The sequence below is a fragment of the Magallana gigas genome, chromosome 5 (genome assembly GCF_963853765.1).
Source record: "Magallana gigas chromosome 5, xbMagGiga1.1, whole genome shotgun sequence".
In the NCBI taxonomy this organism is placed as follows: Eukaryota; Metazoa; Mollusca; class Bivalvia; order Ostreida; family Ostreidae; genus Magallana; species Magallana gigas.
Window position 1 is genome coordinate 56,597,454 of NC_088857.1, and position 72,089 is coordinate 56,669,542.

At 35.2% G+C, this 72,089-nt stretch overlaps 4 protein-coding genes, 2 long non-coding RNA genes and 2 other non-coding genes across 9 annotated transcripts in view; 5 read left to right on the forward strand and 3 right to left on the reverse strand.

The window, feature by feature from the left end:
- The window catches only part of LOC117686637 (uncharacterized), a 3,755-nt gene extending 1,130 nt beyond the window's left edge, over nucleotides 1–2,625 (forward strand). The window contains exons 2-3 of the long non-coding RNA XR_004599746.2: nucleotides 1,958–2,051; nucleotides 2,500–2,625. This is a non-coding gene — a long non-coding RNA (uncharacterized lncRNA). The remainder of the gene's footprint in view (nucleotides 1–1,957; nucleotides 2,052–2,499) is intronic.
- A 12,728-nt stretch (nucleotides 2,626–15,353) lies between these two features.
- On the forward strand, nucleotides 15,354–16,860 carry LOC136275305 (uncharacterized). Its single transcript, XR_010713872.1, has 3 exons — nucleotides 15,354–15,456; nucleotides 15,797–15,890; nucleotides 16,440–16,860. It is a non-coding gene; the product is annotated as an uncharacterized lncRNA (long non-coding RNA).
- Nucleotides 16,861–23,501: 6,641 nt separating this feature from the next.
- On the forward strand, nucleotides 23,502–29,709 carry LOC117692054 (uncharacterized). Its single transcript, XM_066085292.1, has 2 exons — nucleotides 23,502–23,684; nucleotides 23,896–29,709. Exons 1-2 carry the CDS (start codon nucleotides 23,502–23,504, stop codon nucleotides 29,707–29,709), a joined length of 5,997 nt encoding a protein of 1,998 aa, XP_065941364.1.
- A 7,023-nt stretch (nucleotides 29,710–36,732) lies between these two features.
- LOC105318352 (beta-lactamase domain-containing protein 2) lies at nucleotides 36,733–44,590 on the forward strand. The gene is made up of 8 exons (XM_011415409.4): nucleotides 36,733–36,917; nucleotides 41,001–41,192; nucleotides 41,299–41,398; nucleotides 41,580–41,685; nucleotides 42,419–42,541; nucleotides 42,659–42,855; nucleotides 43,407–43,652; nucleotides 43,966–44,590. The coding sequence occupies exons 1-8, from the start codon at nucleotides 36,772–36,774 to the stop codon at nucleotides 44,164–44,166; spliced, it is 1,311 nt and encodes a 436-aa protein (XP_011413711.3). The 5' UTR covers nucleotides 36,733–36,771; the 3' UTR covers nucleotides 44,167–44,590.
- A 593-nt stretch (nucleotides 44,591–45,183) lies between these two features.
- Nucleotides 45,184–47,270, forward strand: LOC105318351 (neuromedin-U receptor 2). Its single transcript, XR_010713810.1, has one exon. It is a non-coding gene; the product is annotated as a neuromedin-U receptor 2 (transcript).
- Nucleotides 47,271–50,810: 3,540 nt separating this feature from the next.
- On the reverse strand, nucleotides 50,811–56,777 carry LOC105318350 (uncharacterized). 2 transcript variants are annotated; one of them, XM_011415407.4, is made up of 8 exons: nucleotides 56,712–56,777; nucleotides 54,673–54,768; nucleotides 54,281–54,398; nucleotides 53,719–53,807; nucleotides 53,132–53,240; nucleotides 51,448–51,617; nucleotides 51,049–51,140; nucleotides 50,811–50,943 (listed from the first exon to the last, which is right to left on the reverse strand). In XM_011415407.4, exons 1-7 carry the CDS (start codon nucleotides 56,772–56,774, stop codon nucleotides 51,051–51,053), a joined length of 735 nt encoding a protein of 244 aa, XP_011413709.3. In that variant the 5' UTR covers nucleotides 56,775–56,777; the 3' UTR covers nucleotides 50,811–50,943; nucleotides 51,049–51,050. The 2 variants fall into 2 exon arrangements, with proteins under 2 accessions (XP_011413709.3, XP_065941001.1); XM_066084929.1 differs by having other exon boundaries at nucleotides 50,888–50,943; nucleotides 51,035–51,140.
- A 1,801-nt stretch (nucleotides 56,778–58,578) lies between these two features.
- LOC105318348 (uncharacterized) lies at nucleotides 58,579–59,792 on the reverse strand. Its single transcript, XR_898475.4, has 4 exons — nucleotides 59,597–59,792; nucleotides 59,213–59,299; nucleotides 58,983–59,117; nucleotides 58,579–58,718 (listed from the first exon to the last, which is right to left on the reverse strand). It is a non-coding gene; the product is annotated as an uncharacterized protein (transcript).
- Nucleotides 59,793–62,169: 2,377 nt separating this feature from the next.
- On the reverse strand, nucleotides 62,170–67,026 carry LOC105318346 (GLIPR1-like protein 1). Its single transcript, XM_066084930.1, has 12 exons — nucleotides 66,811–67,026; nucleotides 66,607–66,726; nucleotides 66,212–66,341; nucleotides 65,137–65,234; nucleotides 64,719–64,807; nucleotides 64,287–64,387; nucleotides 64,076–64,198; nucleotides 63,819–63,913; nucleotides 63,384–63,489; nucleotides 62,739–62,908; nucleotides 62,532–62,610; nucleotides 62,170–62,261 (listed from the first exon to the last, which is right to left on the reverse strand). The coding sequence occupies exons 1-11, from the start codon at nucleotides 66,877–66,879 to the stop codon at nucleotides 62,533–62,535; spliced, it is 1,179 nt and encodes a 392-aa protein (XP_065941002.1). The 5' UTR covers nucleotides 66,880–67,026; the 3' UTR covers nucleotides 62,170–62,261; nucleotide 62,532.
- Nucleotides 67,027–72,089: the final 5,063 nt, after the last annotated feature.

Here is a 72,089-nt window from a genome sequence, read left to right on the forward strand (position 1 = left end):
AAAATAAATAAATTTTGAGCTTGCTATACACTTTAACCGTATTAAGCGTAGAAAATAAAACAGTACACGGCACAATGCATGCATAATTAGTAAAATTTGCCAGATGCCTAATATGGAGCCAGGAAAAGGCATGCCGTAATCGCCAGAATGGGGATAGAATAAACAGCACATTATAGGGTATAATCATGTTATCTCTTGATAACAGCAAATTTTAAAATGTGATGAAGTATTATTTTTCAAAAAAAAATAAATTTTGAGCTTGCTGTACACTTTAACCGTATTAAGCGAGATAGCAACACCCCCATTTTTTTAAATAAAAAATTCCAGTATTCGAGTATATGACGTGCCAAAAGCTACACGATCTTCGCCCGACTACCGTCATAATGGAGTACGAGGTTAAAGGGACTCTCTAAACGGAACACATTTATCACTTTCTCGACAAATTGTAAATGGTTTACTTTCCAGTCGGTTTTTACAAGTATTTGCAACACTAGGAAGGACACATTTATATATCATTATACTTTTATGTTAAATACTGAAATCTGATTGGTTTATTCGCAGTTGATAATCCGTTCTATTACTCTCAGCGTACGAAACACATTTGGCATTGGGTAACACAACGAATTATTACATGTGCCTAAATTATGCGCGTACGGTTCACCGTAGAATTCACGTCATTTCTATATAAAAGCAGTAATAATTTCTCTAAAATTAAGACATTCAGTATAAATATTTAATGGTGCCTATTTAGGAGGGTAAAAGTTGAAATTGATATCCCTCGAAAACCATTGTCAACCTTCGCTTTGCGTCGGTTGACAATGGTTTTCTCAGGTAGTCAATTTCAATAGTTACCCTCCCAAACAGGCACCATAGAAGGACCTTAGAAGGGAAACACCTTAATTGAGCAATTTCTATCAACAAACCTGTCCATGAGAATCTTCGCGAGCCCTGCATGTGTGTCGTACAGCCCCCGTTTCTTCGTCATTCAGCGAACAAATTGGTCTCCAAAATAAATTTACGAGTTGCCTCGGTCGGGGCCTCTATTAAGTATTTTTAAAACCTTTTTTTGGCTAACTCAGTGAAGAAAGCAGGCCTTCCCTGTATCGTGCTTGCCTTTCTGTTTTGTTTACAGTAAATACGCATCGTAATAGTATAGAAGCCGGAGCGTCGTAACACGTTGCAATGTATTTATTTATGGCCCGCAGATAATTATTTATTTTGGCAAAGTAATTGAATTGAAATAGTGGAGAAGTTTCTAATTTTATGAAAGTTTATACAATTATAAGCTGTACAAAAATACTGAACCCGATCGTAAAATCTTTCAAGCGTTAAAGGCAGGGTTTTAAAAATATTTTGATCGTCTTATTTCTAGAAAATAGTACGATAGTACTTATATATTTAAGTTTACTAAAACAGTAATACCTGAATTTTATGATCACCATACTCCATTTCGTCGACTACAGCATGTCTATCCCGCAGCAAGCAGTTGTCTTTAAAGGTCATGTAAAATTCGAAAAACTTGTAGACGTTACAAATGTCAATTTATATCATGTCAAATGTGCTATATCCGAGCATGAAGAAACAAATTAAGGAACTACGGATTAAAAAAGTGCAAAGTTAAAGGTTATATTTATTAACAAAAACAATAAAGCTGCAAAATGTGCGCCCTGCGAAAAAAACCTGAATCAAATCCAAATGCGTTTATGCCCGAGTTTTATATTGTACACAATCAGAATACCACTCATTCATACTCAGACTCACACACCAACACGATTGCATATCAAGATGTTCAAGTTTACATGTCTGGATTTTTTAAAAGGACTACCCTCCATGATATACAGGAAGGGTAGATTCATAATACAATGAGGCTTTAACAGAAACACGTACTTGCTTGATGATTTAAATATAAATCAATTTGGGTTAGTGAAATCGCGGCTCCATTTGTTGTTTTTTTCAGTGTGTCCTGATGGTTCAAACCCGGTGAACTGTTTTATCAATCCTTGTCAGGAACCTAATACTGGTTGTTACAATATACCTGGAGCCACCTGCCGGTAAGATAAGGAATATTTACAATACGATAAACCATTAAAGCTTGGAGCGTCTACACTCTTCAACAAAATTGAAGTGTTATTTACAATATGGTCTTTCCTTTTATTACCCTCTACTTAATTTTTTTTTTTACAAAATGAGTGGGTTTTTTCATTTTCAATATAAATTTTTCATTATATATAATAAATATATATTTATAAATTTCTTCATTTCATTATTGTATAGAATAGAAATGAACTATCAATTTCTAAAGGAAAAAAATCAAAGTTTAAAAAACTTTTGTCATTTATATAAAGAATATCTGTGATACTAAAAAAATAAATGATTACATACAATGTAAAACTTTAGATTCATCCACCATATACCTGTTAATTGAACGTATTTTACATAACGAATGGATTTACGAAGGACTAGCCTACTAACGAACAAATGTTGTTTGTGTCGTTACAGGGCATACTACTGTGGCGGGTGTTTCCGGCGCTGGTATTTAGGGTTCTTTGAAGTGACCAGCTTCTGTTATCCAGGCTGAACTGACCATCTTTCTTTGTGCTGAATATAAGAATAATAAAAATTATGAGCCTATTCAGTTAGTTTATGTTTGAATTTCCATGATGCTGTAGAGAGATTTCAACATGAGTTCAACATGCTTATGATATACAGAATTTTAAAAATTTTCTCTGGTGGAAATATGGATTTAATAAAGAATTTTTACTTTCAACAAAAATATAGAATGCAAAAAAATCGCTCACAGTTTTACTTATACATGAATTTACGCATTAGTTAAAATAATATATCAAAAATTTTGAATGGCCTTGTAATGTTATGTGTACTAAAATAAAAATGTCAGACATTTCAGACTTTTCACTGCATAGTTAACACACGTTCCTGTTGTAATGGATAAGCCATGGATATATTCCAGACAGGATTATGGGGTTTATTCTACTTTGGTCGTGTTTTACATTAATGTTTTAAGAGAAAAAAAAATACAACAAGCTAACAAGAAAAAACGATATGCACGATGTTTTCTTCTCATTTTCTGCAAATTATTTATAGTATCTAACATTCTTGAAAAAAAATATGCAATGTTCGATTTGGTTATATATCATGAAACTTTTACAAAAGTATGGCACAAAAACTAATTAAAGCATCACCTCAAAAACAAAACACATATGCTACAACTGCAACGTTAATATTTTCATTTAGGTTTCTCTTTCTTATCAGTCTTTAAAGACATGCATTGTTTAAGACTGTAAAAGAAGATTTATTAGATAGAAATATCTTTTTTGAAGATTGTATTTGATGACAAGGTCGTTGCATCGACCACAGAACTTACGAAAAGAAGACTTCAAACGAGACACTGTTGATAGTCCTGTTTTATCAACTTGCTTGTCAGTAGCTTGCCTCGCTTTAGAAACTGTTCATATGAAGAGCATGCCCTTGTGTATCGAATTAACTGAGGGACAAAAACACCATATGCAGATGATGAAGGTATATAACTACATAAGAAAGGAAAGTTGACCATGGAAAAATTGAAGTAATTGCGTTTATCATGAAGTTTTGTTTTTAGGTTACCATCAATGTCCATTTCCAGTAGAATATCCAAATAAGAAACAAATGACGCAGACTCTGTGGTATCTTTTATTTCAAGTTCACTGGGATATATCGAGTCGACGTAAGTATGGAAATAACAATTGTTAAAGTGGAATAACACACCTGGAAAAAGTCACTCAAATAAACTGTAAAATATTTGATTATGAAAGATATAATGATAAATAAACTATACATATGTCAAAAAAGCGAAAATTTGCATATTGGGGATAAAAATTGAAAATTAAAAAATCAATTCAGTAAGTAACAACAAAAGCCCCTGTGGGATTCGAACTTGGTATGTACGGATCACAAGCCCGACACTTTAACCATTCGGCTATGCGGAAAGCTATATGTTGCCGTCGATAAAATCCTCTTAATAAAACAGAATGTCGTTTCGATCAGAGGTCAGCCATTTTATGACGATGCGTTATTCCACCTTAATTGATAATACGTCGTCGATATACCTGAATGCTGAGTTGAAGGTCACAGCAAGTGATTTTTTTTTTCACGAACAGGTTTTTGAATAAATTCTGCTTCATAAGAATAAAAAAAAGGGCTTCTAACAATTGGGAACAATTGGTACCCATGGAAATTTCAACAGATTGTTGGATTTGATTTCCCAAAACTACATAGATAGTGTGTATTAGAAACTCAAGTATCTTTTTAATGTCAACTTCAGAGTACTTGTGAGTGCAATCAGAATGGTTTTTAACAAAATAATTTTTAAGATTTCCAATGACAAGTTAAGCATTTTTACAACTTACATTCTATCAAAGAAACAAGTGTCGATGATACCAAAAAGACTCGATTTTAAATTGTCCTAGGAAATGATTGTATAAAGTGCTGAAAAATAGTACGTTTTGATGTTATTGATTTTAGTAAGATTTTGAGACGTCAAAGTTTCTAATAAATCTTTAGAGTTTTTAGTATCCACGTCTGATTCAAATTGCTTCTAGAGTATATTGTTTTTTCTTCACTACTGTAAGAATTTTAGTAAGGAGCAAAGAGAGAGGTTTGGTAGAACATTTACTGGAGCCTGCTATATATCTGTGTTTGTAAGGATTTTGTGAAACATTGGAATCCAGTACAAATAAGATAAATCAAATTCATTTTGTTTGTTGGGGATATTAAAGATATCAAAAACCGATTTATGATTTTGAAGTATTTCCTGCTCGGAAAGACTGCTAAACATTAGGCGCACGGCGGGTGTGACCGGTCAGCAGAAGATGCTTACTCCTGTCACGGGGTCGTTATTCCTCGTACAAAATAAATAAATAAATAAAAGGATGGTCCAGTTTCCAACATTACTTTATTATGGCAGTGGTGAATAATAATGATGATAAGAAGGTGACCTGAAATGAAAACACTCATACAATTGACGCATACATTTTTATAATATTTAGATATTTTAATTTTAAGATAAAAACAATTAAAGAAAGTATTTCTCACCAAATTCGCCTTCAGTAAAACTTAATAGTAATAGTTTGAAACTAGTGACAATCTCAAACTATTAAGTCAGACCAGTTGTAAAACTGTCGCTGTCTGCTGGCAAACGAGTTATGTTCTAAAATCATGGTGCAAAGCATTATAAATTAAGTGTTATCACTCACACTTGCGCACTGACCATACACACCCATGAAAACCTGTTTTTTCCACTACCAAATATAGACATACAGTAGCTATTACCGTATTTGGTAAATCACAACCCAAAATAACACAATCACGTGACAGAACACGAATACCAGTCAAACACGAGTAAACTATGAATGAGTTAATAATGAAATGTATGGATGAATGAATGAGTAAATAAATGAATTACTAAATACTAAATTATATTCAATTGTATCCCTGTGACATTCTCCCCCACTTAAATAAAATGTCTCCTGACATTTCTTAAGGGAGAATACTGAAAAGAATAATAACCTCTCCAAATCATATAACTTAATACTGTTACTAAATATTTAAAATATATATTATTCATATTAGAATAATATCATGTTCTACCGTCTATGACATATTCTATCGACAAAATCTAACAAAATCATCTTATCAACACTAAAATAATCATACCACATTCTACTTATATTACAAAATTAAAAACAAATATTCAGGAAAATATGTAATTAAAATACAACACAATATGCGATTCTGTCTGCAGAATTTCACTATTCTGTCTGCAGAATTCCACTAATCTACCTGTGACATTCTCTCCTTGTCATACATACCAGACCTGGGTTTGTTGGGGAGATACCTAGGTACCATACCTTTCTGGGGGTTTTCTAACCCTTTCAGACCTCCTTGGTTCCGTTATTTCCGGTGTTGGCGATTCAAACGTTGTTGTTGAATTCCTTGTGATAGATGACCGACCAGTTGAATGAGATGATCCCATTGTGGAGTACTGCCGAGAACTATCATATGAATCTGCCGTTGATTTTCTTTCTGAAATACTCAAATTTCGTTTAGTTTTACCTTTCCTTTTTCTAATGATAGTTCCTTCATCACTGGATTCTGATTCTGAAATATCTGATTTCTCTGTTGATTCTTTTTGCTCTGGTCTTGGCATCTTCTCAGTTGACTCTATATTTGAACTAGAAGATTCAGTAATGCACATAAAAGGCAATAAAAGATTTCTATGTAACGTTCTTATTTTCCCCGACACCTCATTTTTGACGCTATAAACTGGAATGTTTGAAACAGGCTGTTCTACTACAACATACGGGTCTCTCTCCCACTTATCTGAGAGTTTGGCTTTGCCTGAAAACACTAACATTTTTACTAACACTCGATCACCAATATCTAGTTTCTCAAACCTAACACCGTGATCATAATTCTCTTTATACCTGTTCGAGTTCCTTCCGATGTTACCCCTTGCCATCTTGTAAGCGCAGTGTAATCGTTTCTTTAACTTCTGGGCATAGTTTTCTCTACTTCTTACCTTTTCTTGTGAATCCTCTAATCCCAGATAGGCATCGATGGCTAATCGTGGATTCCAACCAAACATAAGGTAGTGCGGGGAAAAGCCTGTAGTCTCGTGCTTTGTCGCGTTATAAGCGTGAACTAATGGTAAAACGTAAGTTTTCCAATCTTTCTTCTGCTCATCGTCGAGTGTCCCCATCATTTTGAGAAGCGTCTGATTAAATCTTTCTACCTGACCGTTACCCATTGGGTGATACGGCGTCGTTCTACTCTTCTTTACTCCGGCAATCTTGCAGAGCTCCCTAATAACACTACTCTCAAAGTTTCTCCCTTGGTCGGAATGTATACGCTCTGGGAAACTATAGTGGCAGATAAATTGCTCATACAGTACCTTTGCTGTTGTTGATGCAAGTTGATTCCTGGTCGGAACAGCCATTGCGTATCTCGTAAAGTGGTCTGTTATTACAAGTATATTTTCATACCCACCTTTTGACTTCTCCAGAGTAAGAAAATCAATACAAACAAGTTCCAGAGGTCTTGTTGTATGAATGGACACTAATCCAGTTTTTGGTATATCTCTTGTCTTGCTTCTTACACACCTCTCACACTTTTCTACCTTGTCAACCACATCTGCATACATATTGGGCCAGAAGAATCGCTGTTGAACTAACCAGTAGGTTCGATCTCGCCCTTGATGACCCATGTCATCATGCAGTCCTATGAGTACACTACTCCTATACTTACCAGGAAGAACTAGCTGACGAACTTCCTCTCCTGCAATCACCGCCTTTCTTACCAAGATTCCTCTCTCAACCACCAGTTGTCTCCATTCCCTTAAAAGTAACCTGACTGGTTCTGATTCCTGTTGCAGATTATTACCAGATGGTTTGACCCCGCCGTTTAACAGATCCTTGACTTTACTAATAACTTTATCCTTACCTTGTTCCTCTCGCCAATCGATGTTGCTAAGCTTCTGCGGTGTTTCATCGACTTCTTCTGACTTCAGCTTCATTGACTTTCCAATTACACAACTCTCCGCTAGAGGGTTAACCTTTACCAATGCAGCTAGAGAAATAGCTTTAACCACATCTGAAAACAGTTCTTGTTGTGGTGGATTTCTTGATAACCCATCTGCATCTCTATTGAGCTTACCTGATCTATATGTAATATTAAAATCGTAAGCTGACAATGATGCCAACCAACGATGAGAAGTAGCATCCAGCTTGGCTGTTGTAGTAACATAGGTTAGAGGATTATTATCAGTCCTTACCTCAAAGTGATTACCATACAAATAATCGTGGAATTTGTCTACTACAGCCCATTTCAAACATAAAAACTCCAGTTTATGAGCTGGGTAATGTTTCTCTGGTTGTCTTAAACCCCTACTTGCATAAGCAATAACTCGCTCAATACCATCATGTACTTGATATAGAACAGCCCCCAAACCATCTGAACTCGCATCTACGTTCAAGACAAATGGTTGGGTAAAATTGGCATAAGCAAGAATAGGAGGATTTGTAAGCTTCTGTATGATCAAATCAAAAGAATCCTGTTCTAACTCACCCCATTTCCACTCTGTCTTCTTTCTCTTCCTTGCGTTTTTCTTTGCTGCTTTGTGTGTTGGTTGTCCAATCAGTAGGTCATTCAAGGGCTTGACTATTCTGGCATAGTCCTTGATGAATCTGCGATAATATCCTGTGAAACCTAAGAAAGATCTTAATGACTTCACATTACACGGAATCGGGCAATTCTTTAAAGCAGATGTTTTATCAGGATCAGTCATAATCCCCCTTTCAGACACTACATGACCTAAGTACCGAACTTGACTTTTAAAAAATTCGCATTTCTTTGGATTTAATTTCAACTTATAGTCATGCAATCTCTGAAAAACAGACTGTAACCTATCGAAATGTTCCGTGAATGTACTGGAAAAAATAAGGATATCATCAAGAAAAAGTAAACACTCTTTGAGATTCATGTCCCCCATGCAAGTTTCCATAAGTCTTTGGAATGTTGCAGGAGCGTTGGTCAGACCAAACGGCATCCTGTTACATTCAAAGAACCCTAGTGGACCTACCGTGAACGCCGTCTTTTCTTGTCCTCCTCTCGGATCTCCACCTGCCAGTAGCCTGACTTTAAGTCTAACTTACTGAAATAAGTAGCCCCGTCTAACCTGTCTAGCGTGTCCTCAATCCTAGGTAAAGTGTAGGCGTCCTTGATTGTCCTGTTATTTAACTTACGCAAATCGATACAAAACCTTAAGGACCCATCCGCCTTACGGCACAAAACAACATTGGAGCAATATGGACTACTGGACTTTCTAATAGCGCCAGCCTCTAACATCTCACGTAAATTTTGTCTTACCTCTTCAATCATTCCCGGGGGAATTCGCCTGTATGGTTCTCTGAAGGGTACAACTGTCGTTAAGTGTATCTCGTGTTTCACCACATCCGTCCGCCCGAGATCGGTCGGGGATGTAGAAAACAACCCACGCCATTTCTCTAAAACACCATATACCTCCTTACACTGCTCTGTAGAAAGATTATCTGTATTTACCTTCACTCCTAAATCTGTTAAGGGTTTGTGATCTTTCGTCTTGTCAGTAGTCGGTGTTTCCGGATTCCAAGTATCCATTACTCTAACCTGACTTACCTGACACAAATTTGTTTTCGGCAGAATCTTTATAGCACTTGCCGATATATTACATACCTTAACGTTGACCCTTTTGTTTCTACCTGCATTCTTCATGGATAATAGCCCTGGACAAACTATCACTCCTTGTTGCCCATTTTCAGACTGTTCTGTTAACACTGACTCTACAGAGGAATCTACATTACGAACAATACCTCTAATGTACTTAACTTCATTAGGTTCTAACTTAATAGGAAATCTGTTCGTAGTTTTTACAGGTAAACAACAGTTCAAATTCAAATTTTCAATTGCACTTTTCCAAGCACTGTCGGACATATCTGAAAATTCTTTACAATATCGAATTACATTGGTACCCACAATGACAGGGATCTTAGAACTGTAGTCTGAAGTCTTTGTCACTAGAACTGGGACAAAAAGTGGTTCTTGGAGAAATGGTAGCTTAACAGAAGCCTCAATATAACCAAGAAATGGTAACTCACTGCCATTTGCGCCGTATACATTCAGCTGAAATTCTGAAATGTTATGTAATTCAGGCTTGTTAGTCAGAGAATTATAAAACTCTTCTGATACCGTAGTAACCATAGATCCACTATCTATGAGACCAATAACCTCTTTTTCACAAAAATTAACAGTACTTGTATTTGATGGACCAACCATTCTCTGTTCTAAAGTTGTAGGGCACTTACTTTTCTCTTCCATTTGCCCTGCAGTGGAAGAGACTACTCTTTTGGGTCACTCCTGATTTTGTCTTCAAATGGTTTCTTGAAATACCTACCTCTGTTGTTTCCTCTGTTGTACGAATGCCCCCTCCGAAATGCTCGTCCTCTGCCATAAAACTGAGTGTTTGGAGGAGATAATTCATTACTTTGATTATGCATTAGTTCTACTTTCTCTAACCTTTTTTCAATACTTTGTAGTGTCTTGAGTAACTCCTCGTTAGTTGTAGACTCTTTCTCTACTCTTGCTGTACCAAGGTTCTGATGAGCTGTCGACTTTTCGCTGGCCTTACTGCTGCATAGTTCCTCCTGTTCAATCTTTCTGATTTCTTTAAGTAAACTCTGAAAATCTTTCACAGAATCAAAAAGATACCTAGTTGCACTTCTCAAAGGTTTGCTTTTAAGACCTGTCCAAAATTTACTACACAAGATAGATTCTTTTGCAGCATCACTGATATGACCTTGTTTGATAGCTTTACACAACGTTGACTCTAATCTTGAACCATATTGAACAATAGACGCTGTGTCCTTTTGACAATCATTATAAAAGCCCTGCATTAAAGTTTCACTGCTACTGACTAAGCCGTAAAAACCTTCAAGTTTAGCTAAGACCTTATCTACCGTAGTTGATTCCCCAAGGGATACCAACATTGACCTTGCTTCACCCCTTAAAGAATTTCTGATAGTCTGAAGAAATAAAGCCTCAGGAATAGCATGCGAATTCTGTAAACATTTCACTTCAAAACTCCAAACATCGTAGCTAATTTCACTCTTGTTTGGTTCAAGACTACCACTGAATATAGGTAATTTAGGTGTTACATCAAAATTACTTTGCAGTAATGATGCATTCGAACCAGGGAAATTGAATGGTCCAGCATTTCCTATGATAGGAGTGCTAGCTTTCAATGCCATAAGATCGTCATATTCTTGGTTACTTATTACCTTATATCCGGGTTGCTTTATACCTGGGTCTACCAAAGATGTATTTGTTTTTGACAATCCTCGGCCACGCCCCTTCTTTGGTTTTGCTCCCGCTTCTTGATCAACACCTGTTAGGTTTTCACCTCCTTCTGCCATATCAACAATTCAAAATCTGACAAAAACAAACTGCAAACTGATGAATTTAAAGCTGAAAATAAATCGGCACTAGAATGAATACTTAAATTGCTCTATTGTTTTCAACCGACACTCTAGATACTTTTAAGCAACACTTAATGCAAACTAGTCTACTCACTACTGCACTAACTGATCACTACAGTTATTAATTAATCTAAGCTATATGATAAGTATAAAATCATGCAAATGAATGATAATGATAGTTGTATTAAGAACAAAAAACAGATGACAAAGAATTTGGGTTCAGTACAAACACTTCAGAACTAGTAAACCGACTGAAAAATCAACTCAAACTTGAAACCAAAATTCAAAATGAATTTCACCGATTTTCTGCAAGATTCTCACATTCTGTAAACCATTAGTGCTTGATATGCTCAAGTAAGTGCAGTAAAGGGTTAGTAACAAATCTGATTGTCTTCGTCTGGATCTGTCAGCTGTCAATGGCCCTGAAATTTAAGTATAATAAAAGTTATTTAGTTTACGCGAGGTTACTCAAACTCACTAACTAAACACGCAAGCTCTATCACACATGAAATGATGAATGGTACAATAGCAACATGAGAAATGAAAGAAATGATAAACAGTACAATGATAGACATGAGAATAAACACATAAAATATATTCAGTGTAAAATTATATCACTCGCAGTCGGTCACAATAAGTTCACTGGAGTCACTCAAGCGAAACTGAGTGTTCGACTTTCCTCGCCGTCCTAGATTTTGACCCGATAACAGTCAATCCCGCACGGATCCTGTATATACGGTCGCTATCTTCCGGAATTCCAATGGCCTGGCCAGAATATTCAATACATGAAGTAGAAATAACAGGAAACACAGTGATGTATTTCACACAAAATCAAATAGTTGAGCGCTCACATGAATATATATACCGGTATTTCTGTTTTCCAGATGACGGTTTTATATTTGGAATTCGGTCACCCGAGTCGACTTTGTCGTACGCACGTGCCAGACGAAACTCCCAGTGTTTTCCACAAGTTAGGCCTATCTGCTGGAACACAAGTTGGAATTTACGTTGGAATATTCGTTGGATACGTTGGATGCGTTGGGCGCCATTTGTCACGGGGTCGTTATTCCTCGTACAAAATAAATAAATAAATAAAAGGATGGTCCAGTTTCCAACATTACTTTATTATGGCAGTGGTGAATAATAATGATGATAAGAAGGTGACCTGAAATGAAAACACTCATACAATTGACGCATACATTTTTATAATATTTAGATATTTTAATTTTAAGATAAAAACAATTAAAGAAAGTATTTCTCACCAAATTCGCCTTCAGTAAAACTTAATAGTAATAGTTTGAAACTAGTGACAATCTCAAACTATTAAGTCAGACCAGTTGTAAAACTGTCGCTGTCTGCTGGCAAACGAGTTATGTTCTAAAATCATGGTGCAAAGCATTATAAATTAAGTGTTATCACTCACACTTGCGCACTGACCATACACACCCATGAAAACCTGTTTTTTCCACTACCAAATATAGACATACAGTAGCTATTACCGTATTTGGTAAATCACAACCCAAAATAACACAATCACGTGACAGAACACGAATACCAGTCAAACACGAGTAAACTATGAATGAGTTAATAATGAAATGTATGGATGAATGAATGAGTAAATAAATGAATTACTAAATACTAAATTATATTCAATTGTATCCCTGTGACACTCCTTTTAGTCACCTTATCCTATCTCCATCTTTTTGGAGGTACTTGTTGTCCTGCTTGAATTTGTATTTCGTGTTATGGATTTTTGAGATGGTTGAACGTTTGTTATTGTCATTTTTCATGGGTGTAAGTAGGATTATAATGTGTAGAATTGAAACCTAGATCTTTGAAAATGCACTTAATATATTGTTAACAATGAATGATTTATGAAACATGTAAATGTTAAGTTTATGTAGCCAGTGTCGGTAGAATAAACATTTAAATTTTATGTAAACATTAAAAGTATTTTTAATGTCACTTGAGTAGGACCATATCTTAATTATTTAGTTGTATTTGCTGCTTAAAATAGTATAAAAATGAATTCGATAATAAATGTGTGTGCTATAAAAAAATTAGTATTATTTTGCTTATACGGAATTGTGCAAATAATCGTTACCAAGTTGTTTTAAAAGATAATTTATCAATTTTTTTTCTAATTTACCACTATGTACAATATCCTCAAAAAGTATGTCTCTGAATATTTATCTCAAATTATTCCTTATACTAGGAGTAATGATTCTGCATATAGAACTTTATATGTGTGTATTTTTGTGTGTTTTTTTCAGTAATTTGTATGTCACTCTCCAATGACATAATTATTTAAAATTCATAAATATATGGGAACAGAAATTATCAAACAATATCACACATACAAAAATGGTAGTTGAATGGATGCAGAGGCGGTAATGTAAAGTTTAAAGCAGAAAAGTTATGTAATTAAATTATCCCCACCTTTAGATCTGTAGTACTTAATTACCTGCAATAACACCCCTGTATTTTCATAAAAATACTGGTAAATCTCAAGTAAAAGACGTGATATTAATAGAATCATTCATTATTACGAGTGTGGGATAGTGAAATTCCACCGAGGGGACAAGATTCACGGTCTAGGACGAGGCTTTGCCGAGTCCTAGACTGTGAATCTTGGCCCCGAGGTGGAATTTCACTATCCCACACTCGTATATAATGAATGATTATTTTTCTCGCATTATATTAGTTTAAAAAATGATGTTTGACAACTTTCTGTTATGACGTTCAAAAGATTACTTTCGGTTTATCCCTCCGCGTGCTTCAAATAGTGCAAGTTAAATGAAAGAATACAACAGTTTTTTTCAATTAAAATATGAAAAATTGTAATTAATTAAGCAACACAATTACTTAATAGATAATCTCAATGCACTATTTTGCATTTCCCTACAGCAGACAACGTTTGTTTACGTTTTAAAACGGCGTAGTAATACACAGTGTAAGACAGAAAAATCTCACACTGCTGTCTCACACCGGACAAACCGATCTCACACCGGTGATAATGCGAGAAAATTGTTATCTCAACACAGTTAATACCTCTTGATCTGAACCTTTATAATAAGGCCATGGCTTCAATGACTTAATAAAAACCCAACGAAAACGAAAAAAAAAATATAATACTAGCGGCGCATATACAAATGCAAACACCGTTTCAATGTTTTTTATAACTTATTTCAATTCTTATTTAGATTAAATTAATTTCAGAGCAAAAATAACACGAGTTAAATATCTTAATACAGTGAGATGTTTCGCTCCGAGGGACGTGCGAAACATAGGTGCGAACCATCCCGGATTCGCTCTTTTGGTGTGTCTTTATGCCAATTGTGGTGTAGTAAAGACTGAAAATCTCTCTCTCTCTCTCTCTCTCTCTCTCTCTCTCTCTCTCTCTCTCTCTCTCATGATTTTAATGTCGGCAAAGCGTCAGAGAGCGACCTAAGTTTCTAAGCGGCTATAAACAAAATTATGCCTGTATAGTAGAAAAAAGTTCAACAGTTGCTGCCATGAATTTTGAAGTACATTGTATTTCCTGCTCAACTCTCTCCAAATTAAAAAGAGAAAACAATAATATATGTGAAAATAGTGCAACATTGTGCTTTATACTTCTTACTGATTGAAATATGAAGAAAAACTTAAATTTTCATGATTTGGGGAAATAATGGGAAATGACCCATTAACTTGACGTCATAGAAGCACTATGAATGATCGGTGTTGTAAAATTCATAGATATCAGGAGCTAACATATTCAGTTCTATGTTTTATTTTCTCGATATCATAGAGTATTTGTCTTCAACTTTGAAAAAAAAAACCCTGGGAAATAAGACCTTATCGAATATGGTTCATTGAATTAAAAATTGCTCTGCTATTTTTAGTGCAGGTTTAAAAAACATTCATGTTTACGGACGAATGATTGTGGAAATATAAAATAACCTAAGTAGCTAAAGGTACTTCACATTTTCAATATTCATTTTTACCTTTACTTATCATTACATTCGCCAATCTGTTAAACTCAAACAACTCTGTGATCAGTCTTCATTTCAAGTTTTGCAGCAGTTTATCGGGTTAATTTCAATCTGGAAAACACATTCTTCGTCTGTTAATAAAAAAACTTGATTTATCCATGACAATGTGGATTAATCTGTTGAACGTTTTAAAGGAAATTCCAAGTGTCTATATATATATATATATATATATATATATATATATATATATATATATATATATATATATATATATATATATATATATATATATATATATATATATTTATATCGAATACTTTTACACACAAGTTTATCAAAACTTTTCAACATGAAAGTACTCGTCTTAACATTGTCTTTCGCCGTTTTTGCGATCATGGTAGACGGTTTGCTTCGGTCTGGTATGTTACATTTTTTGTTAACTATTTAAATGGTGAATGCATTTGTAGGTAGTCCGTTTTTACATTGAAAATGAGAATTATCTTTTGATTAATTGTTGTGTGTGCAATTCATAACTTTTCTTTTATATGTAGACAATGCAAATAATGATTATTCACTGTACATGCACGTTTAATTTCTTGAGAGATTAAGGGAACAAAAACAAACTGTTTTTTTTTTCAAAGGAACATTCTGCAAATAAGTTTTAAAGCAAGATTACACCGCTTTCACTCAAATTTATTTTTATTTCCTTTTAATATTAGTATGTATTACTTCAGCTGATAATTCTAAAAATGTTGACAGAATGTCCAAAGGATCGTCCAAGAGTTTTTTGTAAAAGAAACCCATGCCGTGAACGTTATGCTGGTTGCAAAAATATAAGAGGGGCTTATTGCAGGTAAGGAAAATAAAACAGTCTGTTTAAACAATTTCCGTCAATATATGTAGGTATGAGCAACTAGGTAAGATGAAGGTAACGTACATTTGTAATGATAATAAAATATCTATAGGCTGGATGCAATAATTTGCCAAAACCATGTTTTACGAATGACTATATGCTCCAATATTCCGCTGAAATATAAAACGTTAACCATCACGTGTGGTTTTTTTAGTTTGTAGATGCCCGTACCAATATATGAATTATTAATACAGTTAGTTTGCTTCTACTATAATTGTCCGTCCTTTTTAACATAGAACTTATAATAATATTGTCAATAGATGCTACAATATCTGTTACAATATCAAACAAATATCTACAATTACGAAACACCAGTGCGTAAGACAAGCGTAGTTACTGTGTAGGTTCATTGTCGTTTTAGTCCTAACAACTGTAGGTGATGCTACAGACGATGGCATGTCCATGAGAGAAGTAACTAGTCTTTGTGTTCCAGGATGATTAATGAATAACTAGATCACTTACGTACAAATGTTGTTTGTGTCGTTACAGGCCATACTATTGTGGTGGGTGTTTCAGGCGCTGGTATATACGGATCTTTGAAGTGACCGGCTTATGTTATCCACGCTGAGCTGATCATCTTTCTTTGTGGGGAAATAGAATAATAAAATTGTGAGCTTATTCAGTTTGTTTACATTTGTAATGTCACGATGCAGGAGAGAGATTTCAGTTGTAGCTTATGATATGCAGAAATTAAAAACTTGTATTAGATGCATATGTGCATTTATTAGGAAATGTTGCTTTCCACATGAATAAAGAATGCAACAAATCATTTACAATTCCACTAAGTAATGAAATTACAAAAATGTTAAAATAGTACATCAAAGTTTTAAATGCCCTTGCGCTTTTAGGTGTGTACTAAAGTAAAATTGTTATATACCACACCCTTTAATTTTCACTGTTTGATAAAGACATGCTCCTTTTGTACGTGGATACGCCATGGATATTTTCAAGACAGGATTGAGGGATTTATTTGATCTCAGTCGTGTTTTGAAGCAAAGGTTTATAGAAAATACCTTAGATCACAGGTTAATAGGGAGATATGATATGTACGTTATCCTCTTTCCCAGCTGTTGTAAAATGATTTCAAGCAGGTAATGCTCTTAAAATAAGTAAGGAATGATTTTTAGTAATCTAATTGTATATTATAAACGTTTTGATAAGTGTTGCAATATCTAGAGCTTCACTACCTTAACCAAACATATATGTTACAGCTGTAAGGTAAATTTATTTAATCAATCTCTTTTCATTCTTACCAATTATTACAGATATGCAATGTTAAAATTGGTTAAGAAGATGTATTAGATGGAAGCACAATTTAAGGTTTTTGGTTATATAAAAAACGACTTGTTTTTATTTTCATGTTGCTCACTGATTCCAATATCTATAATATGAGACATCTTGAGGCGGTAAAAAAAAAACCTTCCAAGACGCAGTAAAGAGATTCCAACAACAGCATCAGTTGTGGCTTATGATATAAAGAACTTTAAAACTTGTTTTAGATGCAATATGCATGTATTGGAGAATTTCCCCTTTTCAAATAGATGGATAATACATCAAATAAGCTGTTTCACTTTATCATGAATTAATCATGAATTTACAAAATATTTAAGGCAAAATAATGTCATCATTATTAACGGAAACTACTAAAAAGAGAAAACAAAAAAAAACTTTTTTAATGATGGAGCGAAAACCGGATCTACATGGTTAATGTAATGTTAATGAGCTATAAAACTGATACCTAAATATATGATTCATTACACAGGTTTGAAAACATTGGGCAAACGGTCGCATTGATCACCAGAGCAACTGAGTACACTTAAAAATAAATAGCTATTTACATGTATATCATGACATGTGGTGGTGATGAACAGTGTTCAAAATCAATAGTCCAAAGGAAAATACAAAACAGGAGCAAAGCAGACATGGAATTCTTTAAAAAACTTAGAGGTAGGATCGGGTGCTATCGAGGAGTGAGCATCCTCTCCTGATCGGTCACACCCACCGTGTGTTCTTTGTCGTAATCAGAAAAAACGGAAAATCCGCAGACAATTAGGTGATTAATTATTGTCTAACAATAGGTATGAAAAACGACAGTCAGCATGTGAACCAATGGAATACTGTGTTTGCTGACAATGTCGTTATTTTGACTATAGAACTTTTAAAAAGATGACATTAATCGTGACTGTTGATAGTCCTGATTTATCAACTTTTTATCAGCAGATTGTCTCGCCTTGAAAACTGTTTATACGTAGTTCATGCCCTTGCGTATCGAACTGAGAGACAAAACCTTTATATGCCAGTAATGGAAAGGAAAGCTGACTACAAAAACATTGAAGTCATTACGTTTATCATAAAATTTTGTTGCTAGGTTACTTTTTTCAAAACAAATTCCAAAACTAAATCCACTGTTTTTTCAGGTTTATATTATATTCGATTATCTCAATAAATGTAGAGTCTTGGGGACAGTTTTTCAAATACTTCGTACAACAAAAAAACCTTCATTTATAAGCATCTTAATACTATATTCACAAACTATTTATAACATATTGTTTAAAAGAAATTCATTTTTTAAATCACATATGTGCGAGATAACGTTAAGGGTGGAGATTTTAATTTTGCCAAAAGATATCTTATTCAAGTTTATGAACAGAAACTGTCTGATTAATGTCATAATAAAAATATGATGACTGTATTAATTACGAATTAATATTACAAATAGTACTTATTTTTTACCGAAAATGGAATTTTTTGTATTAGACTAAGTTTTTTTTTTTAAAAGATACATCATCTAGCGCATGCTTGCTTCAACACTCTAACTGAAAGCTGGGCTCTTTTGGTGTGTCTTTATGCATATTGTGTAGTAAAGGCTTAAAATCTCTCTCTCTCTCTCTCTCTCTCTCTCTCTCTCTCTCTATATATATATATATATATATATATCATGCTTTTAATGTTGGCAAAGCGTCAGAGAGCGACCAAATTTTGGAGGCGACTATAAACAATCAAAGTACTGAAGTACTGACGGGAGTTGATTTTATCGAATATCATTTATTCAAAATCAACGATATGTGATTTTGCATGGCAAGTACATGTAGTATCAGTAATCGAAATATTTCTGAGAAATTGTATGGATCCAGGCAAGATTGAACTCTAGTTTTGTTCAACCAAACGCTCGGCTGTCTCTGTTTATCTCCGACAAGCAAGAGAGACTCTGTTTTGTTGGATATTAACGGAGGCACCCAAGCGTCTGGTTGAACGAGACTACATTGAAACATTGAACTCTAGCGTAGGAATACATACGACTTAAAAATTATCTAAACGGTTTGTACATTTTAAAATCTTACTATTTCCATGTTATTAATAAAAATTTTTTTTGAAAAAACAATGCTTCAAAATACATAGCATCGAATTTATCGATTATTTTTAAGAACTAAGTGTTGTCAGCGGTATAATTGATTTGTGCTTAGGTCCAAACACTGTTTCACTTTCGCTTTGCCCGCGTAAGTGCATAGGAGAATTGATTAAAATCAACTCCCAAAAATATGTCTGTCTAGTAGAAAAAAGTTCAACTATTGCTGCCTTGAATTTTATAACAAACGTTTTATATTCAATCCCCATTTCTTCAACGCGCAGCAAAGTAGTTATTGGAAATTCATGCGAATTGTATGTGTCCAAAATGCATAGTCTTGTTTTTAAAACACGATATTAATAAGAAAACTAAAAACGATAGACAATTCTCTCGAAATTAAAAAGTTTGCATCAAAATATATCCTTGCAATGAAATAATATTGAATGATAACGTACCATGTGAGCACGCAACATTGTTTCAACGTTGAGGTATGGTTAAATTCAAGTTGCAACGTTGGTGAACTATAATTCAACGCTGAATCAACATTTAAACACAAACCATACATGTATCTCAACGTGGTTTCACGTTAAATACCCAACATGTTTTGGCGTTTAAGGCATCAGCCATTTTTCTACGTGGAAACAACGTCCTAATAGATGAACTGTATAAACAATTTCAACTTTTAAACCAACTTCTTGAGTTTTTTTTTTTGGTTTTACTTCTATTTTGTGAAATACGTGTCACTACACGGAGTTCATTTTCAGTAAAGTGCCGGTTGTTTAAAGCTTTTAGACTATTTTATATTTACATTGGAGTATCTTTGGAGTATTTTTAGAACAGTCTGCAGAATGCACATGAAGAACTGACCGTTCTGGATTCTACAATATTGTGTTTACATCATGTGCTCTTACTATTTCATTGAAAACAACCATGAATATCATTTGGCGGAATACACATTGTTTGTTTGTGTTCATTTATACTACCATGATTTATATTAACGGCGACTTTTCAAATTCGAATCTATAATTTTTAGAAATAAAGTGTCAAAACACATTAAACAACGCAAACAAATAAGAACTGTATAATTAAATGCAACACTTAAAAAAAATCACTTTTTAAAATCTAGTTTCAACGTCACATCAACATATCTTCAACTAGATATTAACACCAATTCTACGTCGAAACAACGTTGCCTGAACTTTATCCTACAATATTTCAACGTTGATTCAACGTTGCTGTCTGACGTTGAAACAACGTTGTTTTATCACTGAAATGCCGGCTGGGGTAAAGAGTAAATATATTTACTGGGAACGTACTATTAGATTATTCATAGAAGTTGAGATCTGGTTTCGATGGATAGAACTCATTTGCTTGCAAAGTACGAGAGAGATAGAACTTTTCAGAGCGGGAGAACCAAGAGAGTGGGTTGACTAGTTAACGTGAAAAGTGCAGAACGCGCTCATCAAGCACAATAGCAGATACCTTGGATCGGACATATTTCAAATACAAAAAAAACCATAAAAAATAAAATGTAACAAATTTGACGTGAACCTAGTTTTGATGGAAAGAACTTTCCAGAATGGATTGCACAGGTTGCAGGTTGACTAATTAACATCATGGTGAAAAGTGAGGGCGATTAACCATCAAGCAGATACTTTGAATCGTCTTTGTATCAGAATAGAAACGGGCCGATTTAAGGAGGAGAAAGTAAACAATTATCTATTATATGTTCTGTGTAAGCCATAAAAGACGAATTTCATTTTTTGTAATCCACTGTACATCTTATTCAAAACTTAGAACCGCATTCTTCACTAGTATTGACTATTACCATCGATTAATTAACTTGTCAGACTCGGACTGCACTAGTCTATCGAACTTTCCCTGAGAAATTGCTAAATTCTTATTTTCAGCGTATATGTGCAGATAACCTATCCTATTTAAGAATAACAATGCGTAAATTAGCACATGGGTTTTGAAATTGTTTATGAAACACAGGTCACTATTATAGATCATTTACGTGCTTACTGACCGACTTACTTACTTATCTACACACTAACTGTAGAGGGGGTTATAGATTCTGGTACCTCTATGAAAAGAAGTAACAGATCCTTGTATTCCAGGTTAACTATTTGACATCTATACTACTATATAAAAATAATAGACTCGAATTTTTGGGCTTTAATACCGAGAAATCGGAAGAGTACTGTCTTTTGTTTTATATATTTTAAACATCATTAGTACTTGAAGATTACTTATTTGTTTTTATTTTTTCCGAATCAAGCTTCGCTAATTTTAAATAATCAACGAAAATTCCTTTAAAAAATCCGGAAATCGTCTGCATTTTTTTGGATTTTACAATATTGCGCATGCGCATTACATTCACTTTTAATCACTGGAGGCTCTTTAGTTTATGTTTCCATAATATCACATTTGCATGGATAAACTCAGAAACGATCTTACAAATCCGTGTAAATTTTCATTAAAATTTTTTATATATATATATATTTTCTGTTCATCAAAGGAAATACGGTAGATAGGCCTAACTCTAACTCAGTGCATTTAATATTTAAAAAAATCTCGAAAGACATATGTACATTTGTAAATTCGAAGCGAGTAAAAAACGTTGGTGAAAAATTCTTCATTAATATGAATTAAATTTTTAGATGAATGGTATTTACAGCCTCAAAATGGGTTTTTATTACTAATTCGACTGTTATTTTCAATGCAGCTTCATAAAGTTTCTCGAAAATCGTTTCGGAGCGATTCTGCAATTGTTTGCTACATTACGGGTATATGGGAGGCATTTCAACTGTAGTGAAGGCCTGTCCCGAGTCATAGTTAGATTATTGTAACTAAGCAGAGTGTAGTGTATTTTATATTTTCAAATAATATAATCAATATGTAACCGAAAGCAGGGATTAATAGAACAATTCCAGAGCCGAATTTGTGATATGTGTCCATACGTTTGGCTTTAGATTAATAAAGATATTACATTTAGTACATATATGACACCTTACGGAAAGTACCGGAGCGTATGACCTGTAAAATATAAACAGAGAGAACATAAAATCTTTATATATTTGATAGAGAGCATTGCATTGTTATGTTTCTGAGCTAATAATTTGTATAAATTTGTATAAATTCCTTGAATGACTCATTTATATGGAAATTAAAACATCGAAACTAATATTCACAGAATATGCACCAACTACAGAAAAAACTTCTTTTTTCATTAGTAACCATGATTCGCAATTAATTTGACCAAATATCGATTTCTTTTGCTCGCCATATTAAATTGTAATGCAGTATTAGCGACATCGTGGATATTTATCATACATTTGGAACTTTATAAACTGCGCTATATAAAGATACAAACTTATAATTACTGTTATGATCAAATATTTACAAATTTAATTAAACTGCGATACAATTTATTTAGAAGATGCCACTATTTTATCAATGGATCTTTGTATTGTTACAACATAGAGTTGTTCCCCTTTATTTTTCAGATATTTCAATTCCGGATTGAATCCGTTACCATTTTGCATTTTAGTAACATTTCCGTATTTGTAATGTTCTACACGGCATGGCGCCCACTCCAATTTGCATATATTTTATGCTGTTATAGTCCCGCATAGAGTAAGTCTTGCATTATTACTGTTTTTCTTTGATCTGTGTTATATTCCGAGTGTCATAACGGTGTAGCTTTTTTGTAAAATGTGTTTAATTGTGCATAACGTGATTTCAGTGATTTGTATCTTAATCTAAATTTAGTAACGGATGTTAGCTACAGAGTTAGGGTTCACATTTGGTTTCCCGCGTCTTACATAGTCAATCGAATATTTTATGTACGACTTGTTGTCAGTATTATCATCTTACTCATGTAACAATTATCTAGTCAATTTCTGTATACTCAAAGCAACCTTTGTATAGCAACATTTTCAGTAAGGTTGTACAGCAAATATTATAGTCAACGTCATGCTAGATTTGACTCATAAATGTTTCATACTTATAAAATGAACAGTTGTCAAATATGTCATAAAAGGATTAGAAACACATTGTAACCTTTCTAAATGTATGTTTATTTTTATTTTTCAGTTTCTTACTAGTCTACTAGTATATATACTATATGTATGCATATCAAGAAATAAAGCAGTGTCAGACCACAAGGCTTTACAGTAAGTAATCTGGTGCAATTCAGCATAATGTCACAGCCAACAGAGGATGACTTAACACCTACCATGTCCACTCCACAGTCCATGGAGCAAGAGCAAGAGCTTACAGACACATGTGAAGGGGTGACAACAAGAGAACACAGAACCTTGTCCGAAAAAGGATTGATGTTTTATCAGTCTCGAGTGGACCATCTATCAGCAAAACTAACAAGAGTTGGAAAAGATCTTGACAGTTTACTTAACACAACTATATGTGAGGAAACAGATATTGAACTACTATCAAAACGTTTATTTGAAGTCTATAAGACATATGAAAATTTAAGTTCTGATTTTCTGAACTTCCTCATCAGACACAACACAGACGACAGTGCACGCGAACAGGCAGGTCTTACGCTCATTAAAGCCACATATGCTCAACGTGTAGAACAATTTGTTAAGAAAATGGATAGTGTTCACAGAGTTCGCGAACCAAAAACAAAATCCAACAGCTTTAAATCTGCAAGATCTTCAAGCAAGTCATCAAGTGTGGCATCTCTCCTCGGACGACAACGAGCTAAGCGAGAAGCTTATGTTTGCAGAACAAGAAGCTATGTTAAAGGCAAAGATGGACGTTCTGTCAGTCAGAAAAGAAGCTGCTGTAGCCGATGCGGAGTACCTTGGAATGAAAGAGGAATTAGATCTCTGGGATGAAGACTCCGTGTGTGATGATAACAACAACAGTGATATTCTCACCAAATACTTTTGTTCTCAACTTATGGAGAATGACAACACCGACACACAAACAGGAAGTGTTCCTCCTGTGTTCAGTGTACAACAGCGTTCTAACAACACCGACACACAAACAGGAAGTGTTCCTCCTGTGTTCAGTGTACAACAGCGTTCAAACAATACCGACACACAAACAGGAAGTGTTCCTCCTGTGTTCAGTATACAACAGCACACTGACACCAAGACTGGTGCAACTACTAGGACGTGTACTAAGCGTGAAGATCAAGTTATGCCATCCACGGAGCGAACTCGACCACCAATCACAAGCTCGTTGAACGCATATGCTCCTACTTTTCAGCCAACAAACCATAGTAGCCCTGCACAGCCGAAACTATCACAAGTAAAATCATCACAACCAGCATCATCTCAGCCATCACAACCTTCACAGCCGGAAGCACCACAACCTGCACTACTCAGCGAGTTTGCTAACTACATGAATAAGAAAGATCTTCTGCGTTGGTCATTGGTCACCTTTGATGATCGTCCTGAAACTTATCAGTCTTGGAAGGATAGCTTTGAGGTACTTACCCAAGAATTGAATGCCAATCCAAGAGAAGAACTGAATTTACTGATCCACTACCTGGGACCTGACTCTAGAAAACATGCTGTGAGCATACGAACTGCTAATCTCAACAACCCACAGAAAGCTCTGGAGAAGTTGTGGAGTCGCTTGGATGACCGATATGGAAGCCCAGTCCTACTTGAATCATCTATAAAATCAAGATTGTCAGAATTCCCAAAATTGACGGGTAAGGACAGCAAGAAACTATTTGAATTGGCAGATTTGTTAAGTGAAGTGCAGCTGCGGATGGAGGATCCTACCCTCAACCGATCCCTTGCATATCTAGATTCGTCCACTGGCATGCGCCCAATTGTTGCAAAACTTCCAATTAACTTGCAGGAGAAGTGGACGACACGTGCAACCAATTACAATTTACAAAACGGGGTGACATACCCACCATTTACCTACCTTGTACAATTCGTGACTGAAATGAGCCGTATCCGGAATGATCCCAGCTTTAATTATCAAGCAACATGCGAAACCAGTACGAACTGTTCAAATCGTTCAAACTTTGCGAATGATTTTCGACACAGAGACTCTTTTAAGAAAAACAATGTTCAGGTGAAGAAAACAGCTGTAAACACATCGCAAGAAGATCCCAATATCAACATGGGAAACAACTGTTTTTTACACGTGTCCCGGCATAAGCTCAATCAGTGTAAGACATTCCAAAAGCTGACTCTTAACGAACGTAAGAAACTTCTGAAAGACTACAACTTCTGTTTTAAATGTTGTGATTCAACCACACACACTTATACAGGTTGTAGTGCATTTGTGAAATGTGATATTTGTGGAAACAGAAATCATCCTGCAGCACTACACGTCAGTGACATGTCCACCAAGAGACCAGGTGTTACACGTAGGTCACATTATGGCGGGGAGGAATCCAACAAGTCAGACTCTACACCCAGATCACATTATGACGGGGAGGAATCCAGGACTAACCTGAGTTCATGTTGTACAGAACTGTGTGGCAAAGACTTTACAGGGAGGTCTTGTTCCAAGACTATTCTAGTCAGAGTATATCCCGTGAATCAGCCTGAAAAATCACTGAGTGTATACGCATTGATAGACGATCAGAGTACCCATACACTTGCCAGAACTGAATTGTTTGATGCTTTAGATATTCCAATGTCTTCAGTTACAACATACTCGTTGAAGTCATGTGCCGGCACCTTTCAACGAAGTGGGAGGCAGGCTTCTGGACTAGTGGTGGAGTCAAACAATGGTTCCTGTAGATTACTGCTGCCACGGGTTACAGAGTGCGAACAAATTCCAGAGGAGGAAAGTGAAATTCCAACACCAGATATTGTTAAATTTCATTCACACCTTAGTGGGGTAGATATTCCTCCGCTTAACCAAAAAGCACAAGTTCTACTGTTGATTGGTCGAGATCTACCAGAGGCTCACCACATTGAAGATCAACGTACAGGACCACGAGGAACTCCTTTTGCCCAGAAGCTAGCCCTGGGATGGGTTCTCATCGGAAATGTTTGTCTTGAAAACCTCCATCCACCTGCTAGTGTGAACGTCTTGAAGACGACTGTGCATCAAAGTGGCAGAGTTAGTGTATTTGACAAATGTGAATACAATATATCACTCAAATTAGATGATGATCCCATTTTCAGACGCCAAGCAAACGACAATGATTTAGGACAATCTATTGAAGATAACCAATTCATTGAACTGATGGATAAAGCCTTCACCAAAAATTCAACCGGAAATTGGACTGCTCCCCTACCTTTCCGGGAAACGCAAGAAATCTTGCCAAACAACAGATCAATGGCATTGAAACGAGCACTCATGCTTCAAAGGAGCCTTCGTCGGAACACAACAAAACAAGAACACTTTGTGAGTTTCATGCAGGGCATCTTTGACTCTGGTCATGCCGAGATTGCGCCTCCTGTTCAACCGGGACAGGAGTGCTGGTACTTGCCCATATTTGGGGTGTACCACCCTAAGAAGAAGGACAAAATACGAGTGGTATTTGACTCTTCCTGCAAACACGATGGCATTTCCTTGAATGATGTGTTGATGTTGGGACCAGACTTAATGAATCGTCTTGATGGAGTGCTCATAAGATTCAGGAAGGAGCCCATAGCCGTGATTGCAGACATTCAGCAAATGTTTTTCTGTTTTCGTGTGGCAGAACCTCACCGAGATTACCTCCGTTTCTTCTGGCATCAAAACAACGACCCAGCGCAAGAACTTCTAGAGTACCGAATGTGCGTTCATGTGTTTGGCAACAGACCCTCCCCAGCAGTTGCCACATACGGCCTTCGACGTTGTGTAAGAGATGACTGTAGTGAAGTGGTGAAACAGTTTGTTACCAGAAATTTTTACGTTGATGATGGTTTGGCATCATTTCCCAGTGTGAGTGAAGCAGTTAATGTTCTAAAGCAAACACAGAAGACACTCCTGGAAGGTGGAAATTTGAAACTCCACAAGATTGCATCGAATAGTGAAGAAGTCATGCAACAGTTTTCAACTGCAGATCTAGCAAAATCCATGGAACAGCTTGATCTAGATCGAGATGATCTGCCTATACACCACAGCTTAGGTTTGAGTTGGGACCTTGCTACAGATACCTTCATCTACAAAGCCTCGGAGGAGCTGAAACCATTCACCAAGAGAGGATTGCTGTCAACTGTAAATGGTTTATTTGATCCACTCGGCTTCATTGCGCCCATTATTCTAAATGGACGATTCATCATGAGACAAGCTTTCACTGGGATTGAAAGTTGGGATGATCCCTTACCTACAACTATCATGGGTGCATGGAAACTTTGGTTAGAACAACTCAAAAGACTTAATAGTGTGCATATTCCACGGTGGCTACTTTCTGTATCATACCAAATGTGCGTCCACAAGACACTTCACATCTTTTGCGATGCCTCTGAAAAGGCAGTGAGTGCCTGTGCCTACCTTCGGGGTGTGACTTCAGAGAAGATATCCGTAGGTTTCGTATTTGGGAAATGTAAAGTTGCACCAAAAAGTGGACATACGATTCCAAGATTGGAGCTTTGTGCGGCAGTCCTAGCTGTAGAGCTTGGGGAGATGCTATCTAGGGAGCTTGACCTTTCTTTAGAGGACATCAAGTATTACTCTGACAGCAAAGTGGTACTGGGGTATCTATCCAATGAACGCAGACGGTTCTATGTTTATGTATGCAACCGTGTATCCAGGATACGAAAGAGTTCCTCTCCACATCAGTGGAATTATGTAGCTACAGAAGAAAACCCGGCGGACCAGGGAACTCGTGGACTTTTGCCAGAACAACTTTGTGATAGTTTATGGTTAAATGGGCCAGACTTCCTCAGAGGAAACTTAAGAAATCCCAATAATGAGAAGTTCTTTTTGGTAGATCCAGATAAAGATACAGAGATACGGGCAGAGATAGTGACTCTAAAGACCATATCATCCAAGTCAACTTTAGGCATTTCTCGCTTTAACCGCTTTGGGAGTTGGTCGAGTCTAGTGCGTGCCATAACACTTATCAAGAGAAGACTCAGTAAGAAAGGAAATGAAATATCTCGTCTAGATTCAGAATTGTTGATCATCAAAGAGACTCAAAAACAGTTTTATCAGAAAGAAATAAATGCATTACATGCTGGTAGACCACTGCCAAGAGACAGCACAATTCTAGCTTTGTCTCCATACCTAGATGATGGCTTGCTGCGAGTTGGTGGACGTATCAATTTATGTGACTTACCTGTCTGTGAAAAGACACCTATCCTGACACCTGGCCAGAGTCATATCGCTCGGCTATTAGTTCGCCATCATCATGAGAAAATTTACCATCAAGGGCGTCATCTTACAGAAGGTGCTATAAGGAGTGAAGGACTATGGATTACTGGAGGGAAACGCCTAGTGTCATCTATCATTCATCATTGTGTTACGTGCCGCAAGATGAGAGGAAAGCCACTTAATCAGAAGATGGCAGATCTTCCTAAAGACCGACTCACAAAGTCACCACCCTTCACCTTTGTAGGGGTAGATGTGTTTGGACCCTGGACTATCATCACAAGACGTACAAGAGGGGGCAGCGCACATTCAAAACGCTGGGCTGTATTATTCACTTGTCTGTACAGCAGAGCGGTCCACATTGAGGTCATTGAGGAAATGACCTCTTCCTCATTCATTAACGCCATGAGACGGTTCATTGCAATGCGTGGTGCAGTTTCAGAATTTAGATCAGATAGAGGAACAAACTTTGTGGGGGCTGCTTCAGAGTTAAACATGAACATAGTGAATGTCGAAGACAGCAGAATGAGGGCATTTCTGGAGGACAAGCGCATTGTCTGGAAGTTTAATCCTCCGCATGCATCACATTTTGGCGGCAGTTGGGAAAGGATGATCGGCATTGCGCGTCGCATCCTTGACGCAATGCTTATGGATACCAAACACGGGAAACTGACACATGAGGTGTTGACGACCTTTATGGCAGAGGTCATGGCTATAATGAATTCAAGACCATTAGTACCTGTATCCGGTGATGTTGAAGCACCATTCATCCTATCACCGCAGATGCTGCTGACACAAAAGACCCAGGAAGTACCTACTGAATTTAAAGATCTTGATGTGAAAGACATGTACCGCAGTCAATGGAAAATGGTCCAGGTCATGGCGAACACCTTCTGGAAGCGCTGGAAAAGTGAGTTCCTTTCCACCCTGCAGCCTCGTCAGAAGTGGCTAGTTTCGACAGACAACCTTAAAGAAGGAGATGTTGTTTTACTCCACGACAAAGAAAGTGCACGTACTGATTGGCCAGTTGGTGTCGTGAACCGCATATTCCCGAGTAACTCTGATGGTCTGGTACGTAAAATCGAAGTGCGTATTCTTAAGGATGGAAAGCCATGCCTTTACATCAGACCGGCGACGGAAGTGATTTCATTGCTGACAGTGTGAACTATATAACAGAAACTTGTTTTTTGTGTGAAAATAATGTTCAGTTTATACATTTGTTTGCTACATACAAGTAGTGTTTACTGTGAAAATATTTTTCTTCATTGTTAGGTTTTTTTTTTTTTTTTTTTTAGGGTGATAAAATCAGACGGGGAGTGTATTGTTACAACATAGAGTTGTTCCCCTTTATTTTTCAGATATTTCAATTCTGGATTGAATCCGTTACCATTTTGCATTTTAGTAACATTTCCGTATTTGTAATGTTCTACACGGCATGGCGCCCACTCCAATTTGCATATATTTTATGCTGTTATAGTCCCGCATAGAGTAAGTCTTGCATTATTACTGTTTTTCTTTGATCTGTGTTATATTCCGAGTGTCATAACGGTGTAGCTTTTTTGTAAAATGTGTTTAATTGTGCATAACGTGATTTCAGTGATTTGTATCTTAATCTAAATTTAGTAACGGATGTTAGCTACAGAGTTAGGGTTCACATTTGGTTTCCCGCGTCTTACATAGTCAATCGAATATTTTATGTACGACTTGTTGTCAGTATTATCATCTTACTCATGTAACAATTATCTAGTCAATTTCTGTATACTCAAAGCAACCTTTGTATAGCAACATTTTCAGTAAGGTTGTACAGCAAATATTATAGTCAACGTCATGCTAGATTTGACTCATAAATGTTTCATACTTATAAAATGAACAGTTGTCAAATATGTCATAAAAGGATTAGAAACACATTGTAACCTTTCTAAATGTATGTTTATTTTTATTTTTCAGTTTCTTACTAGTCTACTAGTATATATACTATATGTATGCATATCAAGAAATAAAGCAGTGTCAGACCACAAGGCTTTACAATCTTCATTGTTTCGATTTTTTCGGATGTGAGCCTATAGGCCTATTCCGTTTTGAAATAAGTACATTTTACATCTCTATGCAGCTTTTTTAGCATTTGTATAATGAAAAAAAAGTGTTTATGTAAAAAAGAAAAATTAAATGCACAAGAAGGTAAAATCCCATTGCATGCACATGCTTTTTGGAAAATCCATTAAATAACAATGAGAATTAAGGATTGAAAATTTCGAAAATCATCAAAAACATGCAGACCTGTTAGGTTGTTAAGATAGCAATTTGTCTGGAAAAATATGAGCATGAAGACTGTGGTGATACTGGCAGCAATGTCTAGTTCATTACTGTGACCACGGACAAAGGAGGCATGCCTCATTAGTTAGAAAATAGATAAAGTGAATAAATAAACAAATGTAACAACATTCCCCACGCTATCTGTAGATATGAACAACTTACACTTAATAGATAAACAACACATAGATATATTACTGTCTGTTTATTACCCAGAACAGTGCGGATCATTAACATTCACACTGACTTTATACAGTCAACATCTAATACATGTAACTACTTAAGAGAAATGATCAACATATTACCGTAATAGGTTCATTTAGATTTCAATGCTTGGAGACATCATTCCCGCTGATATGGTTTACGATCAAGGTTTCTTTCTATATAGTTTAGTTTCGGAATAAAAGGTCTAGATCTAGAATACTATTCTACGAAAATGGGGAGTGTATTGTTTTTTCTTTTGTTTTTTTTGTTTGTATTAATTACGTGTTTTAAAAACAAAACAATGCATTTTGGACACATATTCAATGCGCATGAATTATTATGAACTAGTTTACAAAGCATCAAAGCATTCGCATTCTGTTGTACATCGAAGAAATTGGAAATTGATTTTGTAACGCTTGTTTCAAAATTCAATGCACTGTGTATTTTTTCTAATAGCCAGACATATTTTGTTAAAAACATTAACATATGTAAAACCGAACCAGCCTTAAATAGTGTGATACATCATAGATAGCGAATCCGCTAAGCTTCTGGGTAAAAAATGCGTAATATAGTGTTGGTTACTTGCCGAAAAGTGTTCAGTGTATATATATGCATACCTCTTTTGATAGTTAATTTTGGCATAACATCTTCAAAAGATTTACATTGATATGCCTGCATTTATGCAACCGTTAAATTGTTCAGAATGTTTTTTAATATATTTATAATTTATATGAGATGTAACTAAAAATTTCATATATATTCTATCAGACAGTAAACTTTGGTTTTTTTGGCTTCAATTTATTATCATATTCGAATCTCTTTGTCTTCTTTCAATGGCTTTTGAAGGAAACACATAAATTTTTGTTTGATGGTGTTTAACAAGTGACTGTCAATCACACTTCTTTGAAGTAAAAAAAAAAAGATTTTCGATGAAACGGTATCCATTGGAAAGTCCCTACGAGTTGCTAAATGTAACAAGTTGAACAAAGTCTGTGTTTATATTTAACAAATTAGTCATTGCTAGTATGTACTCAATGCAAATAATTGAAAGCCAGGCGAAGTAATTAAGGTCTTCCGTTTCCAGCGAAAGTTGGGTACAAATTTTGTTTCAAAATTTTCATACGTTTTGATCTGCATCTTATTATCAGTTAACGTTGATATTTTGTTTAGACATATATAACAAAAGTGGGTGAGTAGCTAAGAGATCTTTCCACCAAAATCAAGAAAAATGGACTGGCCCCTTCATTTAGGGGCCAAGAGACTCGTCAATTCTATTACAAATAACTTTAAAATGATTAAGATTTTAATTGTAATGCATTAAGCAAAGTTAGTGATCGTAACAATTACTATCTGGAAAACTCATTGCCACACGCAATTATTACGTAAAGATTTATTTTTATACATTATCTGAAAGTAAAGGGGGGAGGGGGTTAATTCTGAAATTGTATCGATTATTCAAGGTATTTAAAACAGAAATCGATCGGAAGACCTACTCGTTACTTGTAACGAGATCGTATCTAGTTTTCAATTATTTTTTATTTGTAGAGATTTTGTAATATGAATTTCATTAAATATCAAGCATAACGAATGAGACTTACGACTTGCGACATCGTATATTGTAGTTTTAGGTTATATTTAAATTTGAGTTTATTAGTTATTACTTAATTAAAGTTTCCTTTACTTAAAATGAGAATAAAACTTTGTCTACACAAATGTTTCATGACTCAAAACATTGAATAAACGTTGTTCCTATGCGTGTGTAAAATGTCATTTCACTCGTAAGCATCATGTTCATCATTACTGATTTCCTGTTGCACCAAAACACCAGAACAAAAGACATGCGTTTTTCACTTTACATCTTTGATAATCAAACGAAAGTTGATGTTTCACTGGAAATTCTATAGAAATATTCATTTGGTATCAATCAAATAAGACAAATTTAAAGCGCTGATTTTTTTTTTCGTGGTTATAACACAAACACGTTAATTACAGCAAATGCCAACTAAATACTATGAATACAAAACGTATCAACAAAATAAATAATAAAACAAAATCAAGATTGAAAAGCCATATTTAATCATATGGAGATGACACTGTGGGCCTTTTTGCTTGTTTTTGGATCCTTTCTGGTTTTGGCATCTGGACAAACAGGTTTGTTCTGTTGCATTCCTACTAGAATTTGTGTTTGTTTTTTGTGATCGGCTTCAGCTGTTGTGTCCATATGAGGCATCCGGCAAATGCTTCCACGTAGTTCTTATAAAAACTTGAAGCTTTGGTTTAGTATAAAATTTTTATATAACATTTTACGCAGTTTTATTTCAATTCATTTACATGTACCTTAAGCGATGCAAACATACATTAAATACAGTTCGACCTGTTAATTCAAGAATGCACATTTTGTCTCACGCGTAAGGATTCATTCAGCAATGCAGTTGACCTCGATGGACTGACCTCGATCATAAGAAGGACCTCGATCTATTGATGTTGCATAACAGTAGCTAGGAAGACGGCTTGATTTAGAAACAATGTTACGTTATAATGCAACCTCAATAGCAAGTTATGATGGCATTGAAAGTTTTTCAGTCGCATAAAACTATTTTAATACAACACTTTCTTTGTATATGTGTTAATGCTCTTTGAAGAGCCCTACTTAGTATTCTGAAGAAGAAGATCGATCTAGAAGAAGATACATTAACATTTAATAATTACGTTAAAAATATAAAACTAGACAAGGAGTTTACGAACGGTTTTCCCCAAATTTATCTCAAAATTAAATTTGTTGACGGTTTATAGTGATGAAATTATGGTGTATAGATTCAAAATATTCTATATTTTGTAAAAATACAGTACTTTTTTATTTATTTTACATCAAACTGATCATGTTGATTGCTTCTAGCTATCTATATATCATTATTGCCGATCATTCCTTTAAAAGGAATACTTGTTAATGTTTGTTCCTAGTATTTAGCTTGATCTGCTTGTCAGAAAATTGTTGCTGTATTAGTCTTTATTGGAAAGATGTAAATACTTCATGAGCCCGATCTCTTCTATCACATGTCTTACCTTATAGAGGCTTGAAATTCATTATTGGTATGAGACCAAATGAAGAAATATGCATGTTTTAGTGGCTAGATTGAGACTGAATCTTTTTAATGATGGTGATGGTTCAGTACATATTTTTTTTTATTCCATACGTTATTTTACAAGTCTATTTAAATTTTATACCGTCCCGTGATTCATTCCAGAAGATTGTCTCCACATTACTTTAGGTTCGTCTATTCGCTTCTCAAATAGCTATGTTTGTTTTTTTGCAGTGTGTCCAGATGGATCCCGCCCTGTGAATTGTTTTGCCAATCCCTGTGATGTGTCCAATGGTTGCTACAACATACCAATGGCCTCCTGTCGGTATGATATAATATCTTTTTTTTACCTCTGTACTAAAACGCTATGAAAACAAACAGTTAAACTGCAAAGTGTCACATTTAGCATTGATTATGCTAAGTATCTGATTTCAATCCAATAGTTTTCACGACCTAAAAGCAAATGCCAGTTTAATTATCTTCCTATTTAAAAACAAAATTAGCTCTTTTGTAGCGTTAACTTTTACTCGTTAAATCATTAGAATGTTATGTTCTTTTTTTTCAGGCCATACTACTGTGGCGGGTGTTCCCGGCGCTGGTATGTAGGGTTCTTTGAAGTGACCAACTTCTGTTATCCACGCTGAGCTAAACTATATGTGTACAGCAAAAACTAATAAAATAGAATTCTGTAACTAAAGGCTTTCCATAAATTAAAAAATAATCCCACACCGCTGCTTTAATCGTTTGTAATTTCAAGAGAAATAGATACAATTTGGAATCTAAATATGACATCTAAAGAATATGTTTTTTGTTTGTTTTTGCATTTAAAAAAAATTAAATTGTTTGTTTGAATTATTAACTAATAATATTTTTTTAATGTTAAAAGTCATATTAAAAGAGGCAGGCAGAGAAAAAAATGTAGAGAAAGCTCATCTTTGATTTTTTTTTCGTATAAATAATATAGGGTGAAGAAATTAGTTAAGGGGATGAAGTTAATCAGAATTATCACAATTATTCCTTTCGGTTGAAATGAAAAATGACAATAACAAACTGTCAAACATCTCAAAATTTCATAAAACGAAATACTAATTCAAAGCAGAGCAACACAGACCTCTTAAAAGATAGAAAAAAGTTATATTCAATTTGTTGGGGCAGGTCTAATGGTTAATGTGTTGACCACACGGCCCTTTTAAGATGTCTCGACAATCCAATTATTATCTAATGAATATCTACTTGGTATCATTTTAAAAAATACTACTGTAACGTGCATCTTCGCTAGCCAATGGTTTTCGGTTTATGGGGAGCAAAGTGGACCGAAAAACCTTGGCTAGCGAAGATATAATAAAATTATGTAACTTGCAACGCGACCGAGCTGTGTGTATGTCTTACACCCTAGCGTTGCACTAGCTCCGTAAACTTGTTAACTCAGATTTTTGTTGAACACGAGAATAAGAAGAACAACTTTCTGTCGATTGGATAACAACTGTGGTCGACGGGTGTCTCCTGCAAATATATATCAAAATGGTGTCCCGCCTTCCAAATAAAAAAACAATTCACTGCTTTAACCGAGCGCTTCCTCCACTTTTGGCTGTGCTGCGCCTCTATGTTTAATGAAGAACGCGATTGTCTTATGGTTAGGCAATGCAAAAATCAAAACCAATTCCATCACAACACGATTTCACAAATCACAGAGGTATTATTATATAAATTGATAAACATAATTAATGATAAATATTAGGTATTTCATGTGACTTTTTTCCAGAATGTTTTAGCTTCAAACAAGATATATAAGTTTAAATATAACTGTTAAAACACGATACTGTTTCATTAGCTAGTAATATATAGCAAAAACGGTAAGGTAAACTACTTTTTCAAAGAAAAAATGATATTGAAAATTAATACTTACATTATACATACATTGTGTAAGTTTTAACTATGTGGAGCAATTCCTGATCCAGGAACGATGCCATTGGCTGTACAATCAGATCTACGATGGTCGAAGTTCAGGTAATGGACCTTTGGATGTACATGTACTAGTAATGAGATATTTCCCATATATCCCCCCCCCCCCATTTAAACAAATAAAGCTACCAGTTATTTAAGTGGTTCAATCCAAGAGGTGACAATGATGTGGTGACAATGTCAAAAAATCTTTTATAACAGCAACAAGATTTTGAGAAAAAAGAATGATCAGACATGTATAGCATCAGAAATGCCCCCGACCCCCCCCCCCCCCCCCCCATACCCCCTCCCCATTTTTTGGAGCATGTAGTTGAAGTGTAAAATCAGAAAATTAACAGTGAAAGTTATAGTAAGTATGTTAGTATGCACCCTTCAACCCTCCCTGGATTATTATTTACACGATTTGAGAACTTGATTTTTTTGACTTTTTGGATAAGTCTGCCCCCCCCCCCCTACACTTTCAAAAAGGTTGCTACGTGCCTGATCATTTATCCACGTGTATTTAATATGTTGAGCCGATTTAAAATGTCACCCTAACTTGACATAACCCCCTCCCCCGCACGCACACATATTTGATATATTGTCAGTAAAATTTCTACGTATTGCGCACACACAGTGCATAGCTTTGTCGTCAGACTAGTGATGACAAAGAGAGATAACTCGTTCAACAATGAGCGGCGTGAGAAGAGTCAGTGTGCTGGTCCTGGCGGCGGCTGTACTGGTGTACCTGTACAAAGCCTACCTACAGACCCCCCTCCCCGTGCTGTATAACGGCAGGGTCCATCCAGACTTCCAGGAAGTGGCTGACCTCTACAGGTAAGTGACGACGACCGCCAGAATCTATCACCGGTGTACCGTCAGGCTTGTACATAAAGTATATATATGGTATAGTACTTCGTTTATACAGGTATATGCAGCGGCAATTAAACAGAGTAACATTTTTAATGAAATATTTGATAGATTTTATGCATCATCATAGAATGTTCTAGACATTAACTGTGTGTATTACATTGTGTCCCTTCTTTCAAACCGGAATCCACATGTTTTCCTGCGTAAACAAACATTTGTTTGTCACTCTATGTAAAGCATGATTTAAAAATGGGGTCATTATTTAGAACAGTGTTATTGATTCTAAGACAGTTTGCTCAAGGTGATTTTTGATGTGGTGGGGTTTTTTTGTGTTTTGGCTTTTTTTTTTTGGGGGGGGGGGGGGTTATTTTTGTTATAAGCTCCAGTGTTTTCTTTATGATTACTTGAATATTGGAACGTGCACAATTCATTTCGTGTAAAAAATAACCCACATATAAAAAAAAATAACAAAATCAAAATTGAAGAAGAATCTGGGGGAATAAGCCGTTACAAATGCCCACGACCCTCTCATACGTCTTATAAAAAGTAATAAACGTACGAGTTAACTGGGCATTGAAACGGTGGGCAGTATTGTCCAAATGAAAATGTCCAAAAATGCGAGAAAGGGGCAATTGACATTTGAAAGGCGTAACTGCGCTTAAATTTTGTAGTATTTACATATACTTTTAACTGGCAAATTTACAATAACAATCACATACACACTGTACTCATTTAAAGATGTTGATTACTTTCTAACAATATTTAATTTACTAATTTACCTCAGTCATCGTTTACAACCCCTAACGCAGGGGAGTCGACAAAGAGTATGGGGAGTCGATTTTTCCGCTTCGGAGACAGAAAGAATTTAATTAACTCCTTTTGTAGGTATTCGAAACAAGTATTTTCAAAAGAAATATACAGTGGCATCGGAAGCAAATTGAAAGTGGGGGGAGGGGGGGGCTAGACTTATAAAAAATCTTGACAAGCCAAAAAAACGTCTTTGCTATGTCTAATTTTGCAAAAAAGTGGGGGGAGGGGCTAAGTCCCCCTTAGCCCCCCCCCCCCCCCCCCCCCCCCCCGGTTGATCTATACCACACGGAAGACAGCGATAGTCAAACCAGTAACGTATAACAAGCTTGTTATAGGTCACTGGTCAAACTTTGTGTTGGTCTTTGGTCCTAGTGGTCTTTGTGTCTTTTGGTAGAACTACTATGCTTTTTCTTTCACAACAAAACAAATGTGATTTTCCTGCCGATACAATTGGAAGTGAAATACATGCCTAGTTAATCGTTGAATTTTCTTTAGGCGCATACTGTACATTTGACTTAGCTTGTATTCTGCATTTTGTGCACAATTACATGCTTTTGTCCAGCGTATGTCCCTGTTGTGTTAACAAGACTCTCAAGGATTAAAAAATGGAACGTTTTATCTTGCCATTTCTTGCATGCACAACAACCATTTGTTTACAATATGAAATCGTGCAAGAGAATAACATACATTTTATAATTAACAAGCATTCTGAGAGTATTGCATAAGCAATACACGTCCCCTACCGGTTTGTATTATTCTATGAAAGCTTCCAAGCACACAACTATTTCAGAGCTATTGTAAACGAGATGTCATGCTTTAATCAGAGATAAAAAAAACAGAGGAAATTAAAACTATATAGTTAATATAGAAATTAAATAGGAAATGGTACCGTAAAATCATACTCTTTATTTCATCTCCTGTAATTTCGCCAAGTCTATTCTGTATTCGCTGGTAAAAATTTGTGAAAACAATGCACTGTTATGCACAATATCATTTCTTACCGTCTTCTGTACCCCGAATCAAACCAAACAGTTAAACAGCCCAACCCGACAACGAACCCGATTGTAATAATAATACAAAAAAACCCTGCCGATTAAATTTACAACACAATGCTTGACACTATTTTATAGAATTCATTTGTATGTTAGAAATGATAAAAGGAATGGTACAGGAAATGAATGGTACAAGTAACGCACAGTATACTGACTACATACTGACCTCGTTTATTCAGTTACACACCGAACCCGATAACGAACCCGAACATTAAAAAATTGGAATATAAAAAATTAATTTTCTCGAAAATATGTCAATCAGACGCTACAAAAGTGTAAACTTGATCTGTAGTTTGACATTTTGAAGCTGTTCAGCAAGTTTCATATTATTCCTCAAATGCATAAAGAAAAAAAGTTTGGAAAACTGAAGTGGGACAGACAGACGGACGGACCGACGGACTGACGGACGGACAGACAGACGGACGGACGGACAGACGGACTGACGGACGCAGAGGAGAGCTATAGTCCCCTCCGGTGAAACCGGTAGGGGACTAATAAAAGTAGTAGAAAAGTAGTAGAAATCGCATATCAAATATTTAAAGTTATTATAAGCAAATTTTTATTATTAAGAAAAAAAGGAAAATTACATTTTAACAATGTATATTATTAAGTAAAAAAAAAAAGAAAATTACATTCTAACAATGTAAACAAAAAGATAAACCAAAAAAAAACCCCATAATGCGTACGATTCGACAACCCACTTCTACAGTTACAATTGTTTAAAGAACTCCTCGCTTACCACTACACCACCGATTCGCTTGTTTAGATTCTATAATATAGCTGTTTTTATTGTTATCAGTTTTACGCAAACGACTGGACTTAGTCATTTAAAGACCAATCTTAAAAATTAAAAGAAGAAAACTTACTTTTTACCATAGAGAGGGTTTTCATACCATTTTTTTGGAAAATTGAAAAAGATAGACGTTAATATGTGTTAACAATATTCGTTCTTAAAATCAAAGTACTGAAGAACTGACGGGAGTTGATTTTGTCGATGTTTATTTATTTTAAAATCAATGATGTGTTGCATGACAAGTACATGTAGTTTCTAATTTGAATTACGCACATTTTTAAAATATGAATTTTTGGCTTTTTTCGACAAGAAAGTCGACAAACGCCCATATGAATCATGTTAAATAATATATAAAGATATAATTATTTCAATCAAACTATGTATCAGTAATAGAAATATTTCTCGAAAATTGTATGGATCCAAGCAATATTGAACTATAGTCTCGTTCAACCAAACGCTCGGCTGAAACCGTAAATCTCCGACAAGGATTTACGGAGACAGCCGAGCGTCGAGTTGAACGAGAATATATTGAACTCTGGCGTAGGAATACATACGACTACAAAAAATATTTAAATTGTTCGTAACATTTAAAATCTTTCTATTTTCAAGGTATTTTATAAATAAGTTTCCTTGAAAAACAATGCTTTTGCATACATTACATCGAATTTATCAATTATTTTCAAGAACTAAGTCTTGTCAGCAGCAATGATTTGTGCTGAGGTCCAAACACTGTTTCACTTTCGGTTTGTCTGAGTAAATGCATAGGAGAGTTGATTGAAATCAACTCCCAAAAATGGTACGATGACCCACTCTATGAAAAAATATAATTTGAACATCCGATTTCTATATCATTTTGTTGCCAAATTAGCATATAACTATTTTGTTGTCTTAATATCAATTTAATGTGAAGTTACTTTTTGTGGGTTATGGCAGCACTGAATGTACATGTGTATGATCACATATGTTTAATGAATGTAACGAAAGTGAAATTTGCTAGAAATAAAATATTTTTTTAAATTAACCTATGTGGTTTTTGCCTCTGCTTATTCCCCCATATTCTTTTAATACAAACTATTGTATCTATACTATATTATGCATTTGAAAGGGAGAGATCGTAACATTACTGTAATTCTTTAAACATATAGTACATGTGCATGTATATGTTCACCTAATATATCCTAATAATGTGTACTATTGCATCGCCACGTGGTGTCTTTTGCAAAGCGGGGAATATATGATCTCCCCGTTTTGCACACGTTTACATGACGATACTATTTCAATTATCTATTATATCCCTTACCAACCTTTAAATTTATTTGTGTACGAATTTTTTTTTTTAAATGTTTAATTCCCAAACCTGATGACTATAGAATGCTTTAAATCTCTGCTGTTTAGAGCCAATTTGGAGAAAGGAGTGGAGGTGGGCTCGTCTTTCGCAGCCTTTTACGAGGGTGAGCCGGTGGTTGACATCTGGGGAGGGTTCGCCGATGTGGCTACCAGGCGACCCTGGGCTGAGGATACCCTGTCTATCATCTTCTCCGCCACAAAAGGAGTCACCGCTTTGTTGGCGGCGCTCTTTGTTGACAGGTAAATAAGAAATAACCGCTTGTCTATCTATCTATCTGTCCGTCCGTCCGTCTCATTGTCTGTCTATATTTTACCGTTTTGGTAATGTTTTCCCGCCTTGTTACAGGGGGTGGTTGGATTACAGTAAACCAGTCTCACATTATTGGCCTGAGTTCGCACAGAACGGTAAAGACAACATCACTGTGGCGCTATTACTGAGTCATCAGGTAAATCACACGCGGAGGAATATAGTTCTTGACTGAAGCCTTGTATGTAGAAATATAACTTAGCTGTAATGGAAACGTGCAGTCATTTGAAACATTTGAACAAGTTCACAACAAATTGAATACTAAACCATTAACACAATGTTTATTCGCGCAGATTGTAAAAATGTGCTTTTATCAATAGGGAGGTCTTTTTATTACAAATGGAACTATACCTATGGAATGGATAGAGGAGAAACCAGAAAAGGTTTATGAGTTTTTAGAAAAACAAAGGCCTTATGTACCCCCAGGTGAGTCAGATGAATAGGCTCATTTTACCAAGTAATAAAATTTTGAATGAAAAATATAATATGAAGAAGAAAAAAACTTCTGCATCATATTTGAGAATGACAACTTGTTTATGTTTATTGCATTTCGATGTTACGATACAAACGAAGCGAAAGGGTCATGTATTTTTCAGTTCAGAGTAATATTTTCATGAGCAATTGCTATAAGTAGTAGCTATTTCTATCATGATGTTTGGTTGTTCGTAATGTTTTTCTAGCTACAGTAACTATACAATTACGTTGCGCCTGTTGTTAGTTCTGTTTTGGGTACTGTCTACGCGATCCATTTCACCAAGTTAGTTATGTTTGTAGACTCTCTATTTAAATAATGGCTACCACGGCGTGATATTTGTAACCATTTTAATAAGAGCTTGGACTTTTGGTAGTTGTGTCAAACAGCACTATGACGTAGGCATGTCTATTTCATTGCTGGCCACTCAGGCATGTCTCTTTGAAATCAACAAGATTCGTCTGGCTTTTGAGCTAAGACTATGCAATCGATGCATATTTCGCTTAAAACCGCGTCATCTTTAACTTGTTTTGGTGCAAGAAATAGATAGCTACGCCCTACTGAAAGTCCAAGGTCTTGTTCAAATGGTTCTAATGGTATGTCTGCAAACTCTCTTTGTTTTAGGTACTGGATATGCCTACCACAGCATTATCTTTAACGGCATGTTTGTAATTCACTTTGTTTTAGGTAGTGGATACGCCTACCATGGTATTACGTTTGGTCTGTACGTAGATTCTCTTTTGACAAAGGCGGATCCAAAACACAGACGGGTGGACCAGATTTTCAAAGAAGAAATAGGCGATAAATTTGGTATGAAATTTGAATCAAATTTGAAATAATGGCAATATCACGTTTTTTATTGTGTGAATTTACATAACACGTGAATCAGTAAGTTGTTCTAGAGTTGGCGTTTATATGTCTTTACAGGTATAGAAATGTATCACGGTCTGCCAAATCAGCTGTTTTACCGCGCCGCGCGGCACGAGACTAACCCCCTGTACGTGACTCTGTGGAACGTGATAGCTAACCTTGACATGGAACCCATCACACTGCTGGGCAGCCTGGCGCTCTCCGGCTCCTTGCTGACCAAGATAGCTTACTCTGGCACTGATCAACTCCCGTCGGTAAATAATTTTACAACAGGCAATTTACCGTCAGTATATGTTAATATATATCAAAAATCATAGAAATAGACATGTTTGTAAAAAGAAGGCGCAGTAGGTTACTCTAAAAATTTTAACATGCTCATTAATCACAATCTAGGATATTAAAATATAAAATATTTTCAATTAATGTTTGGGTGCATAGCATGTAATCATTGAATAATTAATAATATTTGATCTAGTGTTAATGGTTTCGGCATAGAGTCTTTATAAAAGTCACCAAGCTATTATTGTTCAGGTGAGCGAAGTCGTCCCTGGGCCTCTTGTTATTGATATGATTCAATATGCGACCTCTGTCCTTAACTTTTTTCTGATTTAATGCATGTACCTAGTATCTTACATGATTTACTTTAACCAAGGGACTTTGTGCATTATTTGATTTGATGTTCCTGTCAGTATGACTGGTCATTGAAGGTTTGAGAGACGGCAAACGTAACTTGGATTCTGTATCGAACATTACACATTGTTCTCTGAGATTATTATCAAACTCTGACAAGTCCTATTGTTGGTAGGAATTATCGTTCAACACCCCTGAATACAGCAGGATCCCCCAGTCCTCCATGAATGGTTATAGCAACGCTAGAAACCTGGCCAAGCTGTACGGGATCGTAGCTAATGGCGGGAAAACTAAAGAAGGAGTGCTGCTCTCACAGAAGGCCATAGAGACGCTGAAACAGCCCCTGACCAGCGGGGACAGCGTGGACAAAATCATCAACCTGACGATTGGTTACGGTGTTGTGGTGATGACGGACGAACGGGTAAGGAATATAACGGGGTTTTCTATATTATTATGTATGAAACTTTATGCTGATGTATTGTGACATCTATGCTAATGATTGCAATGTATCGCAAATAAATGTTTATATCACTATTCAAACAATTTGCAGTATTCTAGCCATTTCATTACACAAGTTACTAAATTCAAAACATTTGTTTTGAAAACTTTTTTTATTATCTTATAAAGTGTACTCGTATAAAAATGATAGCATGTTGCACAGAAAAATCGTATTATGAAAACAGCGGATGGAGAGGAAAGATCTACTATTATTCTGTATCTTTATCATTATCAAGGGTAACGTTATTTTCGGACACGATGGCTCCGGGGGTCAGTCGGCCATTGCTGACCCCACCCTGAAGACAGGCATGGCTTACGTCACGGGTCGGTTGAAGAGCATCAGCGTCAAGGGTGACCGGGAGAACTTCCAGTACCGGGCCGCTTACTACCGGTGTCTGGAACGTCACATCCGGAACAAACGGAAGTCAAAGACATAATCAAAGGCATACCTAGGGGAACTCCGTAATAATCTATCAACAATGCCTAAATCTTAGGAGGTTTTTTCTTGTGAAATTTTTTTTTTTTTCTTAAAATTGTATTTTTTTTCTCAGGGAGATCCTGTTTGTAAATGGGTTTTTTTCATCTCCTATGGGTTTACCTGGTATTTTCTGAATTCCTTTTTTCGGTACATTCAGATAACCAGGAAGTGATATATAACATAATTAACATTACTAATAATCATCGATTTCCTTTTTTACTTTCGAACTTAATGTGTGAAACAGTAAATATGTGTATTTCAGGGATATCCTGTTGGCAGATTTTTTGCAAATTGTATTGATTAACCCGGTGTTGTCTCATTATCTACTTTATTTACCGGAAACTAGTCTACTTGAAAGTCAATAAAGATTATAAACTTTTGAACTCCATCTTTTTTATATTAGTTTTCTAAAATTCACCCATAGTAGAAAGTTATTGTATTGATAAGTGGATGCTTGTGTGAGTCGTTTAATTGTCCCATGCATGTGATAAAATAAAGATGTCATCTTTCTCGGAATTAGATCGACAGCCATTTTCACTTGTATTAGTGTAATTATACAAAAACTGAATGGGCTGTTAAGTAGCTCATTGTTCGGTGATCGCCCCGTGATGCATTTAGACTTCCGGTATCCGCTTTGCTGTCCGTTTATATCGGACAGTGCGCTCGTAATGAGAGCTGTCAATCGTTTCCTACGGTAGTTTAGGACATTGTTCAGGGACTTGTTATCATAAGAGACCCAGCAATCTCTAACTGAGGCTTTAATTGTACTTAATGAAGCTGTACGACTTAGATAAATATACCATGTACAAGAAGCGCATTTATATTAGTCAAGAGTTTGGATCGTTTTGGAGATAAAAACCTTTACACATAACACGCTCACTTTTGTTCTTCTTAATGGTATTGGAGAAAGTTACTGGTTATCTTCGCTTTTCATGTGAATGCACATTGAAGGTTAAAGACATGCATTGTTACAGTGTGAACATGACATACAGTGTGCGTACACGTCTGTCGTTGGTTGTATTCTCCGGGTCCAGATGAAATGTTTATGACGGTGCTTTGAATAACATTATTGACATCATTCAAACGTTTTGATAAGAGTATGTTTACCTCATCTCACTGCAGACGTATCGGCAATGGAAATCCTATTTGTTGTATTATACGATGTATTATTCTTCCGGTATCCGTTTTAGCGCGTTTACTGGGCTGGCCACAGTAGCATTGGCAACAGACTTATTTGTGTTTCCTGTGTACCTTCCTGTTTAGTTTTGATATTATCGTCATTTGCTTTATGAGTATCTGTGATAATTACATGTCAATTAATCGCCCGCCCCGAGGAATGTGATCAATTGACCGATCGCTACCTGCTCGCCATGGAAGAAAACACCACTGAAGGTCCTACACCGGTGACACAGAGCTTGTTGGTCCTGAATCTGTCTCTGACCGAGAACCAGAGAGAGATTCTGGAGAGGGTGAATGATGAGCGGGCCCACCTCCTCACCCCCGTCATCGCGTTCCTCTCCCTTCTCATGGTCCTCGGGATCGTAGGCAATCTTCTTGTGTTATATGTGTACGAATTCCGATTTAAACGCTCCAGTTCTCGCGCTTTTATTCTCTGCCTGGCAATGCTGGACTTCGTGGCTTGTGTGATAGGAATGCCTTACCATATTTATGACATGTACCATACTTACATCTACTATGACGAGGCCTCTTGTAAAGGACTGTCCTATATACTTGGAGTTACTGTGACAGCCTCTTCTATTATCTTGACTATAATCGCCATTGACAGATACCAAAAAATATGCAAACCGTTTGGAAAACAGATCTCGGATCTTGGAACTAAAAAGGCGTGTGTTGCCTCGGTGATTGTGGCGATTGTATTTAGCATCCCGCACATCGTTATGTACGGCAATGCCTCTATAGAAGTCGAGGGCGCGAATTTTACCGGAGTGGAATGCTACATTAAAGATGAATACGAGGAGTCTTCCACGTCTTATATTTATTTTGGGTTTTTCTTTTTCCTGTTTATAACCACAACAACGGCTCTGATAGTGCTGTATTCTCTAGTTGGATGCAAGATCCGACGGCGGGCATCCAACATCAGCTCGGATAATGGGTCCACCAGAAAGGAGAGACCTGTCGCAAAGGCCAGGTCCTTCAGTATTTGTGGGTCCGATCCGGAAACATCCAACGAGATTCTGTCGGAGACGGACGACAGTATATCCGCCATTAAAGTGAAGACCATCTCCTACAAAAAAGGAAACGCGGAGAGCATGTCGGAATGTAAGTTGGAGTACGAGAACGCTGCGACGCCGATTTTCACAGGCGTCAAACAACAGGATAGAGACTCCAGCGCCTCTCGGAATTCGCAGGCGAGATCCCCAAACTCACCGATGATTCGGAACGCAGTGAGGGGAGAGAGCCGAAAGAAAAAGAAGTTTCTGGACATTTACAGACGACAGACAATGTCTATCAGTGATGAGGACAGCGAAGAAGGCCGAGAACAAAGTCAGCGGTCCTTTCGGAGCTCCTTGTCAGGAAAGTCGCTTTCTAAAAGACAAAAACGGACGGTCAGAATTACGGGAATGTTATTTATGATAACGCTGGTTTATATTATCAGCTATCTCCCCCATCTGGTGCTTCTGATCCTGGAGTTTATGGACCCCGCAGGCTTCGAGAACCTGTCTCCGTGGGCTTTCACGGGCTATAACTTACTCCTCAGATCCTATTTTATAAACAATATGGCGAACCCCATTGTTTATGGATTTCTTGATCCTAAATTCAAATACGAAGTTGTGTTTTTGTTTAAAAGCTGTATGAATTGCAAGCAAAGGAGTATCTCTCGGCGGTGAATTGATGGAGACGAATTTAATATTTTGTTTTATGTCTTTCAAATGTTTATGTTCAAATCCCGATGAAAAGAATGTGCAGTGACATAATTTTCATATTATTGCAATGCCAAAGAATATATTTATTTATTATTGTTTATATTTATAAGCTTTGTAAGATTGTTAAAGAATATTTCCTAAGTTGACGCTTTTAGAATAAAAATCACGTGCAAGCTTTTTTCTCAAGTTCTTCAAGTACAGGAAAAATCTATGGAAGTGAGGAATAAGAGTGAATATTTTCTGGAATAAACAGACTGAATTAAGGGTAATATTTTAATGAATGTATTAAAATATACAAATAACAAGATGCATTCTCAGTTACAAATAATGATCTTACTTCACCCCCCCCCCCCCTCTATCCCCGGAGAAAATAATAAAATTTACAAAATTGCAAATTGTATTTATTATTGCATTTGATTTTGTCTATGCCGTTTAATAATAAATTCAAAATTCTTCTATTTTTCTCAAAGAATGTGGTTTTCCATATGCGTACAAATCGTAAAAAAAATTATCAAACAAATTTTCAATTTCATTTTTTTAACAAATATCGCATCAGATGCACAGTATTTCTTCATCTGAATGAAATAAGTATTTGTTTTCCCTCGGACTGAAATGTCACATTTTCATTGGATTAAACATGGCACGTGATTGCCTCATATATCTCTATGTAGGTTCTTTGAGGATTAATATTAGGCAATGTGGCCGTCATTGGCCGCCGCCGCACCTACTCATCTCGATATTTCATATTATTTACACAGAAATCGTGTTCAGTAAGTCATTAAAATATTTAGAGTAGCGGCCTTTGAAATTATTTTTAAATTAGAGTAGTTGCCCTTTGAATATTGACGTCACATTGTTGTGTCTGGAGCAGAACAAAATGGCAGCGTCTAGGCCTAAATTTGCTCAAATCTCTGCAGAGGTTTAAAATTGAATAGCAACAAAACATTGTAAGTAATATGGGTGAAGCGAAGATTTTTAAAGCGCATTTGAAAGGTGGTATTGATAATTTTGAAGAGTTTAAATGAGTTTAATTGGACGAGATATAAGGCATCTTGTATACATGGCTTTGCGTAGATCACCGCTATTTGTGAATGAATATGTCGCTTGATAGTCCTCGGGAAAACAAAACACTTATTAGGTTAGTTACTGACTCACTACGGAAATATATTGGGTTGATCAATCTCATAGACGGCTCGGCTTCGCCTCGCCATCTATGAGATTGATCAACCCAATATATTTCCGTAGTGAGTCAGTAACTAACCTAATAAGTAATAATATTTTCCGGACACTTGATTCCCTGAGATCTGCGCATGATTTTCTATTTCCTTTAACAGGATCACTAACCTTAATTGCCGAGCCATACGCCACTACCCAGAGTCTCACTGTATTATTTATTCAGGGACCAACATTTAGTTTTGTATTCGGATCATCACACCACCAAATTTATATAAAGTTTGAGGGGAGAGCCCCCCCTCCCCCCCCCCCCCATTAGCAGCGGCCTGACTTCTTACAATATATCGTATATAAAGCTAGAGGAAGAGCCCCCCCCCCCCTTCAATAGTAGCGGCCTAACTTCTTACAATATATCGAATATAAAATTAGAGGGGAGAGCCCCCACAACCCCCCCCCCCCCTCAATAGCAGCGGCCTGTCTTCTTACAATATATCGTATATAAAGCTAGAGGGGAGACCCCCCCCCCCTCAATAGTAGCGGCCTGACTTCTTACAATATATCGAATATAAAATTAGAGGGGAGAGCCCCCCCCCCCCCTCAATAGCAGCGGCCTGTCTTCTTACAATATATCGTATATAAAGCTAGAGGGGAGAGCCCCCCCCCCCCCCATTAGTAGCGGTCTGACTTCTTACAATATATCGAATATAAAATTAGAGGGGAGAGCGCCCCCCCCCCCCCCCCAATTAGAAACGGTCTGACTTCCTACATTATATCAAGTGCACAAATGTGAAACAAGTATGGTGTAAACTCGTTGAAACAGACATAGCGGACTTTTCTTATATAAGGTCATTCAAGGATTAAATAACGTATTTATACTATGTTACAGTGCATTTCATCCCATGCGTCATATCATCTGTGAAGTCGGTAACGATGTGTGACGTACATATATCGTTTTGTTTTTGGTTTTGGTTTTTTGTGTTTTTTTTGGGCCCCGGGGGGTCAAGGAATTGGACGTCTTATATTTTGGTTTAATACATGTACGGTTTTTGTACATAGTTGTGGAGTGTTCTCTTTTTTGGTTGAATACTTACAACCGTATTTGTCTGTGATAACATCAAATTTGAACCCTATAGCCCAATAATTTCATAAAAGATGAGCGACAGAAAATGGGCGTGTCTTATTGCATAACGGGAAAACGGTATTGGTTGCGCTGCGTAGTAATACATACCATGTGCAACATGAAAAATAAAATGTTGTTTTAATATACAGATTTGTTGTTTAATATACAAATTGCTTGTTATAAGATGTTGTTTTAATATACAAATTGGAAATAATATAAATATAAGATATAAGGAACCATTCTTTGAATATTATGAAATGATAATTTTGGTCGGAATGTGGTCAAATTTATCATAAAGCTTCGGGCTTTATTGGAATTGACCCCGCTCGACCAAAATTTTCACCTCATAATACTCAAAGAATGATGCCTTCATTCCTCAATTATATTTTATTGAAACAAACGCTATTATTGAATTTAAAAGTTACAAAATAATGATTCAAAATATTTATTTGCATCGTACATAATATTCTTTGCGAGCACATATTTGCTTTTGACGTTGAATATGAAGCCCCTATATTTCAGTAGATTCTTAAGATTTAGTCGAATCCCATTGCTCTGTCTCCGCAAGCATCCAAAATTTACGGTCACAATTTTTCTTGAAATAGATATGAGTTTATATACAAGTATAATTGGGCCTCAGAAACAAACGGCTATTGAAAAACTTTAGTATCAAAAATCATATTCTGGTAATTGAGTTCCCAAATTAAGCACTGAATTCAACCCGAACTCCACATTTGCAAAAACCATAAAACATAACACGTAACTTTACAAAAGACACATTTTATTTGTAGTGGTTTTAAAATTCAGTACTGTTTTACAGATCCTAAAACATATCAAAAATTTGAATCATTATGATAATTCGGTACGACTGAACTTCAACCCAAGCCTCAGGAACAAAACATAGTTGTTTAATACGGATATCCAATGGTTAATGATAAATCTGTTCTGCACCGAACAAAGAATTGCATAAAATGTTCATGCATTGATGTGTAAAAAAGGCTACCACAACTTGTCAAGAACAACCATACCGACAAAATATTAATGGAATGTTTCCGATTCGGCTGGATTTTGCAACGGAGTTATATTATCAAAGATGTAACCTTTTTTTTTTTACAAAAACATCGCTTGTTGCTAAACAAAGAAACGTTTGATACCAAACAGATTGCAACGGGGGAGAGGGCCACAAGCGGTTGATTATAACAAATAAATCATTGCCTGTTGTTCACTTAAGTAAAGGAACAAGTTAGCTCTACACCTTTTGTCTGCCCATCCTCTTCGAAAAGCATTAATCTGAAGTAACTAAATATTTCTGTAAACAAAATGAAGAAAAATATTTCATTTACTACTTAATCACTTTTTTGTGAACAAGGAGATTTTGACAATACTGATGTTATGTGTAACTGAGTCCTAGAACACCGCCCAATACAGAATATGTTTATACAGTACCGACATGCAGAACAACAAACCAAGAATGTTTTGTATACGAAATGTTCCATTTTATTTAGATAGATCAACATGAAACATTTAGAACATAGTGCAGATTTGGGTCTTCATAAACCTGCAAATAATTAAAATTCAGGATGCCATCAACACTTGTAATCATTTATATAATCTAAGGGGTAAATAAAAAAGCAAAGAAAATGTTGTACTTGTGTTATCCTACTTTCACTTTTGGACGGTGGTGCGTAGGTTATCAATGGCCACAGCTCCGTAAAAATCCCACGTATCTCCACCAGTAACCGCCGAGAAATAGTACTGAGGGAAATAGAAACCAGCCACATATAAACAATTCTATGTAACATGTTTATATAAATTATACAACATGAAGTCGGCAATTACTATAGAACTGAAGGAAAATGGACAGCATTTAGACAGCCATAATATATGTTTATAATATGTATATATGCCGATAATGTACGCATAGGGAGTGAGAGGCCCATAAACACATCAAAGACAACTACTGAAAGAAGGAGAGATAACTTAGTACAAAATCAATCCATCTCTCTCTCTCTCTCTCTCTCTCTCTCTCTCTCTCTCTCTCTCTCTCTCTGTTAGTTATTACCTGTATATTGTACCCCCCTGCTATGCTGTAGCTGAAGGATTTCCAGATTCCGTTGTTCCCTGTGTCAAAAAGGAGATGGTAAGTCCCGTAACCATCTGTATCAAGCATGTGGAAGTTTAGAACCCCGTTACCGTACGTCGTGTAGTCAAACTCAATCAGCAAGCTGTTTTCTGCAATATCAGATTTGAAATGCATTTTGAATTAAGCCATCTACGAATCATCCGGAATATTAAATGAATTCCAGAAAATCAGGGTTAACGAAGGTGTTAAACATAATATTAATTAATATTTTAAATTTTCAGATCGGCCCTCCTTTTACGAATAACAATCTTTATATTGGCATATTCCATATACTCGCAATCAATTTGCATATAATAAAGTTACTAAATCAGTGAACGTGATTCCGAGCATTTTTATTTCTTGTTTCAATGCTTATTCATTTCATGAGTTGATAAATTTTCTATTTTTACTTCACTCAGTGTCTTAAAGATCGGTTCCTCGGTGATATCTTTATTTTCTATCTAATGATTTAATAAGACATACGTTAAACTAGACATATCTCCTGATTAAAGCACTGTTAAAATTCATCTGGCTTGTTTAGTCAAATTTGTTTATTAAATTACTTTCCATTAAAAACTTCGAAAGTTTTAATAGAGTTAATGGACAATTAACATAGAAAAGACCCACGCATTTAATAAATAAGTTAACTTTTTCAAACAAAATTGCGGTCAATATGGCGGCGCCCAGGAGCTGGAAGTAAAATTTTCAGCCCTTAGTACCATAGATTCATCTTCCATTTTTCATTGATTTTCTTATATACGTGTTACCATTAAGCCTTGCTTCGCGAGGCGGGCTTCGTTCGCCTCTCGCTACGCTCGATATTAAAAATTAAAGTACTGAAGTACTGACGGGAGTTGATTTTATCGATTATCATTTATTCAAAATCAACGATATGTGATTTTGCATGGCAAGTAGTATCAGAAATCGAAATATTTCTGAGAAATTGTATGGATCCAGGCAAGATTGAACTCTTGTCTTGTACAACCAAACGCTCGGCTGTCTCCGTTTATCTTCCACAATCAAGAGAGACTCTGTTTTGTCGGATATTAACGGAGAAAGCCAAGCGTCTGGTTGAACGAGACTAGATTGAACTCTAGCGTAGGAATACATACGACTTTAAAAAATATCTAAACTGTTTGTACAATTTAAAATCTTACTATTTTCATGGTATTAATAAATAAGTTTTCTTGAAAAACAATGCTTCAGAATACATAGCATCGAATTTATCGATTATTTTCAAGAACTAAGTGTTGTCAGCGGTATTGATTTGTGCTTAGGTCCAAACACTGTTTCACTTTCGCTTTGCCCGAGTAAGTGCAAAGGAGAGTTAATTAAAATCAACTCCCAAAAAGTAGTGCAAGGCGCCATGCGTGCGCAAATAGTTAATCTCTCATATTAATACAGCTGTGATCGGCCAAAGCTGACCACAAAAACAGTAGGGTTCCATTTCTGTAACGACTAATTTGATTGGATGATATTTGTTGATAGTTTGCTCATTAAAACGAGCGTCGAAGCATAAACAGAGGAACGGGTGATGAAGAGAGGTCAACCGTGGGTTCCCACCGATCGCAGTCGTGGTGCGTCTTAAATGTTCTAATGTGACACGAAGTTTAAAATGAGTTACCTGTGTATATAGGATCAGAGTACAGCTGTGTGTGATAGTGGCATGTAGTGTCACTCTGTACCAAGGCGTAACTATTACCCTCTGTTCCCCTTCCGATGTATTCCGAATACTTATCAAAAAGTGAAGAAAACACTTCTTAAGTAGTTTACAGAAGTGAAAATATATGTTCAAAGAACAACATTCTAATATATTTACATTTGTAAATTTTTACATTTCCTTTTTTAAGGGAGGGAGTAATAAAAAGCACTTCTTAGTTCATTCTCCTAAGCCTTTAAAATACAATGGTACATGTACATGAGGTACAAAATTGTGTTAATTGCGTTAACAAACTGATTCACCATAGACCATACACGATTGCGTACTACTTTTCAAACATAAACCTTATCTTAAAAAATCAAATGGATTTTTTTCAATAATCTCTATATTTTTGTTAAAACCAAATTTCACAACCATAGAGCAATACTGGTACTACAACTTTATCAAACAGACCAAACGGTTTTTCTAGGGGTAGATTAAAAAGTCTTCTTTCTTATAGTATTTATGTCTTTGTAAAACGATCCACTTCCGTAAAATACAGCGTGACATACCGTGGCGAGTTGGAAGTCGACTTCATTGCCTGGGTCACTGGTCAGCCCCAGCTCTGTCTCAAAGCCATACTTCTGGACGTGATGTGTCACTGATTACATAGAAAAACTATTATTACAGCAACGTGCTAAATTTAAAACCATTTACAATACAGTGAACGATTGATTCCTGATTGATTTATCGATATTTTCATTGATTAATAAATTGATTGATTGATTGTACAATTATCATACATGTATATAGTGTTTGGTGAAATTTTGACTTTCTTTTTTTCTAAGAGGGGAATATTTTATATTAAATGATCAGAAATGAGAATATAATCATTAGCTTATAGCATGTTATTGTTGCATTCATAAATATTTCGTCATTTTAAAAAAGTGTGAAGTATGTTGAAACCTATCACTTCCTGTACGTTTTTTTAATGTTACAGAAATGTGTACAACGGTTGTCAGTTCAAATGGTTCATTATTGTACGCTATAAATAAGGAACTACTAATTGTGTACCTTTTCATGAAATACTTTCTAACTATTATATGATTGTTTCCTGCTTGTATAATAAAGTACCTTCTTTATCACACACGTGACCGGTCCAGCCCGGGGCACATTCACAGTGAGACTCATGGTGACAGGTGGCGTTGTTCTTACAGGGGACCGTCTCACAATCAATTACCACGATCACTGTCTGGATATAGAAGACAATGTGATTGATAGCTTAAAATCTGTGTTCCTACAGGGGACCGTCTCACAGTCAGGGACTACTCTCAGTCTGAACTGATGTCATTGCTGTTCACTTTTTTAAAACGCATGTTTACGACTTAAAGAAGCGATATACAAGCCTGATATACCTGATGTAATAGGTGTTGCTTATTTAAATTGAAATTATGTTGGTAAGGAATGAAGATGATGGTGAAGTTGTAAAATATTATAATAATAAATTGGTATAAAGAAATAATTACCCTATTGAGTCTTCTGGATAGCCGTGCAGTTCTGATGTGAGTGTCGAGAGAACTTGGAGCCAAGACTTGTCGCTTCAAAACGCTTCTAGATGGTCCCTATCAAAACAGATGCTATGAATCATACACATACTTTAACGAAATCAACACGTAACCGTAGATATGTAGTCTTTCATTCATCAATATTTTCACTTATTTCAAAAACTTTACATAACAAATTCAAAATGCATGACTAACTGAATATTAGCAATTATGGATGTAATTTGATATTTTTTAAGCCATATTTACATGTATATTAATATACGTGATGTTAAGGTGTTCAAAGTGTTTTTTTTCGTTTTAAGACAATACAGTAAAACCCAGTTATAGCGAAGTCCTAGGGACCAATGGATTTACTTCTATATATCCGTAATTCTTTATAACGGGTTACGAATTCTTAATTATAACTATAGCGAATTCGCAAATACATGTTTTCTTTCACCAGACTATAATTTTTGCTAATTGAGGCTTTTGATACCTTAAATAATCGGATTGTGAATTGAAAAATTTATATAAAAACAAATTTCATTTAACCTATTATGTTAAATGGTAGTGCAAACTTTTTTTAAACTGTAACTATATTTTATAAGTTATTATTCACCTTTAGGGGACTCAAAATCAGTTCGCTATATCGATAAATTTGTTTTATCCGAATTCGTTAGAACCATAGAATTTGGCAAATATGTGTTAAGGTATACGTTTACTCCACTGATGATAATTGAAAAACCATCTATTGTTTGTTAAAGACCTATCATGGTAGTGCTGTTTTTCACTTTCAAAAAAGTAGGTCAATTACCTACTTTTTGAGATAATGGCCATTGAATATTTTTTGAAAATTTAAGAGAAGTCCCTAAAAAATTACACTATAATTGAAATTTTATTAATTGTGAAAATGATACAAATTGCTACACTCTTTTAAAAATAAAATACAGTTAATGAATGGCAGTGACACTAAACAGACACAAAGCATTAAGTTTTCATTTACAAATTTTATGAATATTCCAGTTCGAATTTCCTCTATCAGTTTTCAAATTCCTACCCATTTTTTTATTCAATTTTACAAAAAACTGTATGGTGATAATACTAAAACAATTATAGCATTAAACTAGGTATATTGACCTTACTCCAGAAGTTACAAGAGGTCAATGAACAAAATTTTGAGATATTTTGTCTTTTATCGTTTTTAAGCATTTTACAATATTTTTGAAGTGTGTACCATTTGAAAATCTAAACGATAAAGTGAGATAAAACCAACAGAAAATATGCAAAATTATGTTGACTAACAAATAAAATCTTAACTTTTAATATTATAGAACTACCAAACATATTTCAGTGAAAAACAAAATCTGAAAATATTTTAGTCCGAAATTCCTCTGTTTTGCGAAAAGTCCAACTTTGTTTGAGCCTAATTCCATAATATGGTAAAAAAAAAAATTAAATGGTTTGTCAATAATAATTCATTTCATAATACTTTTAGTGTTTAGAACAAATTTTACTCATGACAATGAACTTTATAACAATCCGAATTTGAAAACTTAAACCTTGAGTAAACAACGTCCTTAAGAACTTTACCAGGGACTCAAAAAAACTTTGCTATATCCGAGAATTCGATATCCGTGTTTGTACTACACAAGTTTTATTGTAAAATTATCTCCTGTAATTAATTGTTAACATATAATAATCAAAACTTTTTTCAAAGAAATTTATATTGAAACGTATTAAGTTTTGGTTACTTTACGTCCCGTATAAGCATTTTTCATTGCATGTTTAATAAATAAAAGTAAGATATGCGGCCTGGATGTATCACTTTCTTCCGAATTTACAGAGACTGTCCAATTTAAATGGTTAGTAAAAACGTACTTGTCAGAACATTAATAAACTGATAGATGTACTGAATATGCTCTTAATTGATTTCATATATATTAGTTCTGGGGCTCAACAAAAACCAAAGTACATGTAAATACCGTCGTAGTTCCTAGATGTAAGATTACTGTTAAACTTACTGGTCTGAGGGCCCAACATCCCAGGAAACAAATCAGAAGGCTGACGGTCACTTGCGCGATCATTGTTTTTAGTTACATTTGTTCACAAAACAAGTATTTCTTTTATACAGTCTGAAAACGATGATTGTGATAAGAGTGTACTGTTATAATGATAAGTGGACTTGATATCATCCTCTGAAACAAGGCGAATCTCTACATCTCATCTAATGATTTGTTTTTCCATAATGATTTTCACTAGCTGATACAAAAGTTCATCAAGTTTTGGGCCTTTTATAGACCTACCTGAGCGTCAACACCTGACTAGCAGGGTACTTGTATGAATACATCGTTTCCAGCCGCTCAGAATTATGTTTGAATTGAAAGAAAAAGATGTTTCCTTTTGATTTAATTGATTTTGAATAAAATATTTCTTAGCATATATTTGTAAAGTTATGTACTTTGTACATCCTGTACATGAACATATTTCCATTTATTATTCATATAGAAAAGAGCTTTCTGTCAAGATTCAAAATAAATTTTCCGGCTTTCACGTTCAAAAATACTTTAATCATATACAAAGAATTGTAAGCGCTGTATCTTGCTTATAACTGTACGACTGGCACTCAAATTTTGATTGATCATTAGAGATGCATTACTAAAGCATTGTAAACAATTAAAATGGAAAAATAAAATGCTTTCTTTGGTGATTCATTCGGGATATGAAGGTAGCGACATTGCAGAAAAAAAAAATTATGCAATGATCGCTACCTTCATAACCCACATAATAATCAAAGAAAGCATTTTTTGGTTTATAGTAATATCTTTCTTTTTTTAATTGATAATAATTAATAAATTGATAATGAAAACTTCACTAAATTACTGTTAATGTACATAAGTACGTTAGCTAAAAGAACAGCCAAATCGTTTCCTGTGAGACTTTGAGTCTGACATCATCATGATAATTTCGTGCAGTCCGTGATTTTTCTGAGGTTGCTGTAGGTTTCGACAGATCGATAAAGAGGGCGTGTCAATTTTTAGTCCTGTCAGTTTCTTTTCAGTTTCAGCTAGCCGCTGTAGATTTCGACCAATCGATAAACAGGGCGTGTAGATTTCAGTCTGGCTGTTTCTATAGAGCTATGAATTAACTATAAGTTTCCGTAAGATATAGAGGGAATAATACTTGATAGATGTAAATATATATGAATGGTGTAAATTTGCAATTTTTTTTTCAGTAATTCAAAATAGTGAAAAAATAAAGAGCGTACTGATTGAATCCCTAAAAGCTACTTAGTATATTTTATGTCAACCGACTTGAAAAAGATAAGATTTAACATACAGCTTTATATTTGGTACTATGTGAGTTTAAACTTGGTTTTAAATTTATTGAAAAGGAACAAAAACAAGATCTTTTATATTAGCCGACTTGACAGGTGGTTTGATTATTTAAAACGAAGTTCTAGACTTGGCATATTGTGAGTTCAAGTTGTAGCACTTGTTTCAATACATCAGTAGACATTAATGTTTTAATTCAATATTCAGTGGAAGAGAGAGGGTTGGTTTAAGTTTGTCGTAACTAATTTTTTTTCTGAGCTTGAACAGAGCCTTTACAGTTTTCGAAAATGAAATGTCGATGCAAATATGTCCAACAGTCTGTCAACAAACTTACTAACAACTTTCTTACTTGACTGTTAAAGGCATGTGATCAAAACAATTTGCACACGTTTAAACGTTCCAGTTCTTGATAGAGACTGTAAATAGGTTAGAATCAGTCTCATAATGACCCAAGAGCAACTAATTCAATCTGCCTGGTCTAATTAATAGAAGACAACTTTTGATTTGAATTTTTTATCGGTTCTACATCAAAGAACACAAATTCAATCATGTTTGAAATATTTATTAACATTAATGGACTACTTGTGAAAAGATACAATTTCTTAGGAAATCATCATCCAAACTCTATTTTGGTTATTTTCATCCCCTGTGACGTCTATTTAGATTGCCTTTTGGCAGTATATTTACTCGTCTGATCTGGAAAATAAATTGAAAAAACAAATGTTTATATTAATTCAATATATACAATACACTGCATTATGGTTTCTGTTTACACAACAAAACCGAAAAAAGCAAAGATTTTGTTTTATTTTGGTTTTTCAGGAGGTAGAGTAAATGATTATTGAAACGAAAAATAAGCGATAGAGTCCACCATCAGTATAAGTGTGCAGAAGTCGCAAAGCGTTTTTGACAGTAAATGTAACATTGAAAACGTTTTTATTATAAAGCTGTGATTAGTACGTTCTCTTATATCTGTCTAGTTTCACAATAGCGCCCGGTCCAGCCACTGGGACACCTGCAGCTTTTATGGTACACGTAACACGTCCCTCCATTCTGGCAAGGATTTGGATCGCACGAAATGAAGACACTGATTGTCTACAAGTGGAACATTGTCAAATATTAGACATACGTTATGTTCTTACAATTATACATATATAGATCAAATAGAACAAAGAAATTGACTGTCTCACCCTTGGAGTTGCTCGAGACAGTCTGGCCATCCTTATCTTTGAGTCGAAGAAGTCCCCTCTTCTTTCCAGGGATTTCTTTGAGTGTCCCTTCAAATCACCAGAAGAATCGAATAAGAACGGGTTCAAACAATCTTACTCTTTTATGGTTAGTTCTGATAAATATCTTTTGAATTTATTTTTTAAGTTTCTGTTTTGTTTATCATCATTGAAAACCACGGTTTTTGACTTGTGATGCTTGAAATCATAACGTTTCCCTTTTTTCAAAATTTACTGATATATGTATATAGCAATACATCATAAATGCGATACTTAACGATTTTTTTATAATCTCATTAATTTAACATATACTATCTGCCAATGTTTAACAAACCTAAGCCTTCTTACCTTATGGAGTTCAGCGCTGAGAACGCCAACAACACACATCAGTAATATGAATCTAGACAACATGGTGAACGCCTCGTGGAGAAATGGTTTTCGTTGTGTAGCAAGCTATCGTCTTTTTATACATATATATATGTGTTATATATGTGTTGTGATTGTGGTGATACATGCAATATTTGTCGCTATCTGTGATCTATTATTGATGTTCTCTGTAACCTTTGGTCATTATGCAATATCTGTTTAACAAATAGAGATTATGTGTCCAATAATCAATATAGTGTCAACTTTTCAAGTACGTTTTTTTTTCGTATGTCCTTTGTTTTGTTTTGCTTTGTTTTGGGGTTTTGAGGGGAAGGAGGTCTTTGGATAGAAAACAATTATGTTTATTGCAATAGTACCTAAATCAACGATATATGGGTTAGTTCAAGTAAAACATACTTGTATGAGAAAGGTTATACATGTGTGTTTTGTTTTACATTAATAATTCATTACAAAATCGTGGAAGAAAGAAATCAACGTGAAAGAATAAGATATGAAGACACTTTATTTTCAACATTTCATTGCTTAAGATTTCTATCGTGACGTTTAAGGAGGGCAATCAAACAAAACGAACAACTAATCGATTGATTAAATCTTGATATGTCCACCTACTGTTTTGTTATTGAATTATTTATCTTAAGAATTATAGATTTCACTGTCTATCTTTAATCATTAGTTTTACGCCTACTGTGTATTGTACTGCTAGTTATAGGACTGAATGATTCGAAAGAAAACTTGTACTTTATCTCTTCTTTTGAAAAACTATAAAACCAGGTTATAATATTCTGACAATTGTTCCTTATATATCTAGATATCTAAATGTTAAACTCACATATAACGTGAATTCTTTGAACCCTTCTAGTGAGGACCGGAAGTGACTGCCAACAAAATGAACTACGTTAAACTCATTTTCTATCAAAAGTCTATATATGTAAGTTTCGTGTCTTGATCAATTACAGTTTATAAGATCTGACGGGAGTTAAAAACATCTACTTAGGATACTAATGATGTCTAACCGGAAGTTTTTGTTTATTTTACATCCCAAAGATGACATATGTAAAGTTTTATACCTATATAGTCATTCTATTTAGATAAATTCGACATGTAAAAAACTAATTTTTGAAGTACTTTTTGTGACAACCAGAAGTTACGCCGAACAAATAGTTTTAACATAAGTACATACATAGGTATAAATATTTCACATAGTTTTGGTTGTTAAGTCGTTACCGTTTTTTAGATCTCGTGGAGTCAAAGGTTTTTTTTTTTATATCGGGTGATAAACGGACAAACGGAAGTGTTCAGTGAAAAAAAAAAGTTTTTTTTACATTAGAAAACAGTACATTTTTACATATCAATTTGACTAAAGTTGTCAAAGAAAAACAGTTAAACTTTTCAACAGTTGATTTGTTTAAACTCTTCCAGTGAGAACCGGAAGTGACGGTCGAAAAAATAAAACACGTTAAACATATCTTCTGTCTAATGTCCATGTAAATTTCGTGTCTTGATCACATACTGTTTCTAAGATTTTGCGGACATAATTTTTTTTAAAAGATACTTGAAACAATTTAGATATCCCACCAGAAACAGAATAATTTTTTCGTTTATTTAACATCATATAGATGACATATGCAAAGATGTATCCTTATATTTCATATATATATATATATATATTTAATGCGTAAAAAAAATAATTTTTGAAGTACTTCCGTTGAAGACCAGAAGTTACGACGAACGAAATAGAATAGTTCAAATACATATACACATAGTGGTTTATCATCCCACAAAGTTTGAATGCTTATAAAATGTCTATCATCCAAGTAAGTTTCGTGTCTTGGTCACTTGCAGTTTTTAAAATCTCGCGGGTACAAACTTTGTTTTTAAAAAAGCTACCTGAGATAATTGAGATATCTCACCGATAGTAGGTTTTTTTTATTTAACATCGCATAGATGAAATTTGTGGGGATTTATACGTATATATTCATTTTATGTAAATTAAATTACATACGTAAATAAAAGAAATTGAATTCTTCCGTTGACGACCGGAAGTAATGACGAACGAAACTAAATAACTTGAACGCATCTACAGCTATAAGTCTATCATCCCACAAAGTTTTAATCGTTTGTGAGATCGCTTTTCGTCGCGGAACAGGAAACGACGACAGGTAATAAGTTTTGGAAAAAGATGAAGAAAAAAAAACGCCTAGAGATATCATTATTCTCTATTATCTCTGAAAATTTCAAGATAATATTTCTAGTTATCTCTGAGAAATCTTGTGGACAAAAAAGGGGGATAACAAGAAACATTACAATCACTATAAGGTCTTCTGTTTGGAAATGATAAGAATTAATTACAAAGTATAGCAATCTAAGATAATTTGATTTATACCTATGACCAATGATGATATAAAGTTCTTGTTTACATACTACGTTTAACATGTCAGTTTGAACAAGATACCCATGGACCATTTGTTACCATCCATGATTATTGAAAATTATCAATGAAGGTAGAAATATTCATAAGAACACAAAAAATAACAAATATTGCATAAACTTTTATTTTAAACAGTTATGTAACAAATCAAACGTCACTTAAATTCCATTTCACCTTGGCATCGTCAAAAGGGAAGTTCTAAAATAAAACAAATCTACTAACAACGAGAGTAAACTTATCATAAACTATAGCTATAGCTTATAAGTTATTGATTGTGCATTTTATTTATGAAAAACAATAATCATGCCCAGTCTTTTATCAACTTTAATACAAGTAGTAATCAGATCAATTATGTATGTTTTGCTATACATGTACTATTTCATTTAACAGATTTAAGCACTGTTGATCGTTGTGAGCATGATATTTCAAAAAAAAACTAAAAACAAATCTCGAATAGATTAGTTTTACCTTAAAGTTGTGTGACTCGTACGTTGTCAATGGCAACCACTCCAAAGCCATTACCACCAGCATACCCAGTGAAATAATACTGTAATGTTAAATCAAAGTAATGCCGTTTAAGTCAGGATATGACGATAATGGTACTCTAAACTCAATGAGGAAGAAGAAGAACGATTAGTTCGCACTGAAATAATATTTTTTATGTATTCAACTCACGAAACTCTTTTTGCCAGCTGGTATGGTAGCACTTGCTGTCTTCCATACTTTGTTATCTCCAGAAGAGTTGAACAGGCTTGTATATCTGGTTGTTTCCCCTTGACCATATGAAAAGTACACCTTCCCTGTTCCATAGGTTGTGTAATCGAAGGTCACGCGTACAGAAAATTCTGTTAGATAAATAAATGATTTTTAAACTGATTTTTAGAATAAAAGAGAAAAACAACAAACTTATAAGAATACCAATACTTTGTTTATAGTAATTTCTTTTTTGAGTGAGCTTTTAATTTACTCACACATTAGAGCTATACCACTGATTTTTTCACAAAACTCGTCAAAAATTCAAACTTATTATCTTTACATGAGGATGCTTCCTAAATAAAAACTTTAAGACTCAACAACTTGACCATGAATGTATTATATGTAGGGCCATATCTATAAATGAAATAGGTAGAGTCTTTTAGAACTTTTGCGATGATTCACGAAAATAAAGATTACGAATATTTCTTAATTTTGAAATGGACAGTCACTAATAATTCATAACGTGTTCATACACAAAACATCTGGAGTATCCTTCACAGCGCTGATCGACACATTTGGTAGATTTTCTTGATATGATATGATATGACACCTTTTGCAACTTACCTGGGAGATACGCCTCTGCGACCAAAAAGGCATACTGCTGTGTTGTAGAGGAACTGGTGAACACAGCGTAATACGACCCTTGTGATGGACCAATTCCGAAATAGGACTGAAGAACAAATTCCAACATATACAAACGCCCTCAAAGCATTCAATGAACATTTTTTTACGATATTTCCCAGTTTACTTTACTCGACAGAAAACTACTTGGACGTTCTTGATGTTTTTTGTATCCAATTTGTGATTTCAAATACATATTTTGTAATCATTTAACATTTCTTTTCAAGTCTACAGAAATTTCTTTGAAACAAAAAGCTTTATTTCCTTTATGTTCTTTAAGAACGATTCCTTGCCGGTGTAACGGTGTGGCTTCAAACCTGTTTTATCGACAAATGCATATTACATGTATAATCATCAAGTAGAATACAAAACACTCGCCTGAAGTCTGAAGAAATTAGCAGTGTCGGTGTTTTCATTATTGAGACAAAGTATGGACTCAAAATCACAGGTGTGCAGGGTATTCCCACTGGAAACTAGATAAGAAGGTAAAACAATAAACAAATTACGTCATTATATGTCACAATTCTACTCTTCTAATCGTTACATACTCTTACTTAACCAATTCTGACAAGGATGGATTAAGGTGACATTTATAGTAACAGTAAATGGTACTCAGTTTCTTTGTTTCAGTTTACCTTGTGTCTGACATACAGATCCTGTCCATCCCTGCGTACATGTACAAACCGCGCTTCCGGTAGATGATTGTGCGCAAGTTCCTCCGTTTAAACAAGGGTTCGGGTTACAGGGATTACTTGTAGCTACAATACCCGGGCGATGTTAAATGATCATCACGAAAATGAAAAATGGCTTAAAAACCAAGAAATGTCTGAATGCTTAAAAACATACTTGATGATTTGCTGCATAGTTGGTTGTTACATCCATAATCGTCGGGGCACAGTGAGCATGAATTACCAGCTGTGTATGGCTGCTGACCATTGTAGTTCCCGCTTTAGTAATAGAATTGTTTTCAATTATCTTTAAAATATAACCAAATTCATAACATATTTTTTCACTTTTTCGGAAAGATTTATTTAATCTTTAGAATTGAAAGCAAATAATTTCAAATAAATCATTATTATTATTAATCACTTTGCATAATCAATAAATAACGGCGGAATTGACTGGCACGTTTTCTCGTGCGGACAGTTGCCGTAGCGTTACAAAATGCTTTATTTGGGGTCAAACATTTGTGGATGTTTTGATTTCCCTATTTTTCTATACTTTTATATCATTATCGTCAAAATCTGATCTGATGAAGTTTTTCCTTCAGTTTCTTACCCTGGTCCATAATTACAAACGCTGTAGAAATAGTTGTTTCCACATTCAACTCGTGCGCAGCCAAGGTATTCAGAATTATGCCATGCTACCTGAACGATATACACCACAGGCACTCTTCAAAAAGTTGAATCTTGAATACCTCACAAATTTTTAAAAACAATATTGAGAACATTAAGGTTATTTTTCTGAACAATATTTCTAGTTGATGCTGTAGAGAGCAATCTCATTCCTAACTTATTACATCTATGCTATAGAACTTTTGGACAGGTTCTCGATAGGTGGTTGGCTGTTCATTTGGTATTCTAAGCATATAAGATTAGCCAGAGTATCAAGAGTGTTTAAAGCTTCACGTAAAGTCAATAAGAACGCTTTAATTGTTTGGTCGAAGTTAGATGAAAAGTAAAAAAGATAATCATACCTGTGTATAATGGCCGCATACACCGCTACATGTGTTTCCGGAAAATCCGTAAACAGCTTTTTCATCATCCCATTCTTTCACAACAGCGGCTGCTGAAGCTGATTTATGTAAAGTCGAATGTTATAAACAAGTTGCTGTCCTTAAAAAAGGACTACAATACGTGGACTATCTGCATGTGTTTCCAATGAAAACGTGAAAGCTAATAGATTATCAGAGGTTCCTCTGACTCTAGCCGCTTACTTTTTACCACTAAATTTGTTGTTGTTTACGTATACATGTATGTATAGCCCTGACTTTTTATCTCAGAATTAAAAGGCTTCATACTTCCTAAATAATCTGGATCTATCTATTGATGAAGTTTGCATGTATAGTATCTGGCATTCGGTGAATTCTACTATTTGCTCACACATTACGAGTTGCACTACTTTGTTAACTATGCAGGGACAGTTTTGTGTAAAGTAAAAATTTCATATTTTAATGCATTTTTCTTAACATTTAAACTTCTATACAGTGACGTAATTATTCAATCATACTTAAATGTTTAAAAAATTTTAATCGGGAAGTACTCTAGCCTCGCCTACTATAAAGGTAAAGTTAAGTTACATGTGTATTCGGAAAACAACAATACATTGCAAATTATGCTATTTGATGCATGTTGTAGTTTCGGCATAACATTAACTTTCATAATACTGACAGTTCATATCACACGCCGATCATTTCTTTTAAAGGAATACTTGTTTCTGTATTGTTTACCGACAACTTTACAATAACAGCGCCTTTGAACTTATATAAGTGTGCATATGGCACGGAATTCCGATCCCGATTCAGATAAACGTGTGCTTGCCTGGTTCCCTGAGCTACCCATTACGCATAGGAACCAGGCTAGCTCAGGCGCAGGTTGCATTTTCCCCATAGCATCCGGTTTAACCTCGCTTATATATTTTTCTGCGTGGACCTCAGGGCCCACGCAAACACATTTCTGCATAGTCATTTTGATTCTAATTTTTTCACAATTTTGATAAGAAAAAAAAGGAATAACAATAAAAAAAAATGCAATGTATTGATAAAACTTTACCTGGTCCGATGTAGATATTTTCACCGACATAGGTAAAGGTTGTAGACTGGGCAGAACGCTGTCCATTGTGAGCAAACACGCATTTCTGTGCATGATTGCGAGCAATGTCTGCCAGTTCTTGACTCCATTTCTACAATAATAATAATGAGTGAACAATAATAAAAAAGGACATACATGTGGATTTTTTTTATAAGCAAGCTTTGTTAGAAAGCTTTATTTCATGAATATATGAAAGTAGAGCTTTTAAACAAAAATTACTGGGATATATACTGCAGGGAAATATTCATTAATATGAAGTTCCATCGGATTCCAACAAACAAACAAACAGGACAAATCTTTCTTTTATCATCGCTAACATAACTACACATGTATTGTGAAATAAACAAACAACTGACCATTTCTAACATGTTGGCGGCAGATGGATTGACGATTCTACGCTTGTCGTTATGTGCATTTAGAAACTCAACATCATCCGAGTTAGTCTGCCGTTTGCTCCGTGGCTTGGTTTTAGGACCCTATATTAAAGAGTGAAACAACGTTAAGCATCTAAACTACAAGGTGTTATGATAAGGGTTGACACAAAGTGTTTCAAAACTTACGATTCCATCTTGAGACCGAACTCCCAAAAGGCAAACTGCTAGGAGCAGCAGAGTAAAGGCTTTCTTCATGGTAACCTTTGTAGTGAACAAGCTTCTGTCTTTCTTTGGCTGATGTTCCTTATATACACAAACTCCCGGAACAGTAAAATCTGATAAAACTCAATCCAACTTAATTCCCTTTTCCGTAAAGATGAGTATCACAACTGTTTGCCTCAATTTAATTAACAAATGTCAAATCTATGATTTTAGAGATTTATAATTTGATTTCTAAACGTTTTCATTGACTGTATTGCTAAGGATACTCGGTTTGTTGCCAATTAGCAGAGGAATGTTTTCTGTTGTAGCTTAATGAAGTAAACAAATTATCTTATTATCATCAATGCTTTAACGTATTTTATTGTTAGGAACTTATATAAGTTAGGTATTCTGCTTTTTTGAAGAATGAACACGTATTAGAATTGAACAAACTTTGAGGATGACTCATCGTGAAATAGACATTATATTTTTTAACATAATATCCGTTTTAAAAAAAATATTAGAAGAATGTTAGTACATACAGATATGTAAAACTTTTTTTAAACCTATTATTTTGACCTGAATGTGTTAGTAGTTATTGTCTTAGGGCCAAAGCTAAAAAACGGCCGATTTTTGTTAACTTGGGGTTCAATTTGGCTCATTTTGATTTTCGACATCCTTAATTAAGACATTTTACAATGCCACACAAAATTTTGCTTTTTGAATGCTAGGTTTGATGTATACGAAGCAACAAATCTGAAGCAATTATTAAAACATATTGACATTGTATTTTACGATCAAACTGTCTGGCGTTTTTTCTCCTTTTTCCACATAAGTTCAGAATCTTTGCTAAATTTATCAATCATTTTCGTTTTAGTGATGTGGTAATTTTGTCTGCCTCTTGTTTTAAATTCTATTATAGAACAATGTTTAACCGAGTTCAGGCACCAAAGACATTATCATGGCCCGTGTTTTCATATGGTGGGTGTGATTGCGTTGAATAAAGGACACGATGCCAGTTATTAATGATGTTTGACAAAACATAGTTGTGCAGTATGTACTTTTATAAAACTGTTTTAATTGGAAGCTCATTAACATATCCGTGTTTTGTTGATAACTGACACATATCATCAAGCAATAATGATAAAATCTTTGCAGTCGATCACGAATTTTAACATTTCAAACAACATCACATCCGATAAGAAATCTTTTTTTTTTTCCATAAAATCACCTCACGAGCCACTGAAATTGATATTAAGTTTCGTCGAAATTAAAGTCATAAAATTTGTTAGAGTAATAAATTCAACAGGTAACTCTAAAGTATGAACAATGGTAGGTACCAGGTAAGAAAATTATCTGGCGGCTTCCTAGTGAGTTCTGGAAGACGGAAAAAGAAATAGCTGGTGGTCGCCAGGTAAAATCAGGTCAAGGATTACAAGCGCATGCGTTCAATGCAAGCGAAACACTAAGACAACTACATTTACAACGAGATATCAGCTTTCTGTAGGGATATCATTTTTCCTGGTAAAAAAAATAGAAACTACTTGGCCTTAACGTCCCGAATATTAGATAATTATATGAATTAAGATTTAAAAGAATGGTGATTCATTAACTATATGCGTGTAAGAAATAAAAATTTAAAGCAGATTGTTCAATACAAGAACAATTTATTGATGGCCACAAAATAAAAATAAATGTTTGATAATAAAACAATTATTTTAATAAAAGTTTTCACAATATTTTACTTTAATCAAACTTAAGTAATGGTCAGTTGTTTAAAGTAGCACAATAATATTTTTTTAAATTGGGAACATGACGTAAATAAACGGTAACAAATAATGCAGCAATGGAGACAAAACATCTATTCCTGCCAAAGGTCTAAAACTTTTACTAGTCTCTTTCTCAGGATATTTTCAAGGTTTTATGTATGAATATTGTTCTTCGAGTTCTATGTGATTTATTGGAGGATATGCCTATTTTCTACTTGTCACATCACATCACTTATTCTTCATTTCGTATTATATTATGTTGTGACTTTGACTATGGCATTATGTTTCATGCAACTTTTATGCTATATGTATTCTTCAATAAATGACCTGTTTTATTCTTTACGAAAGAGTTGAGTTTTGCTACGTAATAGTATAGATGTGAGCACGCAGGCATAAAAGAGTTTATGAAGACTTAAAATATAACTGGCCAGATTAGATATTGTTCTTATTTTTTTTCGTTCAGCACGCACGTTGCACAGCTGTAGAACCAAAGTCGTTCGTGTATGTTAAGGTTACAATCGCTTATGGTTAATTCCATTTATTGTAAGTCGGAGGTCATCCTATGTAAGGCCCTGGAGTTCGTGCTCTCTGTGTAACTTAAGTTTAGATCGATCACAAAACAATCAACACGCTGTAAACGTATAAACACAAAGTAAGACATTGATGTGACCATCAATTGTACAGGAAATCTTTTCTTCTCAAGAGAACATGTGTAAATGATTTTGATAGCACTGCCGGGAATCGGTATTGTCTGCCAGGATAGGGACAGGAAAAGAAAGAAACATTTGTGATTTATAGAATTGATATAGAATGTACTATCATTGTCTTTGATTATGGTGTTATACACCCCCCCCCCCCCCCCCCAATAAGAACACAACTTTTACTGCAGGGACAAGCACAAAAAATGAAAAGTGGCAGCTCTGTAAACAGGTCGTTTATTTCGCCCTGTAAATTTCAGTCTTGCCAGTTTCAATATGAGCTACAACACATTTTTTTAAATGAAATGAAAGAACAATAACATAATGTAAATATAAACCATTCGCTTTTGTGAATTTTAATTGATATACAAACATAATTTATTGACCTAAAATATTAATGCATTCCTGATTTGTCTTAAGCAAACACATTCGTCACTTGTTACAAGCATCTGTTAAAAAAATGTTTGGAATTTCTCAACAGTAAATTAAACAAAACATCATCATATACACTCAACAAAACTGTTCATCCAGTATAATGTATTGTAACGTGTTATCTACTGAGTTCTTTTTTTTAAGAGAATAGGGTATTAAATATATTAATAATTTTCCTTTACTCTGCCTGAGTATGAATGATTGGATTTAAAACAAAATAATCAATGTAAGGCGAGGTGTGTGTACGTGTCCTAGAGCCGGGCACCCTGCACCGTGTTACTTGTCAGAGTTCTTATTGTGTTCGTGGAGTACCAGGTTATTTCACCCTTATTCAGGATTACTTCTCCTGGTACCCCACCACAATTCCTCTCGACTTCTCTAACCACTGGCGCTACTTACTTCGACCCTTGCTCTTTCTTTCTCTCTCGCTTCTTCTTCTATAGCTTTGCGTTCAGGCGTCCTTTCACTTCAGCTGCTAGATCAATTCTCTCTGAGAAACTCTCAGCGCGTCCTTATATAAGATTGGGTCGCTCCACCCGTCAAAGGGGTAACCAGCATTCTGGGAGAGTCCACTCTAGTCTCCTTAGTTACATCCCTTTGAAGTTACCGAACGCCAAATCTTTCACCGTTACACTACCCACGCCTCGATATACATGCGTCCCGCATGTCCAATGATCAAAGTACAAAGAATTTTTCTCTTTATTAACATTTTTTTTTTTTTTTTAAGTTAAAAGTGATTGATTTTAATACAAAAATAACAATGGGGTAAAAATCAAGTGTCTTGAAACAGGAATATCTTATCCTTCCCCACAGATAACAAAATTATCAAAACAAACAAGAGCACTAACAATATGGACTATCAACTTAAAACAATGTTTCCTTGTCACATTACATTCTTCAACACAGGCTCATGCGTTCCAAATGTCCTCCTCGAATCTCTCAACACTTTCTCCGTCCTTCTGATATCTTCTGATAACTCGCACTGTTCTTTGGTGACTGCTTTCATCTGTCTGTGTGCTAGCGTCATTTGTGGTAGCTTGTGTCTTGCAGCAGGGACAATGGAATGGAATCAAGGGCGCCTCTTGATGTCCAGTTGTCTCTGCACTCACACTTGATGAGGTAGGCGTTTCTTTGTCTGGTGTTTGCTCGGATGCCTTGCGTTTGACTCCAGGCAGTGAAGGAGACGTCTTCTTGCGAATGGTCCTGCCGGATTCAAGGTTGGGCTCATAGATAAGGTCACCAGGGTCTTCAAGCCATTCTTGGTCATCATCTGACTCTGTGACGACAGCATTCATAAAACTACTGGATGTCTCTGGTGCGTTTACCGTGTCTTTCGAGCAGTGGACTCTTTTCTGGTGTCGAACGAGAAGTGAAGATTTGGCAAAGGCTTTGTCACACTGACTGCATTCAAATCGCCGCTTCCTTAAGTCTTCTGTCGCACACGTGATAAGATGTTCTCGCCACTGATCATGCGAGGGTAGTCGAAGAAGGCAAATAGAACATAGGAAACCTGGCTTCCTTGGAGTAAGCTTTGTCAACGGCATTCTGAGATCTAAAATAAACAAAACAAATATTCAAACACTTATGTTACACATTATAATCAAACTCATAATCAGAGTGCCATTTTGGCCTCTTGCGTTGCCGTCGATTTGTATATTCAAGCTCAATTTCATTCAGATCTGTGTTGGGCAAGTACTCTGCTTCATCCCCATTAACAACATCATCCACTTCAACATCACTCAGAACTTCGTTCTTATCTCCATGTTCATTCTCACTCCCTGTTTCTAAACCTAATTTTTGTGACCCATAGGATCTGAGTCTATCTATATGCACCACCATCGTTTTCCTATCACCTTCTTTTTGAACCTTGTAGGTCAAATCTGTATGTTTTTGAACCACTACATACGGACCATACCAAAAACTCATTAATTTCGGGGATTTTCCGACAGTTCTTTGAGGAATAAATACCAACACTTTGTCACCAACATCAAAACGTTTTTGGGTGACATTTCTGTCATGGTATTTCTTCTGTCGTAACATAGCCTGTCCGGTAAACTGACGAGTAAACTGATGCGCTTCTTCCATAATTTTACGTAACTTCCACACATATTCATGAACACTCTGTTGCTCATTTTCTTTAGAAATACTGTACATGATGTCTAAAGGAGTCGCTACTTCTCTGCCCAACATGAGCATGTTAGGTGTGTACCCTGTACTTTCATGTACAGATGAACGGTACGCCATAAGTACATATGGCAGGTGCTTGTCCCAGTCAGTTTGATGATCCGAAACATAAGCTGTCAACATGGTTGCCAAGGTTTTATTAAACCTCTCGACCATCCCGTCTGATTTGGGATGGAAAGCA

What these genes read in the sequence shown, in the direction of transcription:
- LOC117692054 (XM_066085292.1), top strand. Translation starts at nt 23,502, where the DNA reads ATGTCACAGCCAACAGAGGATGACTTAACACCTACCATGTCCACTCCA. An exon ending in TATCAGCAAAACTAACAAGA is followed by an intron (nt 23,685 to 23,895) that starts GTTGGAAAAGAT and finishes CTCAACGTGTAG; the next exon opens with AACAATTTGTTAAGAAAATG.
- LOC105318352 (XM_011415409.4), top strand. Translation starts at nt 36,772, where the DNA reads ATGAGCGGCGTGAGAAGAGTCAGTGTGCTGGTCCTGGCGGCGGCTGTA. An exon ending in AAGGCCTTATGTACCCCCAG is followed by an intron (nt 41,686 to 42,418) that starts GTGAGTCAGATG and finishes ACTTTGTTTTAG; the next exon opens with GTAGTGGATACGCCTACCAT. An exon ending in TGGTGATGACGGACGAACGG is followed by an intron (nt 43,653 to 43,965) that starts GTAAGGAATATA and finishes ATCATTATCAAG; the next exon opens with GGTAACGTTATTTTCGGACA.
- LOC105318350 (XM_011415407.4), bottom strand. Translation starts at nt 56,774, where the DNA reads ATGATCGCGCAAGTGACCGTCAGCCTTCTGATTTGTTTCCTGGGATGT. An exon ending in TCGACTTCCAACTCGCCACG is followed by an intron (nt 53,241 to 53,718) that starts GTATGTCACGCT and finishes CTTTTTGATAAG; the next exon opens with TATTCGGAATACATCGGAAG. An exon ending in CTCTGATCCTATATACACAG is followed by an intron (nt 51,618 to 53,131) that starts GTAACTCATTTT and finishes CTGATATTGCAG; the next exon opens with AAAACAGCTTGCTGATTGAG.
- LOC105318346 (XM_066084930.1), bottom strand. Translation starts at nt 66,879, where the DNA reads ATGAAGAAAGCCTTTACTCTGCTGCTCCTAGCAGTTTGCCTTTTGGGA. An exon ending in TTCGGTCTCAAGATGGAATC is followed by an intron (nt 66,727 to 66,810) that starts GTAAGTTTTGAA and finishes TCTTTAATATAG; the next exon opens with GGTCCTAAAACCAAGCCACG. An exon ending in CAGCTGGCAAAAAGAGTTTC is followed by an intron (nt 62,611 to 62,738) that starts GTGAGTTGAATA and finishes TTAACATTACAG; the next exon opens with TATTATTTCACTGGGTATGC.